The sequence below is a fragment of the Lactuca virosa genome, chromosome 5, assembly GCF_052849685.1.
Source record: "Lactuca virosa cultivar CGN04683 chromosome 5, Lactuca_virosa_CGN04683_v6, whole genome shotgun sequence".
NCBI classification, from domain to species: domain Eukaryota; kingdom Viridiplantae; phylum Streptophyta; class Magnoliopsida; order Asterales; family Asteraceae; genus Lactuca; species Lactuca virosa.
In genome coordinates, this window is record NC_136430.1 from 126,035,404 (window position 1) to 126,107,492 (window position 72,089).

General features: G+C 35.8%; 5 protein-coding genes across 13 annotated transcripts; 1 reads left to right on the forward strand and 4 right to left on the reverse strand.

Annotated features, from left to right (window-relative positions):
- The first annotated feature begins 10,848 nt into the window (after positions 1-10,848).
- LOC145111719 (uncharacterized) lies at positions 10,849-13,679 on the forward strand. The gene is made up of 4 exons (XM_079047972.1): positions 10,849-11,225; positions 11,391-11,868; positions 12,142-12,499; positions 12,586-13,679. The coding sequence occupies exons 1-4, from the start codon at positions 10,849-10,851 to the stop codon at positions 13,677-13,679; spliced, it is 2,307 nt and encodes a 768-aa protein (XP_078904098.1).
- A 7,157-nt stretch (positions 13,680-20,836) lies between these two features.
- CPISCA (chloroplast-localized ISCA-like protein) lies at positions 20,837-22,566 on the reverse strand. Of its 2 annotated transcripts, none has more exons than XM_079047535.1 (3): positions 22,322-22,566; positions 21,334-21,549; positions 20,837-21,118 (listed from the first exon to the last, which is right to left on the reverse strand). In XM_079047535.1, exons 1-3 carry the CDS (start codon positions 22,491-22,493, stop codon positions 20,976-20,978), a joined length of 531 nt encoding a protein of 176 aa, XP_078903661.1. In that variant the 5' UTR covers positions 22,494-22,566; the 3' UTR covers positions 20,837-20,975. The 2 variants fall into 2 exon arrangements, with proteins under 2 accessions (XP_078903661.1, XP_078903660.1); XM_079047534.1 differs by having other exon boundaries at positions 21,334-21,552.
- Positions 22,567-26,964: 4,398 nt separating this feature from the next.
- On the reverse strand, positions 26,965-28,489 carry LOC145117387 (phosphoglycerate mutase-like protein AT74H). The gene is made up of 2 exons (XM_079053681.1): positions 27,723-28,489; positions 26,965-27,489 (listed from the first exon to the last, which is right to left on the reverse strand). Exons 1-2 carry the CDS (start codon positions 28,183-28,185, stop codon positions 27,068-27,070), a joined length of 885 nt encoding a protein of 294 aa, XP_078909807.1. The 5' UTR covers positions 28,186-28,489; the 3' UTR covers positions 26,965-27,067.
- A 1,087-nt stretch (positions 28,490-29,576) lies between these two features.
- Positions 29,577-34,132, reverse strand: LOC145114839 (sugar transporter ERD6-like 5). 8 transcript variants are annotated; one of them, XM_079050929.1, is made up of 18 exons: positions 33,792-34,130; positions 33,249-33,311; positions 32,992-33,081; positions 32,765-32,824; positions 32,592-32,657; positions 32,414-32,479; positions 32,245-32,320; positions 32,103-32,167; positions 31,699-31,791; positions 31,500-31,580; positions 31,339-31,423; positions 31,195-31,238; positions 31,057-31,119; positions 30,774-30,833; positions 30,436-30,489; positions 30,283-30,342; positions 29,997-30,111; positions 29,577-29,901 (listed from the first exon to the last, which is right to left on the reverse strand). In XM_079050929.1, exons 1-18 carry the CDS (start codon positions 33,960-33,962, stop codon positions 29,774-29,776), a joined length of 1,440 nt encoding a protein of 479 aa, XP_078907055.1. In that variant the 5' UTR covers positions 33,963-34,130; the 3' UTR covers positions 29,577-29,773. The 8 variants fall into 8 exon arrangements, 6 of the variants coding, with proteins under 6 accessions (XP_078907055.1, XP_078907054.1, XP_078907056.1 ...); XM_079050928.1 differs by having other exon boundaries at positions 30,283-30,357; XM_079050930.1 differs by lacking the exon at positions 30,774-30,833 and having other exon boundaries at positions 30,283-30,357; positions 33,792-34,131.
- A 2,880-nt stretch (positions 34,133-37,012) lies between these two features.
- LOC145114840 (sugar transporter ERD6-like 5) lies at positions 37,013-41,415 on the reverse strand. The gene is made up of 18 exons (XM_079050934.1): positions 41,149-41,415; positions 40,593-40,655; positions 40,281-40,370; positions 40,108-40,167; positions 39,892-39,957; positions 39,740-39,805; positions 39,580-39,655; positions 39,428-39,492; positions 39,171-39,263; positions 39,019-39,099; positions 38,858-38,942; positions 38,701-38,744; positions 38,162-38,224; positions 37,999-38,058; positions 37,840-37,896; positions 37,674-37,733; positions 37,444-37,558; positions 37,013-37,329 (listed from the first exon to the last, which is right to left on the reverse strand). Exons 1-18 carry the CDS (start codon positions 41,320-41,322, stop codon positions 37,202-37,204), a joined length of 1,446 nt encoding a protein of 481 aa, XP_078907060.1. The 5' UTR covers positions 41,323-41,415; the 3' UTR covers positions 37,013-37,201.
- Positions 41,416-72,089: the final 30,674 nt, after the last annotated feature.

Here is a 72,089-nt window from a genome sequence, read left to right on the forward strand (position 1 = left end):
CAAAAATCATAAAATTGGGTTAAACAGTTTAGAAATCCATTTGTATATTTTTCCTAGTTTAATAATGTTTAATAACAGTAATATAAAAAGTTTGGGTAATTTTGGAAACTGTTTTCTATTTATTTCATTTTTTATTAGAATAAATGCACAAAAATCATAAAATTGGGTTAAACAGTTTATAAATCCATTTTTATGTTTTTCCTAGCTTAATAATGTTTAATAACAGTAATATAAAAAGTTTGGGTAATTGTGGAAAATGTTTTCTATTTATTTCAATTTTTATTAGAATAAAAGAACAAAAATCATAAAATTGGGTTAAACAGTTTAGAAATCCATTTTTATATTTTTCCCAGCTCAAGTATGTCTGATGGCAGTATTATAAAAAGTTTGGGAATTTTTATGCTTTTAATGCTATTTTTCATGAATTTATGTTGTTATGAAGGCTTAAAAATTTAGAAAAATAGTTAATCACATCAAAAATTCAAGGAAAATTTTCTGAGGAACCTCTATTGTATTTAGAATGAAAATACAGGGTTTGACAATTTTTGGAAACTGTTTGATAATATTTTTAAATTTTTAGGAGTTTAAAACACCTTTAAATGTGTTGAAATACACTCAATTAATATTACAAAATCTGGAAAATTAATATCCAAAATTGTCTTAATCACATGAGTTTTAGAATTTCACCATTTCAGAAAAATTGTAACCAAATAATATAAAATCAATATTACAACAAAAAAATTTGGCATTTCTCTATATGTAGAGTTTAGTATATTAGCATTAGATTTCGACATAGAAACTCACTAGTGTGTGTTTGATGTCGTAGGATCCCGGTAGTAAGGCGTTGGTGTATTCTGAGGCACCACTTGTACCTACTTGAAACATTGTGAGTATTCACGCACTCTCCTATTTTCGGTTTTTATGTTTTGGGGTGGAAAAACATGTCCTAAACTATTTATGTTCGTTGTATTTATTTGACTCGTATAAACTTGGTTGCTATATTTTTCATATTGTGAGTATTCACGCACTCCCCTATTTTCAGTTTTTATGTTTTGGGGTGGAAAAGCATGTCCCGAAAAACTATTATTTGTTCGTTGTATTTAAATTGATTTGTATCAAACATGATTGTTATTTTATTGCTATATCTCTCTATGTATGTCTATGCAACACGGAACATGAGAACTTATCGTCTTAAGGCCCTTCCCTTACACTTTTCTCTAACCATTAACTCTTTGAGCCAATGGTCATTATGGATAGCGCTATTAGAAATTGACAACTCCTCACTCGCCCGATTGCTGGAGTGCATGATACCATATAATCTATGGAACGATAAGCATAGATCTTGATAGGGCTTCAGTCGTAGGCTTGGTTGAGAACTGATTGTTTGCTCATACACATACAAACTTGTTACTTATTATGGCAATAAACTCATTTATCAATTATAGCAATCAACTTTGTTTCTCATTATAGCAATGAACTTGGTTTCTCATTAAAGCAATGTACTTGTATTTATGGAAAGTCTTATACCAAATCTTGATTTTATAAACTTGTGAACTCACCAACTATTTTCATAGTTGACACTCGTTTTACATGCTTTTTCAGAAAATAATTAGTAAGTGGACATAAAGATCCATCGTCATAGAGCATGCTGCATCGTGTGGAAGTTATTTTATGAAGTTATATTTTGAACAATGTCATTTTGGAAAACTTGTACTTTGTTTTGCTTAAACTATGGGTTGTAAACTTTTAAATATTGCTATGGTGATGTATCTTTATCTTTTGCAATGAAACCTTTATCGCTGTCATATCTTGTGTTTCCGCTTTAGCGGGGTGTGACACGTATCTTGGTGAGGCGCGAATCGGGGGAAGCCCCTGCGTACGCTGGGCGTAAGCTGGCCAGATGCAAACCCTAATTTTTAGGGTTTGCACCTTATTTAAACGCCTTTCATCCTAACCCTCATTCTCTCGGCCTCCACTGTCCCTAAAGTGTTAAACTCGAACCCTAAGCCTCTTGCATGCATTTTGAGCCTACCTTGAGCATTTATGGTGTTATTTAGTGATTTTGAAGAAAAAGAAGTTTGGATAAGGAGTAAGGACGTGGAGAGGGCTTGTAGATCCAGAAGTTTGGCATCATTTCTGACCTATTTGAGGTATAAAGCTTAAACCTTGACCATTTCATGCTTAGATATAACTTTGGGGTGTTTATGTTACATTTTGGTCCCATAGTTGAGGTTTCTTGAGTTTTAGAAGTTCCAGTCCATATGAGCTGTCCTTTTTGGCTTTTGGAGGTGTTTGGAGCCATAAAAACCGGGTTTTGATGGTTTAGCCTCAACCATGCAAGTATTAGATGGCCACAAAGTGTGTTTATGGACTTAATGTTGGGTTTTATGTACTCTAACATTCCTATGGTGCACATACAACCCTAATGTTTTGGATCTAAGTTTTCTCACTATATACATGCAATATTCATTTTCCAAAGCATGAAGCCTAAATAGCATGCAAAGGTGATATATGAATCATAAAAACTAGTTAGAAGATTACCTTGTGTAGTAGCTAGTAGAATCTTGGCCTTAAGAGAGCTTAGCACCTCAAGTGTGATGCCTCAAACAAGTCACAAACACCAATAAACAACAAGATGAATATGAGAGAGGTTTATGAGACTCTAAAACCGGCTATCTCTTCTTGGAATACAAGGGTTGGTCAATTTTAGGGCTTAGGGTATACATTTATAGTGTATAATTCCAAGAGTCATATGTTTAACCCTAATTCTTACACTTAAGCTTATGATCCAACAATTGATTTTGACTAACACTTCATGGGCTATCTCATAAGCTTAGTCCATCACAAATCAATCATGGATCATTAGCCCAAACCATATGTATCACTTATTTACATAATCAGTCCCTGTTAATTTAATTAGTCTCTTTTGATCACCAAATTAATTCTTGATCAATACTAATTAAATAATATGATTTCTCAATTAATATATTATTCTTATAATATATTAATAAATCACAAATAACTTCTTTCTCAAAAATCCAACTATCAAATTATTCTAGTGAAGGCAACCCGAAATGGATCATGCTACTATCGGGTCAAGTACATACCAATTATAGTTATGGGCTTAGACACCTAATCCAACACTTAAATCATGTCTTAATCCCCATACATGCATGCAAAAGAATAAAGTTTATAACTTTATGGTTTAGGACGTCTTTAAGGGTCTGGATCTAGGTTTTGGACGTTAGGACTTAACTAATTAAGTCATAAAGAAGCTCTTAAGATGCCTGGCCAGTACGATGCGCGTACTGGGTCAACCTACCGTATTTGGTCAAGGCCAACATATGTTGGGCGTACGTGCCAAGTACACCGCGCGTACGCATGTAGTGGGCCAAAAAGTGGTTTTTGGGCCTGGAATTGTTGGGCCTCAGGCCCACCTGTGGACTAAGACCTCTGGGTCTAGGCCTAGGATTTATGGTATTGGGCCTTAAAGCTTAGTTGGTCGGACTTAGACTTTTTATTTTGAAAGTTGGGCCTTAGGATGAGGACGCCCAATAGGGCAAAGATTAGGGAACCTTTGACTTGTGTTATGAATCAGGGTTTGGGCCTTGGGGTCAGGTTTAGATCCAATGTCTAATTAGGAAGTTTGGTGTGATATAGGGAGAGGAGCCTCGAGTCATCCGAAGAGTACGATTTGACATTCACAGTTGAGGTGAGTCTCCCTTCGTGGAAGTTACGGGTCGAAGGCACCAAGGTCGGCTCCTTATTTATTGCATGATATGATAGTTGTATGTGTGATAATTATTACCGTTCATGAATTGCTTGATGATTATGTGATTTACATGTGATATTATGTGGTAGTGGTAGTGGTGAAATAGACCCCGTGACCAGTTGAAATAAACCGGAGGGTAGGTCGGGCACCCAGATATGCCTGACAGGGTAGGTCGGGCACCCAGATTTGCCTGACAGGATAGGTCGAGCACCCAGATATGCTCGGCAGGGTAGGTTGGGCACCCAGATACGCCTGACAGTATGTTCGTGTTATATGTGGTATGGTGGGGGAAACTCACTAAGCTTTGTTCTTACCGTTTCAGTTTGTGTTTCAGGTACTTCCAGCTCGAAGGGTAAGGGGCTGGCTTGATCGCGTCGCATCACACTATAATTTTCCGCAGTAGAGATTTTGGGACTTATGATCTGATAATGTTTTCCACGGATTGTTTTGATTATACACTATAACTATATTGTGTTTTCTTGGTTTTGGGAATCAATGATGTTTTGTGTTTGTGAATTTGGTAAACTTAAAAATGAAAATTTTAAGTCGTATTTTTGGGATGTTACACATAGCACTGGATGGACACGGATTTTTGAATATCCGTCTTGAGCATGCCTAAATACCGAGTCATATGAGCTTGCTCAGAAGTAGAAAACTCAGGGCAAAAAATAGCTCTCTCTGTGAACATCATGGTGATCTCTGTCACCGACTCGGTCGTCTGCCTCAGATCTAGGTACTCTTGGGCCAGCCTCTCCCGCTCCACCAATGGGACATATCTCGAACAGAACATCCCAGAGAACTGCTCCCTTTATACTACAACTAGCTGCTCTGGAGTGTATAAACTATTAACCAGCCTCCACCAATCCTTCGCTCTAGACCGAAGAAGGTTCAAAGCGCACTTGACCTTCTGGTCAGCTGGGCAAGAGCAAGTAAAGAAGCATCCCTCCACATATGACAGCCACCTCATGGCGATGATCGAATCCTGAACCCCGTTAAACACCGGGGGCTTCGTATCATCGAAGTCCCGGTACTAGAAAGCTCTCTCTCCTCGAACCCCAACAGAAGCAACAACCGCGATAGCTGTAGCAACAACAACCTCAGAAAGTGCAACATATCGGTTATCGAAGAACTCCATCATAGCGGTCTTGACATACCCAAACATATCTAGTATCTGCTCCCGGACAATAGAAACAACCTCCTCACGAATGATCTCCCTAATATAGTCCTCAGTCAATCCTAACCCATCCTGGCCACCTGCTCCGGCTCCTGATCCCGAACCTCCAAAAGCCGCCATACTAAAATATACCAAGAAAAGAACAGACATCACAACACAGTGCTCAACACATCAGGGCCTACTCCTATTAGTTACTTAGTAGCCTTGTAATTCCTCTTGAATCTCATACGAATCCTGTGCTTTCAGTAGTACAGGCCCATACTACCTTTCACACCTATCCGTAGTCGATCCATAATTCATCCCAAGGTCCTAAGTCACTGCACTAGACCACTCCAAGGTGTGCTAACATCACTTCTGCTACGAGCTACAACTAGCTTCCCTGGCACTCTTCCTAGGATTATCCTCGCTCTTGCACCACCAGTTGCTTTTGTGCATGCTTGTTGTACACAATACGAGATCATATAGACTGTCGAATAAGCGACTCTGCCCTAAGTCCACAACCAAACAAGGAACAGGAAGAAAGGCCAAGTCGATCATTCTAAGGCTATTCAATCCGACCATATACAACTAATCAATATACATGCAACAATCTCACAATCAAGGCAAGCAACTTCCTATATCATAAGGCAAGCAACTTCCTATATCATAAGGCATCACAGAATCATGCATTTCTATCCAACAGTTTCTAAAGAACCTTATCCACTAGCATGCTTTCTCTAACAATTCATATATCTATAAAATCAAAACTCAACAATCATAACAAGTATGGGTGTTTTGGGAACCACTCTCCTGTTTGGGCTCTGGCTGACTGTACACACCGCATCTTCCTGAAAAAGTTAAAGTTAAGTCAAGGCCCACGTTCTCGATCCCAAGCCAACAATAAAACAAGAACATGAAAAGAGACCGAGCCCATGTCCCTAACCCAACCCTTTTATGATAAATTCTTTTTCAAAAAACATTTTCCAAAAACTCTTGGATCCTAGTTTAAGACTAGATTCACATAAGTGTTCCTCCAATTCACTCAAACCAGAGCTTTGATACCAACTTGTAACATCCCATTTTCACGGCCAAAATTTTTCATTTTTATTTAAAGTGCAACTTCCCAAGTTATAAAAACCATTTTAAGAAAAACCATTTATTCTCAATTAGAATTAATGAAATCAGAGTATTATGATGAACGCGAAATTCTCAATGTTGTTGATAAGTGTGTACTATCCCGCTTTTACCTTCCCGCAATCACCGATGATACCTGAAACCATAAACAACTGGGTAAGCATAAAGCTTAGTGAGTTTCCCCCAAAATACCCCATATGATAAACATACAAGCATGCATCGGGTCCACTCAACCATCGGGTTGGAATACCCAAGGTTTGTTGGGGGAAACAACAAGCATGCATGCTTGTTGTATACGATACGAGATCAGATAGACTGTCGAATAACCGACTCTACCCTAAGTCCACAACCAAACAAGGAACATGAAGAAAGGCCAAGTCGATCATTCTAAGGCTATTCAATCTGACCATATACAACTAATCAACATACATGCAACAATCTCACAATCAAGGCAAGCAACTTCCTATATCATAAGGCAAGCAACTTCCTATAGCATAAGGCATCACAGAATCATGCATTTATATCCAATAGTTTTTAAAGAACCTTATCCACTAGTATATTTTTTCTAACAATTCATATATCTATAAAATCAAAACTCAACATACATAACAAGTATGGGTGTTTTGGGAACCACTTTCTTGTTTGGGCTCTGGCTGACTGTACACACCGCATCTTCCTGAAAAAGTCAAAGTTAAGTCAAGGCTTACGTTCCCGATCCCAAGCCAACAATCAAATAAGATCATGACAAGAGACCGAGCCCATGTACCTAACCCAACCCTTTTATTATAAATTCTTTTTCAAAAAACATTTTGCAATAACTCTTGGATCCTAGTTTAAGACTGGATTCACACAAGTGTTCCTCCAATTCACTCAAACCAAAGCTCTGATACCAACTTGTAACATCCCATTTTCACAGCCACAAATTTTCATTTTTATTTAAAGTGTAACTTATCAAGTTATAAAAACCATTTTAAGAAAAACCATTTATTCTCAATTAGAATTAATGAAATCAGAGTATTATGATGAATGTGAAATTCCCAATGCTGCTGATGAGTGTGTACTATCCTGCTTTTGCCTTCCCGCAATCACCGATGATACCTGAAACCATAAACAACTGGGTAAGCATAAAGCTTAGTGAGTATCCCCCAAAATACCCCATATGATAAACATACAAGCATGCATCGGGTCCACTCAACCATCGGGTTGGAATACCCAAGGTTTGTTGGGGGAAACAACAAGCATGCATGCTTGTTATACACAATACGAGATCAGATAGACTGTCGAATAACCGACTCTACCCTAAGTCCACAACCAAACAAGGAACAAGAAGAAATGCCAAGTCGATCATTCTAAGGCTATTCAATCCGACCATATACAACTAATCAACATACATGCAACAATCTCACAATCAAGGCAAGCAGCTTCCTATATCATAAGGCAAGCAACTTCCTATATCATAAGGCATCACAGAATCATGCATTTATATCCAACGGTTTCTAAAGAACCTTATCCACTAGCATGTTTTTTTCTAATAATTCATATATCTATAAATCAAAAATCAACATACATAACAAGTATGGGTGTTTTGGAAACCACTCTCCTGTTTGGGCTCTGGCTGACTGTACACACCGCATCTTCCTAAAAAAGTCAAAGTTAAGTCAAGGCCCAGGTTTCCGATCCCAAGCCAACAATCAAACAAGAACATGACAAGAGACCGAGCCCATGTCCCTAACCCAACCCTTTTATTATAAATTGTTTTTCAAAAAACATTTTGCTATAACTCTTGGATCCTAGTTTAAGACTGGATTCACATAAGTGTTTCTCCAATTCACTCAAACCAGAGCTCTGATACCAACTTGTAACATCCAATTTTCACGGCCAAAAATTTTCATTTTTATTTAAAGTGTAACTTCTCAAGTTATAAAAACCATTTATTCTCAATTAGAATTAATGAAATCAGAGTATTATGATGAATGCGAAATTCCCAATGCTGCTGATGAGTGTGTACTATCCTGCTTTTGCCTTCCCATAATCACCGATGATACTTGAAACCATAAACAACTGGGTAAGCATAAAGCTTAGTGAGTTTCCCCAAAAATACCCCATATGATAAACATACAAGCATGCATCGGGTTAACTCAACCATCAGGTTGGAATACCCAAGGTTTGTTGGCCTACCGCCTCAACTCAACCGCTCTTCCAGAGCCTCTGTGCCTACGGCCTACAGCCGGCCCGCACCGGGTATCTTGGCCTACAACACAAAATAGGATCGCCTCAACCCACCACTACCATATCTCGACATATAAACAAACAAGGGTCAAGTAGGCACATAATACAGACAAACAACAATCATACAACTCACTACCGCCTACTAGTCCTCTCATCGCATACAGTCCTGCTACCAGCTATCCTCCATGAAATGCGTAATCATAAGTAACCAGATGTGAGATAGCCACCCGAGTAGATGATCCTACTCTAGAGCCACAAACAAATAAGGAACATAGAAGAAAGCCTAGATCAAGAGTTCTCAGGCTATCCTACGTGACTAAAGATAGTCCTTAGGGCACTCCACCAGATGATAACCGGTAAGCGCAAATAACATACAGATCCAACAAATCACTACAACAACGCAACATACTCGATATTAGGATACATATCTAACAGATCACTACACCAGAGTATCGTACTCGATACCAGAATACAGATCTAATAGATCCCTACAACATAACTACATACTAAGTATCAACAATCCAAGGAATGCATGACCGTATATATATTCAGAGATGAGATAGCGACCCGGACAGGTGGTTTTACTCTAGAACCACAACCAAACAAGGAACAGGTAGGAAAGCCTAGACCAAAAGTCCTCAGTCTATCATATATGACTATATAGTCCCTAAGGTATCCTTCTACTAACAGATAACCAAAACTAGTGGGCCGACATTGGCGCCTTCGACCCACGATACAGTGAGGCGAAACTCACCTGAAATGAAGAAACCCGAGAACACCGTCATACGCTCCCTGCTACATTGCTTTCTCCCGCGGATCAACTAACATCAGAACCAATAAAATATTAATCACAATCAAAACCCTCAAGTTTGACCAAAAGTCAAACTTGGTTAAAAAGTCAACGGTCAACGGAGTCAACAAAAGTCAAAATCCAAGGCTGGTTGAGTACGCCCCTCTACAGGTCACCTATTCAACAGATAGAGACCAAGGCTTAACTATGGCTCAAAATACCCAAAACACCCTTAAGTCAAACTTGATCAACCTTGGTCAAAGGCAAAGTCAAGAAAAGTCAACCCAGATCGAGTACGCCCCGCGTACTCGCGATCCAGATCGGGCTCCCTTAGGCGTACGCCCGATGTACGACAAGTTGCGCCCAACGTATGCAATGGCTTAATAACTTCATTTTGAGGGCTTAATTCCTTAAGTCACCACGTCAAACTTTCAGTCTTATCCCCAAATGGCATCCCAAACCATAAAGTTTCAAACTTTATGGTTCTACATGTCTAGATCAAGCCCAACAACAAAACCCTAGCTTGTCTTAACCACTAAAGTTCTTAATGGATTGCATGAAGGAATCTCAGGGGCCAAGATTATATTTTTATGACTCATGACATGGAAATACGTCCAAAAGGATAGCTTAAACGCTCTATAACATGTCATGCACAAGGACATATTTGGGGACAAAAAGCTCATATATCACCATGCAAGCTAGATCTAGTAACTTAATCACCATGGTGGGAACTTTTTACCTTCTGGAGATGGAGAATGATGCAAAACTTCCAGATCCAAGCTTGCTTATAGCTTCAAAGGTTCACCACCACCTTCTTCCTCCTTTGGAACACACAAAATACACTAAAGGTCTCAAAATACACTAAAGGGGGATAGGGTTTGCTAAGGAACGTCTCAAATGATGAAGGTTGGGAATGGGGTGGAGAAATGGGACTTAAGGATCAATAAATATGGTCCAAATCCTCAATATTAGGGTTTTCGTTCAGACAGAGTACGCCCAACTTACTTTGGGAGTACGCCCAACGTACTCAAAACGACGTCGTTCCATTAAAAGGCCTTACGCCCAACGTACGTGTGATTCGCCCAAAAATTACAACAATGCTACTATGGGCCATTTTGCAAACAAAACTCATTCCAAGTGTCAAAATGTAATATTTGAAAATAGAGTTACTACAGCAAAAAAAAAAAAAAAAAACGGTTTCACTTCAAACTACTAGTAATTATATATAAACTTAAAAGTGGGGAGCCTTGTCTACAGTACTTTTTTGGGTTTTTTTACTTTCGCCACTTTATTTCCATCATGTTGCCTTCCTTTGACTCAAAGTTACGTTTCTTTATTAGCCGACCTTCTTTCTTTTCCCTTTTACTCATCTTTTGCTCCAGGGTATTTTTTTGGGTTTTTTTACTTTGACCACTTTATTTCCATCATATTCCCTTGCTTTGACTCAAACTTACGTTTCTTTTTCTTTTTCTTCCTTGAATATATTAGCCGACCTTCTTTCTTTTCCCTTTTCCTCATCTTTTGCTCCAGGTAATTTACTTCTGCTTCTCCATTTCCCGGTTTTTGGTATTTCATCTGTTAGGGTTTTTGTTTGCTTCCCTTCACTGCGGTTCATTATCTTTTGTTGTTTCTTTCGTTTCTTGGTTCATATGCGTAAGGGTCAGAAGCGTAGCATTATTGAGTCTGGGGAGTGCTCTGTGTCTGCTACTCCTGTTATGCGTACAAGTAAACGGTCCCGACTTATTTCTTATGGTGGTCTTCCTACATACTATGACTGTGGTGATTGTGTTTGTGTTTGTGAATTTTGTGGAGCTCTTTTCTGGTATGTGGAAAGACTTAGAAATCGTTATGAAACCAATCATCCTAAGATTTACTTCTGCTTCTCCTTTTCCCGGTTTTTCTGTTAGGGTTTTTGTTTGCTTCCCTTCACTGCGGTTCATTATCTTTTGCTGTTTCTTTCGTTTCTTGGTTCATATGCGTAAGGGTCAGAAGCGTAGCATTATTGAGTCTGGGGAGTGCTCTGTGTCTGCTACTCCTGTTATGCGTACAAGTAAACGGTCCCGACTTATTTCTTATGGTGGTCTTCCTACATACTATGACTGTGGTGATTGTGTTTGTGTTTGTGAATTTTGTGGAGCTCTTTTCTGGTATGTGGAAAGACTTAGAAATCGTTATGAAACCAATCATCCTAAGTATAATCACTGTTGTAAGGGGGTTCTGTTGTTTTGCCTCTTCCGTTAACGCCTCCTTTTGAAATTTCTAAACTTTATGAAGATATTCAGTTTTTTTACTGATATAAGAGGTTATAATAGTATGTTTTCCATGACATCTTTTGGAGCTGTTGTTGATAAGGATATTAATAATGGTCGCGACCCTTATGTTTTTAAGGTTTCAGGTCAGGTTTATCACTGGATAGGGTCTTTATGTCCTGATGATTCTAAAGGTCCAAGATTTTTGCAGTTGTATGTTGTTGATACTGCTAATGAGGTTTCCAATCGATTAAAGGCCTTTCATGATCCTGCTAGGAAAGATTTGGATGCTGGTATTGTGCGTGTTCTGATGGAATCCCTTTCTAATCACAATCAATATGTTAAGACATTTAAAACAGCTAAGGAGATGGCTGAGGTTATGAATCTGGAGTCTTATGCAGTTCGTTTATATAATAACGTTCCTGATCGTAGATACAGTTCACCAGCTCCTGGCACTTTAGGTTGTATTGTTACTGGTGATGATAGTAATTCAGCCAACTATGATATTATTGTTCACTCTAAATCTGGTCGTCCTCAACGAGTGAGTAAACTACATCCCAGTTATATGCCATTACAATATCCCTTGCTGTTTCCGTTTGGTGAGGACGGCTGGTGTCCACGTTTGAAATTACGGGGTGATGCAGTTGCGCGTATTAGAAACCTAACAATAAACATGTATTATAGTTATCAGATTCATGCGCGTCGGGATATATACTCTCTTATCCTTAACTCGGGTTGACTTTTCCAGCAGTACTTGGTTGATGCTTATACCTGTATTGAAGTAGATCGTTTATACTTTATTTTGAATAACCAGGAACATTTAAGGTCTGACTATCTATCTGGTCTTTATGATGCTCTGTCTAAAGGGGATAGAGAGAATAAATTTGTTGGTAAACGGGTTTTCTTACCTGCATCGTTTATTGGTGGCCCCCGTTATATGTATAGTCATTATCAGGATGCATTGTCGATATGTAGAGTATATGGAAATCCACAATACTTTATTACATTTACATGTAATGTAAAGTGGCCGGAAATAACACGGTATATGGAAACTTATAGTCAACGTGATGTTCATAATAGAGCTGATGTGATAGCTAGAGTTTTTGAAATAAAAGTCAAGGCCTTCATTTCATTTCTTAAAGAGGACAAAACTTTTGGCAAAGTTGAAGCACGTAAGTGTGTTCTTTTTTTTTTTTTTTTTTTACTTCTATTTTGTGTTTATGATTTTTAATTATTTATATTTTTTTATATATTTCAGATTTGTATACTATAGAATTTCAAAAAAGAGGTTTACCGCATTGCCACAAGCTTTTATGGGTATCCAAATCAGATAGTATTCGGCAGCCTGCTGACATTGATAACTTTATAGGTGCAGAACTTCCAGATCCTGTCTTGGAAGCGTCCCTCTATCACACGGTAACGACGTGTATGATTCATGGCCCATGTGGTCCACTGAATTATAAGGCTCCTTGTATGAAGGATGGGAAATGTAGTAAGCACTTTCCTAAACCTTTTCATGATGCTACAAGTTTTGATAAAGAAGGGTACGCACACTACAAAAGGAACTCAATTGCACATCACATAATGCAAAGTGGCACTATGATTGATAATGGATATTTAGTACCATACAACAAGAGATTGTGTAGTCGGTTTAATGCACACATAAATGTTGAGTATTGTGGATGGAATATGATGATCAAATATCTGTTTAAATATATTTCAAAAGGAGTTGAACGTGTTAGGTTCGTTGTTCAGAAAAGTGAGGCAGCTGTTACTGGTACTTCTGATTCACAAGTCGCACTTGTAGATGAGGTTCATAATTTCTTGGATGCACGTTACATTTGCCCACATGAAGCTGCATGGAGAATATTAAACTTTTTCATTCATCGATGGCATCCCCCTGTCATGACATTGCCTGTTCACTTACTAAATATGCAGCATGTGGTATTCAAGGAAAGTGGTAGAGTAGAGGATGTTCTTCGTATTCCTAATTTTGCTAAGACACCACTACTTGGATGGTTTGATAATAATATAACAGATCCAAAGGGTCGTGATCTTACTTATATTGACTACCCCAACAGATATACATGGGATCCTCAATTTAAAAAATGGGAACAAAGAGTTTTGGAATCTTCAAAAACTATAGGTAGACTTGTATTTGTACATCCATCTTCAGGAGAGTTATTCTATTTTCGTATGTTGCTCTGTCATCAGATGGGATGTCAGTCTTATGAAGATGTTCGTACAGTCTCTGGTCATCTTCATCCAACTTTTCGAAGTGCATGTAATGCATTAGGTTTGATAGGTGAAGACATGGAATGGTTAACGACTTTTGGAGAGGCTTCATTATGAGCTACTTCTTCATAATTACGTTCTCTTTTCTGCCATTTGCTGCTGTTTTGTGAAGTAAGTAATCCACAACTACTTTGGGAAAATGCATGGCGCAAAATGATGGACGACTACATGTTGAAATTAAAAGTTGACTTCCCAGATAAAGTGTATCACATAGCTGATGATGTAGTACAACAACAGCTGCTTTTTGAGTTGGAGAACATGCTTAGGTCTTCTACACCTTCAAAATCATTAGGTGATTTCCATTTACCCATGCCAAATCCAGCTGCTGTTGCTATCCTACAGAACCGACTTTTGTTAGAAGAATCAAGTTATGACAAGGAATCTTTGCAGCAACAACATTCACAAATGGTTTTACAACTGAATGAAGATCAAATGTATGTTTATAACACTGTTGTGGTATCTGAACAAAATAAAAAGCAGGTGTTACTTTTTGTGTATGGTCATGGTGGGACAGGGAAAACATTTTTGTGGACTACTTTGCTTGCATATTTCCGGTCTATTGGGAAAATTGTACTTGTGGTTGCTGCTTCTGGGATTGCGTCCCTTCTTTTACCTTCCGGAAGAACTACGCATTCAAGGTTTAATATCCCCATTGACCTGGCTGAAAAAACCTCCTGTAACATAAAAAAAAGAACAATACTTGCAGATCTACTAAAACAGACATCACTCATTATATGGGATGAAGCACCTATGAATGATCGACGTTGTTTTGAATATCTTGATCGCTCTCTTAGAGATGTTCTGGATTGTGAAAACCGGCCTTTTGGTGGTATTTCTGTCCTCCTTGGCGGAGACTTCCGTCAGACACTTCCAGTTTCCCCAAAAAGTACTCGGACTCACATCATTGCATTAACTCTTCCAAATTCGTATTTGTGGTCGTGTTTTAAGATTTGTAAATTGCATCAGAACATGAGTTTAGCAGCTCGTGAAACTGATGTAACTAACGGCTTATCTATATCCGCTTTTGCAGAATGGTTACTTAATATTGGAAATGGGACTTTAGGAATTCCCGCTACAGATGATCCACATAGTACAAGCTGGGTAGAAATACCAGATTCACTTTTGATACCTCAAGATAGTGACTCTTTAAAAACATTAATACTCTTTGTATATGGAAATGATCTGCTGCACAATCCATCCCCATCTGATTTGTCTGTAAGAGCTATTTTCTGTCCCACAAATGAGACTGCCGATGCCTTAAATACAACAGTTCTAGAAATGATGACGACCCAAGAAAGGGTTTATAAAAGCACAGACACTATGCAACCAAATGGCAAGTATACATCAGAGTTGGAAGGTTTATATCCAACTGAATATCTAAACCAGTTAACTTTTGCAGGGATCCCACCTCACGCCCTCAGGCTGAAAGTAAAAGCTCTTGTAATGTTATTAAGAAACATTAACCAGAGGGAAGGTTTGTGTAATGGTACACGGTTAATTGTTTCACAACTACTTCCAACTGTAGTAGAAGCAATAATAATAACAGGAACATGCATTGGCAAGCGTGTATACATACCCCGCATAAAATTCATTCACAAACCTCCTGACTTACCATTTGCCTTTGAATGCAAACAGTTCCCCATTAAAATTTGTTATGTCATGACGATAATAAAAGTCAGGGTCAGTCATTAAAGAAAATTGGTATTTATTTGCCACAGCCTGTATTCACACATGGTCAACTGTACGTTGCATTATCAAGAGCAACATCTCCCTCTTCACTAAAAATTATGATAAACAATGATGAAAATACATGCCAGAATCAGACAAAAAACGTTGTATTTAAAGAATTTTTATCCAGAGTTAACAGTAATGAGGTTCATAACATCATTACTAATTATTATTTGTGTATTATAATTATTTTATATAATAAACAACTAATGGTTTGTTGTTTTATTTGACAGCATTATGACTAACATATCTGACTTAAAGTATGCATGCGAAGGAGGTCCATTACAGGTGCGGATCTTGCGAAAATGGAAATCAGACTACCGTCGGTATGAAACATGGTATCTTGCTGTAGACAGATATATGAGTACACACAAATTCACATAAAAACAATACACTAAAATTATTTACTGTTACTAAGATGTACCCACATTTTAATGCGTTAGGGAGATGCAATACCGATTTTGGGACAAAGAAGCAACCAAGGATACATTGAATCAGTTCTTCATATTCACAACTGCTATACAATATCAAAATATACATGTCCCTATCTAGCAGAGTATCAGAAAATTCTAGAAAATGAAATCTATATTGATGTTGGCCTTGCGTCTGTAATTGTTCCCTTTCCTGACACTATTACAATCCCCACAACCTGGTTTCGATTTGTTTCTAAAAATGATCTGATTGACCTAGGTGAAAACCCTCCATATTATCCAGGTATTTATAGAAAAGATGTTATATTAATATAGACGTTATTTGTAACCAAAATTTATTTTAAACAACAGATTTCATTGGTGTGCTAAAAAAAATCAGAAATTGCATAAAGGCTGATAGAGAGGAATTCATTCTTGTAATTCTTGCAGATGAAAGGTACATAATATATACTTATACATCATTAATCGTTTCTTAAATTATTTTTACTGGTTCTAATGGTTCCCTTATACATAAAACTCAGTGGTGATGAAACAACAATCAGTTTATGGAAAGAATGTATTAATGTTCCTGAAAAATTAAAACGTGAACAGTTGGCACCTCCTCCTGCAACAACAATTGTTGCAATTACAAATATAAAGAGTTCAATAATTGCTGGTAACAATAACCAAACAGTATTTGCAGTTTAATAACAATTATATAAATAATTACATTATCCTCTTTAAAACTATTGACATACATTGTTCACACATTTTACAGGAACTCTAAGATTTGGATCATCACCTGCCACACACGTCTATGTTAATCCACCAATACAGGAGACAACACTTTTAATCGACAGGTCCATTATGGTTATTAAAAAATATTTAGTAAATGTTAATAAAAAATTTACTTCCAAAATCTGACTGCAGGTTTACTGGTCCTACACCACCAACTCCGACACTCTCCGGACCACTGATAACAGTGCATGAATTGATTAATAAAAATCATAACGACCTACTGGTAGGTTATATACTTCAATAACAACTTCCTAACACATGATTAACACAGTTATAACACTATGATGATCTAAAACCGTAGGATAAAACATTCTGTGTAAAAGGCGTGTTGTCAAAAATCACATTCAAAGATTACTGGTTCCAAGTATTGTGCCCAACATGCAAGGATCCAATTTTCAGGAAAGGCAACTACTGGTTTTGTAGTGCTCATGGAAAAACAGAGTTGCCTACTTTCCTGTAAGTATGATTATAATAAAAGAATTATAATGACTAAACAACCAATCTGCATTCACTCTTACTAATATAGCTTACCTCTATACAGGTACAAAATAGTTATAGATCTAACGGATCCAACAGGCTCCATATCTGCCCTAATGACTGATGCCTCAGCCCGAAAACTAATTGGCAGTCCACCGGAAAAAATAATAACCGATGACCATGTAAGTGATAGAAAGTTCTTGCCACCAATGATCATGAATCACAAAGACACATCAAAAATTATGTCAATTCAAATGTTAAGAGGATCTACCACCAAAAACATCCGTTTTATAATTGTTGATGTGCATGAAATCACCGCACCAAATAAGACACTTACACCAGTTACACCAACACAAATTTTGGCACCTACAAACACAGCAACACCACTCAGTCCAATACAGCTTCCACAATCTTCAAATGTTCAGATCAATCCTAACCTCGAAACAACTTCCACAACCTCTGAAACACCACATGCAGCAAGGAAACTATCATATGACACTACCGGTACTTACATATACATTCTATTCACATAAGAAAATAAAATAAAAAAAGGCAACTAACTCTCCTTTTATTCATATACAGCTGAATCTGCACCAAAAAAACAACAAAAGCGAGGACGTAGAGTGCAGTAAACAGTAACGTAATCCAATGATCATTCCGACTTTTTTTTTGTTATTTGCACTGTAGTACAATAGAATAAGTAATACATATTTTGCATGAAAACAGTAACAGAAAAACACAGGTAAAATCTTTTGTGCTATATTATTAGTATATGATGAGAATAGCAGTTATATAAAATGAATTACTATAAAAAAATTGCTGTCTCTGTAAATTTCAGTATTATAATAAAACGGTCATACATATATTATATTAAAATAGGTTAATCCTTATTAATAAAAGTATTTGTCATTAGTAAAATGCAATAATATGAAACCAACAACAAAAAACCATGACTAAAATGTTTTGTACTATATTAGTATATCGTGATGATAATTAATAAGACTTATATAAGATACAATAATATTATACAATATTAAAATGAGTTAACAGTTGTTGAACCTATAAATTATATACAATGAAAAAAATTACTTTACTTATAACTCATATTTTTCTTTAAAAAGTTATTTTTAAGCAGTCGTATTAATAAAAGTATTTGTCATCAGCTCATAATTCTTTTATAAAATAAAAATCATGACAAGGACATTTAGATCATTATATGTTCCAATAAAATAATATATGCATCCTTTACGAAAAATATTACAATACTGTATAATTAAATAACCACTGTTATAATTAAGTGTTAATATGTATACTATTCAAATACATAACATTACATATCAATATAAAAAGTTCCCTATATAGTATTTTTTTTAATAGATATTTAATCATGAATTCCGATAAGATTAAATTTCCTTTTACATACACCAGAAGGTAATTGATCTTTGTAACCTATACATCCTAGATAGCCATAGTATCGCCACCAAACTGTCACTTTAATCACACACGTCATTACCACAGTCTTAATAATGTGTCAACGCTTCAATAACCAAAACTGACACCATTAAATTCAAATTTCAAATACAAAAAGTACTTATAACGAAATTAGATAACAAATAAATAAAAAAACAAACAACATGTTTTTATACGTCTTTATCACTTAATATCAAAATCTAATTAAATAATAAACTGTTTCTTCAATCCTTTTAATAGACTTACAATGAAAGTAATGAAAGTTGGATGGTTATTAAAAATAACATAAAAAAAACAAGAAAAAAACCTTTTCTAATATGCGTTCATCGTTTCATATCCTATATACTCACCTAAAATAGATATAGTATTGCCACGAAATTGTTAATTGAAGCATACATGTCATAACACTGATGTGACTATGAGACTACATATCATGCCACGAATTACAAAAGCACAGTAAAACTCCATATGAATCACTTATATAAGAACCAAAGCATGACTTGACATACACACAGTAAAACATATACTACACTACACAAATATGAAAGACGTCCAAGTTCGAGAAATTTTACAACAACTGATTACCCATCTACGAGAGGTCAGTGACATGATGGAGGCGGTTCAAATAACAATTGAAGAAGGAGCCAAAATCCATGACGATTTTAACAACAATCTCTCTATAGAAGAAAATAGTAGCAATTACAAAATCATAAAAGACCTTCTTGAAGATGCAAATACCGAAAACCTATCCATGCAAGACAATACATCATTTATGCTGGGGTCAATTCACAAACGAATTGGCAAATACAAGCAGTTGATGAAGAAGTTCACAGATGTCTAAGTCTTTCGTTTTTACCTATAAGCGCATGTAATATATAGTAAATAATAAAAAGTTGCTTAAAGAAACGCCACCCTAAAAGCATAGACCTGCCTCATTAACTTTTGTGAACCACCATATCAAACCCGAAGATCATTCAAACGTCAGAAATTGAAATAAACATAAACAAGATTTAAATGTTATCATTACCTCTCTAACCTACCACGTAAAATTAAACGACCATAAATTAGAATAAGCCTTCATTCCAAATCGTCAGACTAACACACAAATAACTACACTCATACACAAAAAAAAAAATTCAGATGCTAGAAGCAGCTTTAAATAGCATCAACACCAAAGACAGCTGAATGTTTCTATGTAATTATTCCTGATCATAAATAAGTTGGTAGTATATATGTTTTGTTTCTTCTTTACGTTCTATTATTAACATAACAATACAACAAAATTAGAAAAAAAATTTATGATACCAATTGACCCCCGCAGAGTGGGGGCAACCCTTCCCTAGTTAAGACTAAAAGTAAGGAAGTCTTTTTCTTGACTTGGCATGCCTTCATTATACCTACCCCTTTTTAACGCAGACATGTTTGACACCGAGTGTTTGGAAGCTTCTAGGTTCTAATGTTTGCCAAAACGCTATGTTTTGAACAAAAAGCCTCGGTTGACATTACAGACTTTTAGCGTTTAGTTTAAACAAAACGCTCCAAATCTAAAAGCTATCTCGCGTAGTGTTTAACAAAATGCTACCAGCTATTGGCTATCAGCTAGTTTTGCGGAAAACACCCTCAAATGTTGAGGTCTCTCGCATGTCTATCTGAGCAGTCTTGTGAGGAGGTTCAAGGGTCAAGTCCCTCTTTCCGCTCCCGGTTTTGTCGTTTGGTGGTAACAAATGTGTGCTCCTTTAGAGACTGGGGTGAGCAACAAGCACCTTGTATAATAAGGTTCCTAATAAGAAGAAAGGGGCAAACCAAAACCTAGTCCCAACAATCTTTCTTAATTTTTTTAACTAATTAATTTAAAACATTGAATATACAAACTACAAATCAATTTTATCACTAAATATTTGACAAAATTAAAATAAATATCAAACAGAAAACGAAATATCATATAAAGTTGCTTCATAAAACATTTTAAATGTTTAAATATTATAAGAAACTTAAATGCTCATGCATTGGAAAAGATTTGTAAACATAACTTTTTTTGTTGATGTAAATAAACTTTTCTATAAGAAAGGGCTTAACCATTATGGATGGTGTAAGTGAAAATACAATACAATTTGCAAGGCCATATAGATGCTCTTGAAATCATCCACACCTCAATTATTAATGTTTTATAATCTATAAAAAGGTTAATTTGCAATATACCATGAATTAGTTTTCCTAATCATCATTATTGAAAATAGCCAACAAAACTCGTCGAGTCCGGTCTAAATGCATCCTAATAAATTCATCGATTGGATTCAAATATCATGACATCACAATATTGATCGAATAAACTCATCGAAACGTGAAAGTGATTTTCATATGCAAAATACACATAAGAAATAGACAATGGAGCGATTCCACTACAATCTATGTATCAATTTATATATATTTCGAGTATAAACATCATATGGTCTATAAATACATGTTTCCTTCACATCTCAGCAGCAAATGATTTTCCACAACCACATGTTTGTGTAGCATTCGGGTTTTTAAATGAAAAGCCTCCTCCAATAAGTGCATCACTAAAGTCAAGTTGCATCCCGAATATGAAGAGAAGACTCTTCGGATCACAAACTGCACACAAGTTCACAAAAACAAAATCAACATCTAGAAATCAACCAATTAGTTAAATGTGAATTTATGCAAATAATATTTCACTCTTTATATCATTCAAAAGTGCTTTGTATTAAGAAGAAATGAAAGTAGGATGCTATAAGCCTATAATACGAAAATAAATGCTTGTATTTTTTTTTTTTTTTGCTTTTAATCTTAGAATAAAAAAAGTATACCAATGACAAAACCGTTGTATTCCATAACAGTGTCATCTGGTCTTGCGTTTTCCCTGCTCTCAAATTCCATGGTGTAAGACATGCCTGAGCATCCACCTTGTTTAACACCAATTCTCAAACATAAATCATCATTCTTTTCAGACCTCATTTTGTTTAAATGCTTCAATGCATTATCTGTCAAATCAATTGCAGGTGCTATTCCTCCAGATGTAGGTGCTGCTACAAATATACAATATGCATCCACAATTTTAGACATAAATATGTTATCATAAATGCAAAATGCATTAAACATATGATATCACCGCCTTTATGAATTACATTTATGCTAAGAGAATCAGGAATTTGTAAAGATCACAATTTGCTTAAAAAGTCTAAAAGAATCAGGATTAGTTTCTAAAGATGTAATATTAGCCCATTTGACCCCAAAACTTTAAATCATATCTCTGTTTTCTTCCTTTTTATTTTTATTGGATTTGAGCAAGTATCTACTAATTAATAAATAGTTACTCAAATCCTAACACGATAGCTAACTGTTCCATATACCCTTCTGTACTCAAGTCTTCTACCCAATACTCTAAATCACCATATCTACTCAAGACTAAGTTTGATGCTATCCTTTCTGTGTCCAATTTACTCAAGCTTCCATGAAACCTACTCCCACACTTGCCACAATTTGTCTTTACAGAACAAACTATGAGTTGAGGCATATTCTCTCAGAAATATCGTAAGTTTGAGGGTAAGATTGGTGGAAGAGTTACTGCTATTAGAGACTAAACCGACTGAATTCCTTCAAACCCTAAAACCCAGAGAAATAAAGAAAACAAACCCCCAATAATTCCAAATTTCTACAAATGTAACCTAAGAAGATACATTAAAGTGAAATCAGGTACTATAATCACAATCAAGGCAGTAAAATCGTGAATAAACGAGGTGAAGATACATAATCATTAACCAGAGAAGATGTAACGAAGCAACAGAGAACCAATACCTTGTGTTGAAATCGCGCGAATTGAGAAATTCTTTCTCACAATATTTAGATTAATATGAGAAGGAGAAGATCGAATGGAAATCGAAGCGGACGGAATTAATGGTGAAGAAGAGGTAGATGCTTTCGACAGACGGCAGAGGGAGGGGAAATGCACCGTTGAAGAGAACGCCATTGAAACCCGACGAAATGGGACTCTTTGTGAAATTTACACACCACAATTAAAATTCTTGTAATTGATAAAAGGGGAGTCCGAGACTCCGAGGTGTTAACGCTCAATATTGATTAATGCATTTTACACACCATAACTAGGAACTTTGATAATATGATCCTCTATTTTTTTTTGTTATGTCTTTAGTTTTCTAGACCCTAGAAATTGTCAATTTTCTTCAAAAAATCTCATGTAAAACATTAAAGAAAAAGTTATTCAATATAAAATCGAATCTCAAAAATTTATTCGAAGCCACATAGAGCATCACAGCTTCGTACATTCGCCTCCGGTTATGCAACGTAGTGTGACATTTGTATGTTAGTTGATATTGTCATATCTATACATATATTTTGGCATTATTTTAATACATTTTAAGTTATATTTTGGTTAATTGTAAAGATATTCGATACTTATTGAGTTCAAATTACATTTTGCAGCCAAATAGGACATTCTTGAGGAAAACTTGCCAGAAGTGAAGAATATTGAAACCTAGAAGGACTGGAGCTGAATTGGGAGCTTAATAGAGTTTAAAAGGAAGAAGAATTTAGCAAGGACATTCCCCACGATGTGACAATGAAGTAACACGGCGTGGTTATTAGGAAATCCTCGATAGTTTACGTATGAAGGGAACTCACGACGTGAGAAGTCAAATGTTCTAGTAGATATATACACGGAATCCAAATTCCTTGCCGAACACAAATTCAATATTCCTCACAACATGAGATCCTAATTCTCACGACGTGAGGGACGTTTTTAAGGAATCTATATATAACCTTTGCCATATTCGATTTTGGGAGAGTTGGAGTAATTATTCTGAAGAGTTAGTCGAAATCAGAAGCCAAAAATCTGTGAGATTCAACTGTTGGAGAAAGAATTCAATTGAAGTTAAGAAGATTTGAAGATCCAATCAAGATAACACATTACACATTCGGTTTGATCATGTTTAGCTTTATTCCTATTGTGTTCTTGTGTTTGATTACTGACATGACTAACTAATTTAGTAGACTTTCGTTTAGTTAGATGAAACCTAAAACTATGAGTTAGTTCCTTACTTTTATGGATTGTATGAAGTTTGATTAAGCTTGTGTTTGATTTTTGATACCTAGCATGATAAAGTTTTAATCTTTGTTGCTTATATTCAGGTTAAGTGTAATTGAATGATCAATTTATATTGCATGAACTTGATTACCCAGTAGTTTAGGAACATTAAGTTGCTAGAGCTAGGATTCACCAAATCTTAGATTAGGTAATAAAGACATCAACTTTATCTGTGTTAGAGAACATAATTTGATCATAATTGTGTTTAGATAAATTTACATAGCTCACTAATTCTTAATAGTCAATTATGTGTTTGCTTGTTTATGATCATTACATAGTAGTTCATGAATTGATAAAAATATTAGGAGATCTAATCAAGATTGCTAATAATATCTATTGTAGTAACTAACTTTAGTAATCCATAAATAAGAATTAACCATATGAAAAATGTGGATTCAAAACTAAACGAAAGTGCTTTTAATATCTTGATAACATCCGTTCCTAGTTAAGTGTTTGTTTAGTTATAAGTTTATCTGAACTTGCAAAATCAGATAAAACCCCTTCTTTATTTTTAGATTAATTTTTGGTAATTATTTAGTATATTGAATTTGTTCACTGTGTTCGATACCCAACTTACTTTACTATACTATAAACTGACTAGGTACACTACATATAGCTGCATTAGTAGATAAGTAGTTAGGTCTATAAATTTAAAGTCAAATAGGTATAATATGTGCACATCATTAGTCACTTTTTGATTTTGTACATTTAGTTTTTTTGGAAATGGAATTCCATAATGAGGTTTTTCGGACCAGTTTTCGCGCACCGACCCCGCTGCGAATATGAGGCTTGCAGACGAACCTTCATGGCCACATGAGCTGAGTAGTGTCAAGATTTGAACATGAGTCAGTATGTTATTCACCATATATTCCACATACATGTTAATGATGATCAAGGTTCTTTTTCTGCTTAAAATGTTTTCTCCTTAATTATTGTGGTTTACATCTGCAAGAATTTTTGTTACTGCTTAAATAATTAAAGTTGATTTTGTCGTTAAGACTGATGTCTTAATTGATATCATTTATAAACAATATTGCAATAACAAAAACTTGCAAGCAAATTTAAAGACTTATCTTACTGTCACGATGTTGCAAAATATAAAACAATTATATGTAAGATTTCGATATTGACAACTTTGCTATAAATTGTTTCTTCCAACAATCATTGAGCCATTCTAGATATCATACCACCTCGTTTGAGTGCCAATGTCATTTATAAGGTTAATTAGGTACAAAACAACCTAATAATGATTTACGAATGAGTGTTAATAAGAAGTTCAATCCATAATTAGTTTGAAATTTAAGCTAAAGTTGCTAAAACTTGGGTTCATAACCATTTATGTAAATATACCAACCCGAAATCAATTATGTTACTCTTAGGGGCTCATTTGATATTGTTTCCACGTGTTCAAATGACATATTTAAGTTGGGTAAAAATACAATATATTTTGATATTTTGATTTAGGAATATTTTGATTTATCTTTTCTAAATCGATTGACGATGACATTTGCAAATTGCAAGCTAACAAATATAAATATACATGTTTAAGTTGGGTAAAAATACAATATATTTCAAAAACAATTTGTAAGTGATACAACAAGGGTAAACCCACACGGACCAATTTTAAAATAAGAGATATTAAAATAAGAGATATTACATACCATCTTATCTTTCTTTCTACTTATTTTCATATCCATATAAAATTGTGATAAGTGTCATATTTTGATAATATTAATAATATTTTAAAACAATTGTCATTATTTCATACAGGTAGGAATATAAGTAAGAATTAAGATATTTAATTTCTCTAAAAATAAACATCAAGCCCACACAATCCGTTTTAAGAGGCAAAACAAGTTGAAAAATATTGGTTTGCACAAACTCTTTTTTTATGGAAATCGAATCGGTTTTAGAACCGGTTCGGTTTGGTTCAACAAAAGTAAAAAACGAATCGGTTTCAAACCGGTTTCCGAGCAAAAATTTCCAAACTTATAGGAACCGGTGAGGATCGGTATAAAACAGCTTTGAAAAAAACCTATTCTTTCGCTAGTTTTTCATATTTTACCGAACTTATTTTCGTTGTCAATTTTAACGAAACTTTAATGCTTGATCATAAACACGCAAATAAATAAAACTAGCCATGAGCTAAGGTATTTTTCGGGCATTCGAGACCATTTAGGGGTCGATATTTTTCAACTTTTAATTGTTAAAAAAAATATTTTCCAGGCATCTAGGTGAAAATCGGTCTTGAGAACATCTAAAACCTTTATATAAACAACAAATTGAATAAATAATGGTTGAAAACAATTTTTTTACTATATGAAAATCGGTTTTTTATAAGTTTGAAAACCAGTTCCATTAGCAAGATATTCAAACCGGTACAAACAGATGGTTCGGTTTGAAACCAGATTCGTTTCAACCAAACCAAATTATAAATCGGATCGGTTTCGGTTTTCAAACCGGCTTCGGATCACGAACCGATTTTTTTGTGCCCCTCTAGCCAAGAGGTGATTAAAAATGAAACATCGATGGCTTACAAGATTAAATTTTGTCCAAGTGAATGAAGTTCATTTGGTAAAAACAACCACCACTTATTAATGAACTAATAATATAATCTACTCACAATGATAACATTATTTATTATTCATTTTTGTGGGTCTTCCACTTATTAATGAACAATGATAACATTATTTATTATTCATTTTTGTGGGTCTTCCACTTATTAATGAACAATGATAACATTATTTATTATTCATTTTTGTGGGTCTTGTCTAGTCATGGGATTCCTAAAACACATTGTACATGATCAAACCGGTAAAAGTAATAGGGTTCGATTCGAGCAAAGGGTTACCTATAGCTAAAAATCTAAAATATACAACCATTCATTCATGTGTTGCTTACACCTATATCATCATTTGTTCTCGAACGACATAAAAGGAACCTAAAACACAAGATTGATCAAAGCAAACTAAATCTTTGCATATTTTCCCTTTATGAAGAGCCTTCTAATACATTGTAGTCACTTTTGTTTAGAATAAATACAATGGCAAATATCAACTAAGTCCTATATAAATCAATTCCAACAGTAAATTCCACTATCTAATATAACAAAAAAAAGGCAAATTGCAGGAATATACGTTACTCCTTTTACCAATATAGGCAACACACTTGTTATTCTTTACCCATAATAGCAATGGACTTTCAATTTTCATATATAATAGCAATTTATAATCTGATAATTGTAAAATGTAATTTACTTTCTACCATAGTAGCAACCTATTTACATTTTTTTTACAAGTAATAGCAATTTTCCCAAAAAAGAATCCCCCACACAATGTTATTCAAAGAATCAAAGTAATTCAAATATCTAACTATTATGAGTAAAGAAATGTAAATACATTGCTATAATGTTTACAGTTTTACATTATTATCTTTTCACTTCAAGAAACAGTTTTGTCATCAGTGTTATCTTCATTTTCACCATATTCAGAATCATCAGGGTCAATATGGTCAAAGAAACCATCTAAATACCATTGACATTTTTCAATAAATCCACCTCTTGGAGAATTTGCACGACATTTTTGATCAGCTATCATTTCAGGAGATAATCCCCATTGTTGCATTTCTTCTTCTGAATGATGAACAGCTAAACTGTATTCACCTCCATCTCCTAATTGCATTACTCTGAACTCACAGTTGTTGAAATTATTTAAGTATTCGAATTGTTCAACAGTCCATTTGAACCATTTCATTAGAAAGACACGTGCAGCAAGTCCATGTGAAACAATTATGATGTTTAAATCATCTGCAGGGTCATGCTGAAACCTGCTGTCGATGTCTCTCCATAAAGATTCAAGAAAACCTGAAAATTTTCCACAATTTTTTTGAAATAATCTATCAAAGGAATCGGAGTGAAGCTTCTACCATTTTCATGACTTAAAACTCTTGACATATGGATCACAAGTAAGTAATCTTCTTAGTTGAAATTGGATTACAGAGTACAATAATGGAGGTGTTATTCGTAATGCACATCAAATGCCATTAAATTACAGAAGCAAAAAGGTAAGCAGTGTTGAAAGAGAAGAGGAGACTCACTTGAAACACGATCGAAGACATCAGCAGCAGACTCGCCCTCAGGAAATCGATAGAAGAATCTACCAAATCGTTCTCTAGTCTCCTTTATAATCTTCATCCTCTCAGTAATCTGAAAATTCCCAAAATCCTGTTCCCTAATTCTACATTCTTCTCTAACCCCAATTACTCTCTTTCTAGGGAACGATTTCCCAATCTCTCGAAGAGTTGACCTAGTTCGCTCATAAGGTGATACATAAAAGCAAACCTTCCAGTTACGGAGCTTCCCGGAGTCGGAGATCACATCCCGGATCTGGGTTCCGGCGAGATTGGCTTGTGCTATACCATCTTGTGTTAGAGGGATCTTGTAATCGGGGGTGGTGGTGTAGGCTGCACCGTCGAGATTTCCTGCGCTCTCGCCATGTCGAACCAAGATTATTCTCTTGGGGAGAAATTTTTGCTGCTCAGTTTCGCCAGAATTGATCATTTTCTGAGATGTAAATTATGGTTGGATTGATCTGAATCTATGAATCGAGGTATTTACATGTAGACAAATGGAGATAACTATGAACTTTTTTGAGTGATTCGCGTGAATTTGTCAAATGGTGGGCTGGGGATGGGAAGTGGGAACAGCTGCCATTAATGGAATATGTTGAAGGAGGTAAGAAACGTTGTGCTTTGACCTGGGAAATTTGTGAAGGGGAATGCCAGCAGTTAACGAATCTGTAAAAGGGATGAAAATATGAAATGATTTCTCACACGCAAAAGAGTGTTTTATAATTTCTTTCACTGAAAAGATTGTTTGCTTTAGCCTTTATGCTATAGGATGGAAAGTTTCTTTCATGTTGATTAATGTTTATTAAATGGAAGGAGAAATTATGATATAACTCAACTTTTAATTTTTTATATTAGGGAAATTGATTAATCTACTTTTGTATTGTTCTTTTAAGAAATAACAACTCATAAATAAATTTGAAAAAATATCCTCTAGTCTGGAATACAACATTCCCGACCTATATTTTTCACCACAACCGGTGTCCATATTATCCTTCAATTACATTGATCATTCAAAACCCTTTTATCAATGAAATTATGGACATTGTTTCATTTTTTTATTTTATTTTTATGTTTGATTAGTTCATGATATTTTCAGCTTGATGTCATTTATTTCCTATTTTCATTATTGTTTGTGATTTTGTCAAAACATTAAATTGGATTGCATTGGTCACATCTTCTCAACAACAATTATACATGTAAAAGAATTCTACGCATCTCAACATATTGACGTTATATCATTTTGTTTAAAATCTTCAATCTACCACAACCAACTAAAATTCTCCAAACCCTTATATATCTCAATATTAATCAATTAATGTAATAAATACCATCAAACATTATAAGTTAAAAAGTTTTTGGATGGTTTTTATTTAGGTGAAAATGAATAGTAACATGGGTTTCAAATGGATATAATACAAGTAAATATCTCATTTATAATAAATAATAATAAATAATAGATAATAAATTTGTTCATAGTCGATTTGATTTTAAGAAAGAAAGAAACAAAAATGGTTTTATGTGTCAAAATCTTGTTTAAATCTTATAAAGGTTTGACACCATTTTCTTAATTAGGAACCAATTACGTTAGCTGGTAACAAATACTTAACTTGAACCCCGACCTGTCATGCCCTATTTTTGTGCTCCAGTTTCTTGTTTGGAGGAAAAATAGTCATGAGAAATTAAATATCCTCCTACATTTTATTCCTACTTATCCTCCTACCATATCAAATGTTGACATGTGTCACATTTAATTACACATTTAATGAAATTAATAATCATTTAATCCACTTGTCACCATTTGATATGGTAGGAAGATAAATAGGAATAAAATGTAGGAGTATATTTAATTTCTCATTCCATCTCAACGAAAGGTGGAACAATGTGAGATTGGACATGTCCCACCCAAGAATCGCTTAGTTTTGTAATCTTTACACTCAAAACAACTCATTCTAAGATGAAGGACATATGCATGCATGCATGCCTTCATGTATGGATGTATGTGGTATGCATATTATGCATCAATTCACAATAAAAGGGTTCATGGATGCTTGTATTTCTTCTAATGTCCGACCCTTGGTCTCTGGTACTAATTTTGCAACAAACAAAACAGTCACACAGCATATGCTTGAAAACATGAAAAATGTTCCTGAGTGAAAAAAAAAATGAAAATCCATCAACTCCATAAGCAAGTTTTCTTGTGTGTGTGTGTCTGTGTGTGTGAGAGAGAGAGAGAGAGAGGACCTTCGGTGCTAAACTTCATCAGGAAGTTAAAAGCATATGAAACAACCCAGGAACCAAACCAGTTAACTACTGTCACAAGGCTTCCAGCTGAACCCTTGATATTTATCGGAAATATCTGAAAAAAAAAATAAATAAATAAAGAAATAAGAAATTAAAGGGTAATTAATGCAGAGTTTCATCATTTTATCGATTTAGCCACTTATCTATTGTCCTGAAAAATGGTTTCTTTTTACTGTTTGTTCATATTAATCTGGATAAAATGTATTAAGCTGAATGAAAGGCATACCTCAGACATAATTACCCATGGAATCCCTCCCATGCCTAATGAAAAAGATCCTGTAAATACCTGTTTAAATTTTAACTGGATCTTATAATTAATACTTTCAGTTGTTTTCATGATTAATTAAAAAAGAAAGTTAGTGAGTTCAAAACTCAATACCAATACACCAACAAGTGCCAAGATAGGGCTTACTCCCTTACTCTCTTGAAGGTCCTGAAACCACAAATTAGAAAATTCTAATTTTTTTTATCCTAAATATAAAAGAGTTAACACGTAAAAAATAGCAATGTACTTTGATTTCATTGATTTGTTTATTAATTATTATAACATTGTACATTGTTTCTTCCTATTATACATTTAAAAATCTACCAAATTATAGCAATGTTATTCAAATACAAATAAATTTTCACGGTTATAAGTGGGTAGATTTTCCGATTTTTAATGTCCTAAAAAGTAAAAAATGAAGTGGAAATTAAAGTTAATATAAATAAATGAACCTGTAGCAAAAATGATATCCCAGTTAGGAAACAACCTAAACATGTTCCAGCTGCAGAAACCTTGAAGAAAAGAAATTATATGTTTGAGTTATCAACATATTTTAATCTATTCTATTTAGTAAAAAAAAAAATCACTTAAGCAAACCCTAGATTTAACTTATAAGGGGCTTTTTTCATAATAGGGATGCTTAATGCTTTCTCAAAAATGAGGATGAAGAGGGTATTTACGTCATTTGTAAAAATGGCTAACAAATGATTTGTGAAAAGAGGATAAAGTTTGTACCATTAGTAAAGGCCTTCTACCTGAAACATCCATCAAAAGTACGCCTAATAAAGTAAATGGAACCTGAAGAAAACAATTATATATTCATAAACAAATGCAAATAATTAAAGAGAGGAACTAATTGGGAGTATGAAAAACCTGAACAATAACCATTGCAATTGAACCAATGCTACTTGAAAAACCTGTAAGAAACAGTTAATTATTCATAACCTGTTATTCAATGGTCAAATTATCCATATACTTGTTATATTTAAAAAAAAAAAAAAAAAATCTTTCTTTTACCAGCAGAAATAAAGATAGAATTTGCATAAAATGCAATAGCATTCACTCCACCAAATTGTTGTAATACCATAAGTCCAACTCCAATCTAAAATACAATTATCACAATATGAATTAAAACCTATGAAAAATAAATGATATTATTTATAAATGGAAAGACTTACAATCAGAGATTTGGCATATTCCGGTTGAAACAAATCAAAGACTCTACTTTCTGATAGCTGATCAAGTGTTTCTGTGTAATCCTATTACAAAATTGAAAACAGAATGATGTAATAGAAAGAAATGAAAGTAGGTTTGCTATTTCTTGTATTTATGTTTTAACCCTTATAGAAAAGTCAACTTTTTATAAAAGTTGTTTACTCTGATTTCAGCAGCTTCTTCAGAGATATCTGCATTCTCTCCCCTAAGTTGTTGTAAAGCAGACTCACATTCTTTCCATAAACCAATTTTTGCCTGTAAAAAGCAATGGATAAAACATTTTTCCTTAAATATCTTTTATTATGCCAAAAGCTTTTAAACATTAAAGAAGCATGCTTCAGTTTATTAGCAACTCTTGAGAAATTATATAGTTTTATCAGTCAGCTTGATATCAGATAACAAGTTTATATGCATAACTCTGAAAAACAAAGAATAGGTTAAATGCAAGAAATAGCAACTACTTTCTTTCATTTATTTGTTTATTGTAGGATTCTACTTTCATTTCTTCCTTTTACAACATTATACTTTGAAAATCTACAAACATTAACAATATGTAACAAACTCACCAGCCATCTAGGAGATTCAGGAATGAATAAAAGGCCTAGAATCTGTAGTATACATGGAATGATTCCTGTAAGAACATAACAACTATTGGATATAATCAAAAGATTTATTAAAGATTTGGAGAAATCATTGAAATTTATTTACCAATTAGAGCTAGTGTTCGCCAAGGAATGAAAGTTCCAATAAGCCACATTACAGATACTCCAATGCATATCATCAGCTGTAAATGGTGATATCAATGAAGTTAGGCATTAACAGCTTTTTATTAAAGGATGAATCTGGAGTAGTGAAAATATTTACAGCTTTTTATTACCTGATTAACAGTGGTAAATGCTCCACGAAGGTTTTGAGGTGTTATTTCTGCTATGTAAACTGGTACCTGTTTGTTATTATTCAAATTTGAGACTTTTTTTAATGTTACACAGAACAATATAGAAGAACAAAACATTTCAGAAATTGGTGTAACAGAATGAAGATGATGTTGCAATTACCACATAAGAGAGAACCCCAATTCCATATCCTATCAACAGTCTTCCAACATCCAGCAACCAAGAAACCTGTTTAAGAGTAATTACAAAAGTGATAAGATGAATGAGTACACAACAATGCAACATAAAAGACAAAAAAAAAAAAAAAAAAAAAAAAAGAGAAGGAAAGGAATTGCCTTGGAATATAAAATTGCTAACCACCCCAACAAACAAAACATTTCAGAAAGCCCCATGGTCTGCATATCAGATCAAATCAAAGGGAAAAGGAAACTTTTTAAGATATAATGATAAACAAATGAATGATTTAAAAAAAAAAACAAACATGTTCCATTGAACTTTTGTAGAGTTTGCTGCATTGTAGAACAAGAAAATGGTAAAGTTGTATGAAAGCACAATAATTTACCCTTCTCCTTCCAAGTTGATCAGCTATTTTCCCACTCATAACTGCACCTACCATTGCTCCAATTGTCAATATTGAACCAAAAACTGAATACTGCAATTAACCATGAAAACAAGATTGAGAAACTTGAGCACAATCAAAAATATATGAAAAACCTTACAATAATTAATTTCTGAAATGAATTTTTTAACAATTAAGACTCGTATATTAATATATTGATAATTGATTAGAGAAGTTTCACTTAAACATGCTGAGATTACCTCTTCTAAGGACATGCTAAGGTCATCCATAATTCCAGTCTGAGCTGGAGATGAAAAGCCAACCTGAGTATATATACACCAAACACATATAGAATTCTAGATTAGGGTTTATAAGAGAAGTCAACATGTTTTATGCATTATATTGACCATGGAAGACTCTGTTAGTTCAGGAAAAACAGTAACAAAGCAAATTTTTTAGTCTCCCATTTCTGCAAGTTTTTAATCCAAAGTTACCTTTTACCCAAATTTGATTGGAGACTCAAAATTTCTTTCAGCATATTCGTATGTTAAACAAGAAAATTAATATATAGTGCTCAATAGTAAATGCTGAAATTAAAGGAAGATTATCCTCAACATTCGTTCATCATATTTGACAACGATAGCTGTAGAACAGTTGACTTTTCATCTTATCTAATAACATGAATCATCCTACCCAAATTAATCAATTACAGTATTGAATTGAACTTAAGCTGCGTATCTTATTTCCATTGAAGTACAAATATCTATATTTTATGATATCATATCGATCATAGAGGAACTTACAGCAGAACCGAAAACGTAAGATCCAGAAACAGCTACCACAGTGCTGAACACAACCACGGGTGTCGCCGGAGAAGATGAATTGTTACTCCTCCGTTGCCGCCTATCTTCAGTGGTGATGAGCAATAAACTCTCCGAAGTACTCGGACCATCTCCGTTGCTTCTGCTTCCCATATCACTGTGTGTGTGTGAGAGAGAGATAGGCTACTGTCCTTGCATGTGAATGGCGGGGCTGTCTTCATCACCGGGAAAATACAAAAACTATAGTATTTAACTATTTAAGTACTTGCGCCCCAAACTATGGAATATTTTCATGTTTGGTCTCTTTATTTGAAAGGTTTTTGATTTTTGACAACTATAACCACGCATCATGAATTGTGACAGGGAAGTTTTAAAGCAATGTGAGGCTATGCCCCACACACACACACACACACACACACACACACACACACACACACACACACACACACACACACACACACACACATATATATATATATATATATATATATATATATATATATATATATATATATATATATATATATATATATGAAAAGTGAATATACCCTTAAGGGTATAAAAACTTAGGTACTCAAACCCACCATAAATACGACGTTTTGTTTGATATATTCATTATAATATTCTTAAACTTCAACACCTGACTTGATTTACTTTTAAGATTTTCGAAAATTTACTATTATCTTCCTCTTACATCAGATCTTTTTGCCGAACACCTACTAGGCTATATATATTGTAGTTGAAAATGAAAATTATGTAAGAGGAAGATAAATGAAAAATTTATAAAAATCTTTGAAGTAAATTAAGTTAGAAGTTGAAATATAAGAATATTGGACAATTACAATGTATATATATGATACAAAACGACGTAGTATGGTGAGTTTGGGTATCTAAGTTTATATATACCTTAAGGGTATATTCATTTTTTTTTCTCTCTCTCTCTCTCTCTCTCTCTCTATATATATATATATATATATATATATATATATATATATATAAGTAAAACATCTTATGATTAACCCTTAGTCATTGATCTCACATGGCTTCTACAATATATGAATTTCTAAAGGGTAAATGTCACTGTAGCCCAACCAACTTACGTGTTTTGGTTTAAATGGTCACTTTTTTTTTGTGCATTCTAAGGGTACGAATTCATGTTTTTAGTATTTAAAAGGTCCCTTTAAGAGAAATGAAGGGGTCACCCGGTGAACCCCTTTTCTAATCACCTCCTAATGAGCAGGTTAATTATGCCAGTCGTTGCCACCCCATCCATTAATCTCTCTCTCTCTCTCTCTCTCTCTCTCTCTCTCTCTCTCTCTCTCTCTCTCTCTCTCTCTCCGCCGACGGAAAGCTCTAATCCCCCATTTCCTTCCCCCGCTAACGACCTCTACCATTCCCAATAGCACCTCAAAAACGCAAAAAATGTCAGGCACGCTACGTCAAAAAGAAGGAATAGGTTTATCACATCTCAAATTCCATGGAACTAGACATGCTCTTCTGTTCTTACTGCCCCTGCTACACACCCAAAGTCTTTATTTGATCGGATATTATTTGGTTTCAAATGGTCCTAAACTGCACCCAGTTTCAATAGTCATGGTTGTGCCTGTTATTCAAGCCATGTTACTTCAAAAGGGCTAACAGGGGAAGAAGATGAGCTACGCACCTCAACTGTTCGATGAAATGCATAACAAAGAAAAAAAATGCTTTGCTCAATGCTTATATGACATATTCAACTCCACACCGGTCCTTACTAAGTCTTGTGGGATGATATGTTGTTCTACATTACACATCACACCCCCTACATCAAAATGCCAACAAGAACATGGGTTTGAAATCTGGCAGTACAACATGATATTTCCGTTTTAGCAATTGAATATGGCTTTTCAAGTCCGATCAACAAAGTTATAGTAACTCCTTGACCACCATGATAAGTCTCTACCCACCACCAGTTGTAGTGGTCTGAATCCATGTAAATTGACATGTGCAAATTGCTCAGATGAGAAGCAAGTAATCTATCAAATCAGAGTGGTGGAAAGGCCTACCGGGATAATGATGTTGTCATGAGATCTAATCAATCGGAGAGAATCAGAACCAACCACCATGTTTGAATCTTAGATAATCCTCTGTTTATGTTTCACCTTGTTCATGGATTTTAAGAGTATAATACTCATTAAATAAACTTGGTATATATGCAAATAAAGAAATCTAAGAAAGATTGGCGGTGGACGACGGCTCCGGTGAACTAATCGGCTGCTGCAATCAAGCCAAGAGAACGTTTCCTGCACCACCATCCAATTTGGGGGCGACCACAATGGCAACGGTGTTCCGATTACAGACGACGAAGAAGAGAACGTTTCCTTCTTTTTTCCAGATTTAACATTCAATCGGAATATCATAGAAGGATGTCCGACAAGCCGTTCTTTGAAGTGAAGGGTCACGTTCTCTTCCTTTCTTTGTACCGACATACCCAAAAAAGTTAAGAATTTGTTTTAATTAACTTTTAAAAAATATATAGAAAAGTCAATATACTAATGGCAACCGGTAAACCGGAAAGAAATATGGTGGTTCCTCTTTTAAACAGGTAAAATCAAAGTTTAAGCACTTAGACTACTAAAAAAAACAAAAGGGACCTTTTAAACCAAAACACATAAGTTGGTTGGGCTACAGTGACATTTACCCATTTCTAAATATAGCCTACTATTCAAGAACAATTAATTCATGCAAATCTTTCTATACTAATAAAAGAATGTCACTTACCCATTTCTAAATATAGCCTACTATTCAAGAACAATTAATTCATGCAAATCTTTCTATACTAATAAAAGAATAGTTATTAGTGTCACTTATAATTTTCTCATAATTTATATTTTTTTTTTCAAATGCTCTATAAAAATGACACTTGTCATTTTCTCATCATTTTTTATTTTTTAAAAAGTATTAATGTCGATAACAAGTTAGACAATTATTTATTTCATCCATGATTTTTAGAAGAAATTTAAATTCGTCTTGAATAAGTTTCAGTTATGATTGCTGATAATTAATTGTATTTTCTACAATATCATGTTTAATTAATAATATATTGAAAATAACTGATTAATAATTATGAGTTTTTGCTATAAAAATTTAATTATTTCTATCGTTCCCACTTCCCACGATAGTATTTTATTATTCATATCACATTGTATCTTTAATCTTTTTACAACTAGTTCCCAATATTTTGCATTTTACTACACGTTATATAACAATGTCTGAAACTTTCAAAATAAGCTCCAAAAAAATACACTTTACACGACAATTAATAGTTTCTAGGTCCAAAAAATGGATTCTATAACTTTTGAATCAAATATTGTATAAAATCATTATATTCTAATCTTTCATATCATGTCATGTAATCAAGTTTCTATAGAGGTGTTCATGGATGCTTGAATTTCTTCTAGTGTACGACCCTTGGTCTCTGGAACTAATTTTGCAACAAACAAAACAGTCACACAGCATATGCTTGAAAACATGAAAAATGTTCCTGTGGTAGAAATAAATACATCCATCAACTCCATAAATATACAACCATTGTAACCAATATTTTCTTGTATGTGTGTGTGTGAGAGAGAGAGAGAGAGAGAGAGAGAGAGAGGACCTTGAGTGCTGTATTCCATCAAGAAGTTAAAAGAATACGAAACAACCCAAGAACCAAACCAGTTAACTAGTGTCACAAGGCTTCCAGCTGAACTCTTAATATTCATAGGAAAGATCTGAAAGCAAAAATATTTAGTTATTAAAAACAACACCAATTACCATTTTAAATTATTTTTTTGTCATGTGAATCTCAAATATTATATATGTAAATAAGCTGAATAAAAGCCATACTTCAGACATAATGACCCATGGAATCCCCCCCATGCCCAATGAATAGGATCCTTTAAAAACCTGCTTACAATTCATCTCATAATTTAAATTCATAAATATAAAAGCTGGAAACTGAATTATAAAGCCACATAAAATTAAACTTTTGATTAGTGTAGAATTCCATTACCAATACTCCAACAAGTGCTAAAATAGGGCTTAACCCTTTATTCTCTTGAAGGTGGTCCTACAGGGGCAAATTAGACTTTACTTCATGAGTTTTGGGCCAGAAAATAAAATGAAAGTGGAGATTAAATTTTAATATTTTATATAATATAAATAAACAAACCTGTAGGAAAAATGATATCCCTAGAAGCAAACAACCCAAGCAAGTTCCACTAGCAGAAACCTTAAGAAAAAAAAAACAATTTATTTCTTGCATTTATCCCTAGAATTAATCTATGAAAAAATATATAAATAAATGATTTGTGAAAAGAGGATAAAGTTTGTACCATTAGTAGAGGCCTTCTACCTGAAACATCCATCAAAAGTACACCTAAAATGGTGAATGGAATCTGCAAAGACACATTTCAGTAATTATAAAAACAGTAAATTACACAAATCGTCCCTAAGGTTTGGGGTAATCTGTGTGTTTAGTCCCTAACTATTTTTTTTTTTTAAGTCGGACCGTCCCTGGAGTGTTCTTTTACTACGGTTTTTTTTTACCTGAAATGACTATATTGCCCTTACCAATTTTTTTTTTTTTATTTTCTTAAGAGGGTGTTTAGGGGAAAGGGGGTGGGTCCATGTTATTTTTTTAATATAAAAACAATAAAGAAATCAATAAGGGTAAATTAGTCTTTTTTTTTTCATTGATTAGGGACCAAAACCAAAACAAAATCAAACAATATGGACTGTCCGAGTTATACAAAAAAAAGTTAGGGACCAAACACACAGATTACCCCAAACCACAAGGACCATTTATGTAATTTACTCTTGTAAAAGAGATTGCCAAAATTAAAGATGTCAACTACTTGAAAGTATGAATAACCTGAACAAGAACCAATGCTATTGATCCAATAGTACTTGAAAAACCTGTAAAATAACAATACAGTTTCATCAACATATTTTTTTTTTATCCAAAATCATATATCCCCATTAAAAAAAATTAAAAATTAAAAAGCTTAACCCAAGAGCATGATCCTTACCAGCAGAAATAAAGATGGAATTTGCATAAAATGCAATAGCATTCACTCCACCAAATTGTTGTAATACCATAAGTCCAACTCCAATCTAAAATACAATTATCACAATATGAATTAAATCCTACGAATAATAAATGATATTATTTATAAATGGAAAGACTTACAATCAGAGATTTGGCATATTCTTGTTGAAACAAATCAAAGACTCTACTTTCTGATAGCTCATCAAGTGTTTCTGTGTAATCCTGTATTATAAACAGAAAGAAAAATATATTCCCATTGATTTAAAAAAAAAAAAAAAAAAAAAGTTGTTAACTCTGATTTCAGCAGCTTCTTCAGAGATTTCTGCATTCTCTCCCCTAAGTTTTTGTAGAGCATTCTCACATTCTTTCCATAAACCGATTTTTGCCTGCAAAAAGCTAGTTATAATCTTCTCTCATATGGAAAATAAAAAATTGGTGGAAAAAAGGTTTTAGACTTTTAGTAATTTGCTATTAAGTTAAATGCAAGAAATAGAAAAATAATTTGATTGGTTTGTTAATTATAACATTTTAATTTTTAAATAAAACTCACCAGCCATCTAGGAGATTCAGGGATGAAGAACAGGCCTACAACCTGTAGTACACATGGAATGCCTCCTAAATGGATATAACATAACAACTATTTGTCTGATTAAAATGTCTTCAAGATTTATAAAACATCATTGAAGTTTAAAAGAAATTTACCAATAAGAGCTAGCGTACGCCAATGAATAAGAATTCCAAGAAGCCACATTACAGATATTCCAATAGATATCATCAGCTGTAATAAATCATAAATGGTGCTCAATGCATTCAGTCATTAGTCAACATTTGTTGATATTGTATTTAACCAATTTGCAATTACCTGATTAACATCGGTAAATGATCCACGAAGGTTTTTGGGTGTTATTTCTGCTATGTAAACTGGTACCTATTTGGTTATTTGAAGATGAAATCTTACAAATGTCAAAGAATAAGGAAATCAGTGTAACATACTGAAGAATATCCTGCAATTACCACATAGGAGATAACCCCAACTCCATATCCTATTGATAATCTTCCAGCATCAAGCAACCAAGAAGCCTGTTACCAATAATTAAAAAGCAATGAGATGCATGAACTTTAGAGGACTACATACAATAAACAGCAACATACTTTCATTTATTTGTCTATTATGAATGATCACATCAAGATCTATGAAAAAAAAAAAGATGAAAAAGGGGTAAGACTTGCCTCAGAATATAAAATTGCTAACCACCCGAACAAACAAAACACTTGAGATAGTCCCATGCTCTGCATATCATATCATATCATATCATATCATATCAAATCAAATAGTAAGAGAACAAAAGAACAAGAATACAAAATAATAACAACAGCAAGTTACAGGTAAAACAAAAACAAACCATTTTCCTTCCAAATTGATCGGCTATTTTCCCACTCATAACTGCACCAACCATGGCTCCAATTGTCAATATTGAACCAAAAACTGAGTACTGCAAGTAATCATGAAAACAAGATGGAGAAGACGAAAGAAGTATAATCATAAGATTTCTGTAACCCTAAATTAGCATTGAGAAATGTGAATTTGAATCATAACATTTCCTATGAGAAGCCACACTTACATGCACAAGAGGAAAGCATAAGCATAAGAAACTTCACTTAAACATGTTATATGAACATATTACACTTTTTTTTGTGACCAAAAATGACATTACCTCTTCCAAGGACATGCCAAGATCATCCATGATTCCCATCTGAGCTGGAGATGAAAAGCCAACCTGTGTATCAACCATAGATTAGTTTTCATAAAAAAAATTAACCTAATTTGTGCATTAGTAAGCTTAAAATAAGTTCCCTTTTTGAGAGTCCTATATGAGCTCACAGTTTTCCTTTTCCTTTTTTGCAGATGTTCAATCCAAATTACCTTTACGTAATTATTCACAAATTCGGATGCCATTGGTTTTGATCTAAAAAAATCTTCTATCGTTAGAAGATATTTTTAGATGTAATCATCAACAAATTTTACTTATGTGTCAGCCAAACACTGTGTATTTTTATATTGTTATGAATTCTGAAATTAACAAAAAAAGTAGCCCTCAAAATTAAATATATGGACTTACTGTTGCGTATCCTATTCCATCTTATCTCACAAAATCGATAATCCTAATGAAATCGATTACTGTACTGATGAACTCATGCTGTGTACCCTATTTCATAGGCTGTATCTACAGAAATTCAAATAAATATAATATTGATTGCAGAAAAACTTACAGCAGAACCGTAAACGAAAGATCCACAGACAGCCACCAAAGTGCTAAACACAACCACCGCTGTCGCTGGAGAAGACGACTGATTGCTCCGACGTTTCCCACTGACGTCAGTGGTGGTGAGCAAAGAGCTATCCAGAGTACTCGGACCATCTTCTTCTTCGCTTCTACTATTCATGTCTGTTGATGGCGCGCTGACTGCCTCTCTTTCAGCCACCGGCGAAGAAAAACAAAAACTAAATCAGTAAATTTAAATAATAACCCTCAAACTATTGAAAGATTTCAATTCTAGACCGTTATAGTGGAACGGTAAGCATTTGTACTGAAACTATATATTGACATATCGAGTATGGTTTGGATAAAACCGAATTATCGAATTGTCCAAACTATATATTGAAAACCAAAATCAATTTGGATCTGATCGGATTTGAATTGTAATTGGATCGGATCAGATCGGATTTGAATTTAGTTTGGACAATTCGGATCTATGTTTGGAAAACCGAAATCAATTTGGATTTACTTGATTGGATTGGATCAAACCGATCCATCCAAACGAACACTCCTAGTTTTCAATACTATATGAGCTTCTCCATCCGCCGTGCATTTTTGTGTTAAAACAACACCACAACACCATTTTATTGGGTTTTTGGTTTATGGTTGGAATTGCTCTAATACATGTTCGTAACCTAAACCAATAGTAATACCTAAGAACCAATTATTAACGAACCTAAAAAAATATTTTAAATTTAATAAAGATAAACTTAGATTAATTGATTTATAATTTTAGTGAACGCCCTTTGATGCGACATCGACCTCCGGCGAGTCTTCTAGTCTTCTGCTGCGGTGGAGATCTGGATATCACAGTGCAAAGTCGTTGGAGCCGTCCCAGGGACTGTGCCCCGGGAGCGGACTCCGATGGTCAAGTTAGATCAGCTAGAAGATATGAGATGGTTCTCCATAGCTGGGGGGAACCATCTTGGTGCTAGTGGTGGTATATAGTGGCTGACGGCGGAGGGTATAGTGGCTGACGGCGGAGGGTGGCGGCTGAGCCACCCGGCCGGAGTATAGTGGCGGCTGAGCCAAAGGGAAGGATCCTCCTCCATGGAGGAGGTACTGTTCATTATATAGGGGACAATTAGGTCAAGGGGAATTAGGGCAGGCCTTGGGCCAGCCCAATTCAGGCCCAACTAGCAAGGAGTTGGGCAAGGCCGGCCGAAGGCGCCGGGCGAGGCTGGCGGGCACGCCCCAGGCAAGGCTGGCTGGTGCGCACCAGGAAAGGATGGCAAGGGAGTGTCAGGCGAGGGAGTGCCAGGCGAGGGAGGGCCAGGCGAGGGAGCGCCTGGCCGGGCCGGCAGGAGAGTCCCCAGCAGGGCTGGCAAGGGAGTCCCCAGCAAGGCTCGTAGGGGAACGTCAGGCAGGGCTGGCAGGAGCGCGCCAGGCCAGGCTGGCGTGCTGGAGCAGTTTGGGCCATGCTAGTGGACCATATATCATCAAGTCCCCCCAGTCTGGTGTTATTGGTACGCGGCCAATGACATCGGACTGGAACTAGTCATATAAACCAACAGGAGAGTCCCCATCGAGGTTGGCAAGGGAGTCCCCAGCAAGGTTGGCAGGAGAACGCCAGACAAGGCTGGCAGGAGCGCGCCAGGCCAGGCTGGCGTGCTAGAGCAGTCTAGGCCAAGCCAATGGACCATATATCATCACCCTTCAATCTTAAGCTATCCAAGTCAATTAGCTAGTAACGAGTAGCAGGTAGCTAGTATCTTTTTGTTAAATATTACGTGAAATAACTTTTAGATTTGAAACGTTTTGTTTAAATTAAATGTTAAAATCTTGTAATGTCAAACGAGGTTTTTAAGCTTCCAAATATTCTGTGTCAAACACACTCTAGCCAGTTATATTTTAAACTTTGACTATAGCAACTTTAAAAATCAAAATATTTGTAACATCCCAATCTTCAAATAATTTTAAATTCATCCATTGGGTTGTAATTATGTCATTTTTAGTCATTGGATTGGAAAGGAGTAGCCATGGGAAGCCGTAGTGGCAAATGGTAATTTTTGGAGCAAGAGTTGTACGCTGGACGTACATGTGAGTACGCTAAGCGTACTAGGGCGCGCCTAGTACGCTGGGCGTACGTATATGTACGCAGGACGTACTAGTGTTTGGGTGAAACCCTAACTTTTAGGGTTTGTGGAGTATTTAAGCATCATTATGGCCTCCCCCCCCACCAATCTTTTCAGCCTCCAATTCTAGGATAGTTGTTGGCAAACCCTAACTCCTCTAGTGTGTGTGTATGAGTTAAGAGTGTGTTTCTTGTATGGTTGAAGGAGAAGTTAGTGCATCAAAGGAGTCAAGGAAGGAAGAAAGCTTATAGATCTAGGATTATCATCTTCTTTGGGAGCTTCAGGAAGTATAAAGCTTCTACCTTTATGTTTGGATTGCTTAGATATTGTTTTGGTAGCTTTTTAGTGTTCTTCTTGTCCCAAAAGTCCCATTGTTATGCATGCTTTGTTTTAGACGTTTTGAGTTGTCCTTTTAGAACCTAGTGTGACAACCGTCAAATTCAAGTCAAAGTCAAAGTCAACAAGTCAAACCGGTCAAACTTAACTAGTATTTGTATGTTAAACGTTATTCTATGTATAAAAATGTGCATTTGTATGTCAAAAATTCAAGTGTCTCGAAGAATCTATGTGTTAACAATGTAAAAACCCTAAAAAGGGAGTTGAACGCATCAAAACACGACTAAGGACCCTTTCGGGGACTTAAAACGATCATTAACGAAGCATAACGGGGTTCACGAACCTTGCATTACGAAATTATACGATAATAATGGCCAAGGTTAAATCTCTCCCAAATCTCTCTAAGAATGTGAAATCTCTCCCAAATCTCTCCAAGTATGTAAAATCTCTCCCAAATCTCTCCAAGCGTGTGAAATCCCTCCCAAATCTCTCTAAGAATGTGAAATCTCTCCAAGTATGTGAAATCTCTCCCAAATCTCTCCAAGTATGTGAAATCTCTCCCAAATCTCTCCAAGTATGTGAAACCTCTCCAAGTATGTGAAATCTCTCCCAAATCTCTCCAAGTATGTGAAATCTCTCCCAAATCTCTCCAAGTATGTGAAATCTCTCCCAAATCTCTCCAAGTATATGAAATCTCTCCAAGTATGTGAAATCTCTCCCAAAATCTCTCTCAAACTTTTTATGGTCATCCGGGTCATCCCGACCCTTAACTTGGTCAAAAATCACGCAAAACGAAAAGATTTCTCGAAAAACAGCTATATAGAACCGAAACCCCTCTTAAGGAGCCGAACCTCTTAGAAGCCGAACCTCTTAGGAGCCGAACCTCTTAGAAGTCGAACCTCTTAGGAGCCGAAACCCTTCTTAGGAGCCGAAATTGTCAGAAGCGAAAGTGTCAGAAGCCATCTCGGACCGAAGCCAGCAGCGAGGACCGAACTTCGGCCCCCCATCCGAGATCCTCGCATCCCCCACTTCGGACCTTCGGTCTTCCCCTCCTTCTCTCGGTTCCCTCTCGGTTCTCACACTCCTAAGAGCCGAACCTCGCAGGTTCGGTCCCTAATGCCGGTTTTCGACTACTTTTGCCTCCTAAGCCCGTTTTTGACGGGATTTTTTCACCAAATTCATATTTTTATCATTTTTAACCCCCAGAACTCTTATTTTAATTATTTTTCAAGGATTTACTAATTAAAAATCATTATTTTATAATAAGAAGAGTATTCTACCCCACAAGTGGGTCAAGTGTGTCCACTTGCCTCCTATGTGTCACTTTCTCGTTGGTCCAACCTTATCCACATCACACAAACCAAGACAAACATCCCTTCACCCTAGCCACTTGCTCCAGCAACCCTCCATATAAGGAAATGCCTGGGATTTCCTTGATCATTTGCTTCACCATCAAACATTATACACTTCTTAAACCATCAAGAGGGCCTTTTTTCTCTCAAACTTTCAGCCACACTTTTGATGTGTTCTGTGACAACCCGTAAAATTTTTACTTTTAAAGCCCAGTCAATCAACTCAACTGAGTGTCAGACTCATTGGTAATGAGTTCTAGCCTAGTTTAAGGTCATTCTAAGGAGTTTTAAGCCTAGTACACTTAAGGAATGAGTGTAGAATGTACCTGCTAGAGACACTGTCCAAGAAATCAAGCCTTAACCTTCTTATTGAGAGTTCACGGCCACAACACTTGAGTTTACGGCCGTAAACTCAAGGTGGGCCGTAAACTCCTCTTTTTAGACTCATATCCTTCATATTCTTCATTATTCTCATTTCCAAGTCAAGAAAGTCCCATTCTCTCTCAAGTATCATCCAACTTTTCATCTTAGATCTTCAAAAGTGTAAGTGTTCTTGCTCTAGTTTGTTGTTAATCCTTCTTAACTAGCTTCATCCTCATGATTCATCCATGGAAATCATGTTTTCTTAGATCTTCAAGAAACACCAAGAACACACACTAGTGTTCTTGGCCAAAACCGATCATTTCAAGCTTCTAGATCGTAAGTACTCTTCCCTATACTTCATATCTAGTAGGAGGCCTTGAATTACAACATTGAAACATGCCTTTTCCCATGAAGATCATGAGTTTACGGCCCAAGATCTTCCTTGACCGTAAACTCCATGTTATGGCATGTTTGGGCCTTAAACTCTTCCAACAATCAAACCTTTGACCTAGAACCCTTCCTTGATGGAAATAAGACCTTAAACTACCCTCAAATGCATAATGACCATGAGTTTACGGCTGTAAACTCCTTTGGGCCGTAAACTCATCAAAAGCCTTCTTTGTGTTGGTCTTTCTCATACTTGTGTAGAGCAAAAGTCCCTCAAGCTTCCCTAGCCTTCAAACCCACACTTATGCATGTTTGACCATGAGTTTACGGCCGTAAACTCCCTTGGCCGTAAACCCATGGTAGTAAACTCAAGTTAGTGCCATTCCACTTCCCTTTTATGAATCACATGTGATTCCAACACTTGGTCAAAGTGTTTCCTAGTCCAGGAAGGTGTTTCCTTTCATATAGTTGTTTATAAACACTATATTCATGCCAATATATGTCATTTAGGACTTGTTGTGTCTCGGGACTTCATTCGTGGAACTTCTCATCCTTACACGCATACCCGTTTGAATCACCCACATCAGGTGAGTTCATACCCCGTAATGAATCTTTTAACTGTTTTAAATGCTTTTAAGGGGGGGGGGGGAATACAAGTTGAACACAATGATAATTGTGTAACTCTTTGTTATAAACATCTTTCAAAAATGTTACTTATGTCATTTATAAGTTGTCAAAACATTTCAAAAACTCTTTTAAAGTTATGTTACTTTATAGTTATACAAAACTCCATTTTTAAAGTACAAGCATAACTTAGTAGATAAACGAGTCTTTTCAATAACAGTTCAAGTAAAACTTTAGTAAACTATAATATGTATAGTTTAGGAGGATGCTATTCATTACTTCTAGTTCAATGAAGCATACAAAGAAACAATAACATACAGAGAGAGATACTATATTGAGAAATAAACAATACCATACAGAACAAACAAACTAGGTTGCTATAGCCTGAGAACATACAAGATCTAATTATACCAATGAATCACTAACTCATTGTTTTAAACAAAAGGTGATAGTTATATTGGGTATACATGATCATATAACTTGAATGTGAATTACACGGCTTGCAAGAATTTGCAGAGGTCGCGTTTGGTTCCCTTATTCTCTAGACATGGAGAGCGTTTAGTAGGGGTACTAGCCTTCACATTATGACCATAATAAAACAAACATGTTTTAGGTCATCAGTACATCCGCATGTCATTATAAACGACAACTGTGTACTTACATTTCCCATTACTTTCATAAAGTGACAGTACCACTTGAAAGTCAAATGCAAACTATTTTCGAGTTAAGATAGTTATAAACTGGGGAAAACTTACATTTTTACAAACGACAAACATAACAGTCGAGTCTAGCACATAACAGTAGATGCCTTGGTAGAAGGCTACGTTTAATAGAAAGGACCATAATGCTAACCTTATGATTCCTTAATGTACACATCAAAGGATATATATATACCAATAGGATCCGACAGGTAATAGGATGTGTGCTCTCCGCTTCATTTCCTGTTCCTTGATTGGTTGTGGGCTTGGAACGAATTCACCCAATCTATTTTCTATTCGATTCTAGATATATATATATATGCTCTGTATACATTAAGTCATCATAAGGGTACCAGGTATGGGTCAAGTCATAGAACACAGAGTCAATGCACAGTTTTCTAGTACAAAACATACTTTCCAAATCAGAAACTTTGGTATACAAAACTTGAAACTTCCCAGTAAAGGGTTTAATCCATTTTATTAAACCAGTATAAACTTAAAGGACCTTAGGTGATTAACTCTATAATACTTTAGTTTATACATCATGGTTATATATAACTAATACCCAATAGGTAGTTGGATGTGTGTTTTCCGCCTTACTTCCTGTTCCTTGTTTGGTTGTGGGCTTAGGGCAGATTCACCCAATTAACTTTCTATCCGATATTAGATCATATATATCCAGTATAAACTAAGTTATTATAAAAGTGATTACTGTGGTTACCATATTATTATAAGAAATAAGGGTTTTCTTAAAGAATCTTTTCATTAAATATAAAGGGACCATTACAATTAACTCCATGAGTAACAAGTGAATACACCAGGGTTATATACAACAAAGATCTAACAACCAATGGGATGTGTGCTATCCGCCTTAATTTCTGTTCCTTGTTTGGTTGTGAGCTTAGGGCAGATGCGCACAATCGATTGTTTGTTTACTCTGAGTCTTATATAACTTGTATCCATTTAGTACTCATAGAAAGGATTGTAGAGTCATTTTTACTTATCTTTCATCAAAGTAGGAAATATAGGATTTTCTAGAGGAACAGGCGAACTTTTCTAAACAGAACTTACAACTTACAACATTTTACAACTTACTACAACTTACTACATTTTCAACTACATTTTCAACTACATTATACAACTTACTTACATCATTAAAATCTTATGAACTCACCAGCTTAATTGCTGATCAACTCTTTCAAATAACTTGTATTCTCAGGAGACTAATAGACATGTACTCGTGTTGGGAATTCAGAAGATGGAGCATAATAGCTTCAAGTCTTGTTTTGTTATTTGCTTACGAATTCTATGTTTTGTGAACACACACTTTGTAAACACTTTCTTTCAAATGAAATGGTTGTTCATTACTTGCTTACTATAATGCATATCTTGTGATACTAAACATGACGTCCTCCACCCCCGAACGTTTCCGCCGTTTCGGTTTTGGGGTGTGACATGTTCTTGAGTCATTTATTCACTTATTGGTAAGTATTTCCTCCTAACTCGAGTGCTATTACTTGTTTTCATAACACTCTTGGATCATCGACTCATATCTTAACACCAAAAATCGTTCTTAGGATCATCCAAAACTTCGTGTGTTCATCAAGTGATCTAGACTTGAAACTCATCATCTTCAACCTTCCACTCTTCAAGAAATCACTCAAGGTGAGTTCATACCCCTACATTTTCTAGTTTTCTTCAGTTTTTAGGGGGGGGGGGGAATACAAGTTAAAACACCAAAACATATTCAAAACTTAACTTGACAGCTTACAACAGAAAAGTTGTGACCTGTTCACGAACTGTTTTACCCAACTTAAACTTAATATCTTTCAAAACTGTTTAATATTCAAGTAGTTCAGGTTTATACCTTTAAAATGACTACTTGCACATCTCCATATGATTTTTCTATGATTTATGGTGATTTTTACAAAACTGCCTACCATTTCAAAAACGAATTCGGACCAGTCTGTGATTATGAACACTTTCACATAAGTTAGAGACTTCTAAAAATCATAATAAAAATTATGAATAAACTAGACACATTTTCTAAGCTCTCAGAGTTTATGGAGTTAGTTTTCGACCTCGTATGATTTTTCTATGATGATTTCAAAACAGTACAGAAAGGATAAAAACTAGTTACATAGTTTACCATATTAACAACACTTTGTAGTATGTTGAGCAAAGTGCATAACGATAAGTTTCTCAATGTTTGGATGCATTCTTGTTAGTTTATCATCATAAACAGAAATTAGTCATTCATGTTAAGGTTTTTCCTCCATTCATTTCGAACACATATAATAAACTACATTAAGTATAGTTTATGAATTTTCGATAAAAGCATACTACATGGAAAAGGTTTTACTCTCAAAACAAATGGTTTTTTCATATACTACTTGATAAACTATAATAGTAATAGTTTATGGATTTATATCAAAAATGTATTTTCATAAAAGGTGATTTCACTTCCTCCACGGAAGAGGTTTTATACTCAAAACTATATGTAAACTAGTTAACGTAAGTTGTGAGACATTCTCCTTCGGGGTACCACAGAAAATCCTGAATTAGTTATAATCAGAGTCTCTTGTAGGGAGAGCGTGATAATTGTGTATAGATATATATTGGGATTGACAATCCCGCACCTAAACTGTTAGCTACAGTTAGACCGGCAGGTCTGGGGTGACAAATGTCATTTCGATTCCGACGTCTGAAGAACGTCGCAACAGGCATCTATGTTATAGTATGGTTATAGCGACTCACATAGGGAGTTAACAATCTTTCAAGTTTACAGGAAAAATTCTAAAATGAAAAGGGGTTTTACTTCTAAATTAAACGAGTTTATGCCGATTTAAACTTGCATGAATTACTTTAAGTATGGAAAAATACTTGTATATTCTCGGTCTTGACGTTTAAGACTACATGACTTTTTATAAGGAAAATATTGGATTTTCTTTGGAAACACATTACCATTATGAACATTATAAGTACAAAACACACACATATATTCTCTGTCTTGACATTTAAGACTACATGACTTTTTATAAGGAAAATATTGGATTATCTTTGGAAACACATTACCATTATGAACATTATAAGTACAAAACACACACATATTCTCTGTCTTGACATTTAAGACTACATGACTTTTATAAGGAAAATATTGGATTTTCTTTGGAAACATATTTCTATCAAAACTACATTTCATCCAGAATTGTTAGACTTCAGCTATAATTGCTAAGTGTATATGCTAGAGTTATATAAGAATCTAGTCACAATCAACTTAGAATTGGTGGGCCCGCCTTACTTCCTGTTCCTTGTTTGGTTGTGGACCTAGGGCAGACCTATTATATTCGACAGTTTATTTAACTTAAATTTTATATAACTTATATATACACTGGGTGATTATAGAAGGAATTTACAGGTCTTTCTAGGGTACATTATTGCATAACATAGGAGAGTTCATTTCACGTTTAATAAAGAAAATATTGAATTTTCTGAAATCATAATCTATCGCTTTTTTACAAGGAAAACGGCTTCTTTCTCAAATAAAACTCTTATGAACTCACCAACTTAACTGTTGACGCTTTTTCAAACTACTTGTATTCTCAGGAATTCAGTGAAACAGGAAATCAACCGCTTTTGAGGATGAGACGTTAAATCGTCAAACATTTCATTTTTGTCATCATAAGTGTAATTGATTGGAAACATGTAAACACATTCTATTGTATAACTTTTTCAATTATATTTATGATGGTTGTATTTACTTTGAGCACTATTATACTCGTTGTTGTGATACTATACATGAAGTCCTCCACCCCCGGACGTTTCTTCCATCCTTGGTTTGGGGGTGTGACACCTAGGAAGGGTTCTAAGTTATAAAAATGGAGTCCTTTTGGCTGGTTTGGCTTCATGTTGCTAATAGGAGGTCTTAATGGGTTAAGACCATGTATTAAGCCTTTTTTGGACGTCTAAAGTGTTAAAGTTTGAGACTTTTATGATTTGGGAGTACTTTGAGTCATGGATCTGAAGTTTGAGCTTAAGTGCTTAATCCATTAAGCACTTATAAGGATTTTAAGGCATGCGAGGGTACGCCCCGCGTACTAAGTCAACCACCTCGATGGTGGTCAATGCGAGGCGAGGTACGCTGTGACATCCCCATTTTCACGGCCAGAAAAGACCAATTTTGTTTATGCTTTATAAAAATCAGAGTACCTCTTTTAATAAAAATGTTGCGGAATTTGTTCCCAGTAAAACATGATAAATACGTTATCAAAGCATTTCCGAAGAAAAGTATTTTTATTCATTTTAAAACATTTGGGATGTCATCGTCAATATAGAAACATAAGCATAAACAGAAATTACATTCATTATCACTAGTGATTTACATCTCCTTAATCTCTAAGTGTAGTGTATCCTTATATCGACATCTGTGATACAATTAAACTGAGTGGGTCAGGTTGGGAAACCTGGTGAGTACATAGGGTTTTCAACCCACAATAATATAGTTAATTTGTTTCTTCACATAATACATGTCAAACAATTAACCCGATTACCCATCCCCATTTTCTTCATTTAATATTCCCTAAAGAACTATCTTAAGGGTCATCTCCTATATCGTATTTACCACTCATCTCTTTACATCACATTTCCTTATATGTTTGTTCCTAAGAGCTTTTCCTAAGGATCATCTCCTACATCCCATAGACAACAATGATTCGGGGATTACTCCCTCCATACGTGCCTAGTAAGGGTTGGGGTATCATCGCATGAATACGTAGTTACAACATCGCCTGAACTCGTAATTCATAGTAAGGGTTAGAGTATCATCACATGAATACGTAGTTACAACATCGCGTGAACTCGTAATTTATAGTAAGGGTTAGAGTATCATCATATGAATACGTAGTTACAACATCGCCTGAACTCGTAAATCATCACCTACAGGTTATGAGCCTGCTGGTGTTTCCACGGGGTTGTTTATAATAGTCTGTGGTCGCCATCTATACTCTGGTAGATGACTACATCTCCAAATTGCCGGAAAAGGTTATAGTATCCTTCATCCCGCATCACCGATTCATCATCACCTATCTATCCTCACCTAATTATCATCACCTATCTCTCATCATTTTATTTCATCACACACCAACTATTTCATCTACCCATGTTTTATCCCAAAATATTTGTAGATATAAAATAAATATACAGTTTAAATCATTTAAAACATGTATAAAATCATTCATCCAGCATAGACAGCAAGTATTCAAATAATACGCACACATAGCACGTAATTTATATAAAATACTTCATATATATGTGTAAGATGAAAGTAACTATGCACTCACCTGATAAGGTGGTGACTCGGTACTCGGACAGCACTTCGTTATCTCAAAACAATTTTCCCTTGACAAAACCTAGTATCAATACCACTAGGGTTTAGTCTAACGTTAACCGCGACTAATTAATAGTCTATCTATTATTACTATTCTATAAGCATTAAGCAACACTCTTATATAACTCATAATAATAGCCCAAATAATTATTATAAGATCCTAATAACATTACTATACTGAAACATAAGCTTTACTAAAGATAGGGTAGGCGTAGCTCACTTACAGCGGGTTTTTCTCAAAACCGGGCTCCGCCGAAGCAGAGTTTCTAAGCCGAAGGCTCTTCTTTTCGGAGCCCTCGGGCACTCCGGGGCTTCTGCCTCGTGCTAGGGGGTTCCCTAGGCTTTTTGGGGGGTTTGGTGGGTTAGAGAGAGGTTCTAGAGAGAGAAAGATGGGATTGAAGGTGTGAGGAATGAGCTTCACCCGAGAACTCTATTTATAGGCTGCCTGGGGCGTCAACACGTCGTGGTGCCTCTCACCACGTCGTGGTGTTGCGTAGGCTCCAAGGTTTCGCCTGGTGCTGACACGTGGCATCGCACACAGGGTGGAAATCAGCCGATTTTCAAAAATTCATAACTTTCGCATACGAGCTCCGTTTTGGACGTTATTTATATCCACGCGTAGGTAAAAATAAGATCTACAACTTTAATTTTGACTCCGTCGGCTAATTCTCGAGCGATCTTAAATTTAACAGTACGAGGAGATTATACTGTTAAATGACCGCGAAAAATTCGTAACTCCTTTATACGGACTCAGTTTTCGTCTGTCTTTTTACCGTTGAGCTCCTATTAATGAGATCTTCAACTTTCATTTAGGTCACATAGGCAAAAAACCGCTCGAACTAAATAATTCGAGTTTCGGGCTGTGCACTGCTATGCCAAATCTTAGAAAATTCATAACTTCCTCATACGAAGTCAGATTTGGGCGTTCTTTTTTTGTATGTTCTCGGTTTAATGTATACTACAACTTTTGTTTAGATCACTAAGGCTAAAAAGTCCTCTATCGTAAAATCACTATTTACGTCTCTCGGTGCCGTGCCGGTTTTGCCGTAAAACTTCGACGGGCCATAACTTCTTCGTTATAACTCGGATTTTGGCGTTCTTTATATGTACGGAACCCTTGTAACATATACTACCACTTGGTTAAGATTATTCCTTCTAAATAATCTTCCATCAAAAACTCATTTTTGATGCTCATTGTCTCTATATTGACTAGCCCAGATCTGCGGGCGTTACAATTATCTCCCCCTTAGGATGATTACGTCCCGGAATCATCAACGAAACATGGCAGTATAATGACTCCATATGTTATCTCTTCATCCTAGGTAATAATCGTAACTTTTTTTTTGTTCCTTCGAATGAGTATCTAACTTTTAGACTCCTTGACTGTAGGCGGTGCTCGATCTTGCACTTGCTCCCTATCTCACGTTAGACTCCAAATTATGACCTTCAAGTCACAATCTCGATCCTCACGGGATACGAACTTAAGATAAGTTATTTTATTACTACAATGGAATGATGTGTCATATTCTAATGACCTATCATCGCATGTTGCAACGCTTAGACTCAGGTCTCTTAGAGTCTTCCAGAACAGACTATACTTTCGTTCATGTTCTAATCTCATCTTCAAATGTAGCATTTATAACTACAAGCAACTTTTCGTGATACCTCTACTGATCGATATTTATTTCAATCTTCCGTCTTAAGTCAGATGCTACATCGAACTTGATTCTCTGAACCACATAACATACTCAGCGTAGTCGGACTCAATTTGATATGACCACTAGGGTCGGAATAACAATCATCTTCTTAGTCATTACCGAAACGATGGTAACGACATACTTGAATAAAACGAAATCAATTACTAGTTACTTGTTAACCTTGTGACTTTCCCTGATCCAAGTGCGAGTCCTGTGCTTCCGGTAGTATAGGCCTCTACTACCATTCACACCAACTCATACTTGTCCCAAGTATTGTCTCGCAGTTCCCCAAGTTCTTATCTCTTAAAGCACAAAACAATTTAACACATACGAATGTGTCCAAATAATCATTAATATTTCCCTAGACTCTACTAGGACTTCTTCCATGCATATCTTCAACAACAATTTTGCTTCAACTCGGTTGGTGATGGAAACGTCAGACGATGGAATAACTTCATGGATTATACCAAAAAAATCTTTCTTTCTGCTAATCAAAAGTGTACTTCTCCCGTACTAGACGTATTATTTATTAGACGCATTCTAAATGCAAGATATCACTCTTACGATATCTTCCGATAGGTATCATTCACTATCGTAAGCCTTCTCATTTCCTCCATTTGCTCAGTCTGCTATGAGTCCTTATCATGACATTCTATACACCAACGCAGGCGTTCGGTGTATCGAGACGAGAATATAGATAGAGGAAGATTTAGACGCGTATTCCTCCTTATTACTCCAAAAAGTTACATGTCAGTTCTAATATCGTAATTAAACGTTTAGAAACCTGAGCACATAAAATTTCCAGATCTGGTCGGCAAGAGACCATAGATCCGATTAGACATTTAGCATCATAAATCATTTAGCACATAAAAGCATGTTAGGCATTTTCCCTAAGTTAGCTAGTGCTTGTGTCTATTTAGGTGTATTACCTAAATTTTATTAGACACACTCCTCACAATCATTGCTTAGCATTCTAAGTTTAAGTCTAGAATTAAATCCATATTCCTAGTTCGCTTAAACTAATGCTCTGATACCAACTGTGACATCCCTATTTTTACGGCCAGAAAAGACCGATTTTGTTTATGCTTTATAAAAATCAGAGTACCTCTTTTAATAAAAATGTTGCGGAATTTGTTCCCAATAAAACATGATAAATACGTTATCAAAGCATTTCCAAAGAAAAGTATTTTTATTCATTTTAAAACATTTGGGATGTCATCATCAATACAGAAACATAAACATAAACAGAACTTACATTCATTATCACTAGTGATTTACATCTCCTTAATCTCTCAGTGTAGTGTAGCCTTATATCGACACCTATGATACAATTAAACTGAGTGGGTCAGGTTGGGAAACCTGGTGAGTACATAGGGTTTTCAACCCACAATAATATAGTTAATTTGTTTCTTCACATAATACATGTCAAACAATTAACCCGATTACCCATCCCCATTTTCTTCATTTAATATTCCATAAAGAACTATCTTAAGGGTCATCTCCTATATCATATTTACCACTCATCTCTTTACATCGCATTTCCTTATATGTTCGTTCCTAAGAACTTTTCCTAAGGATCATCTCCTACATCCCATAGACAGTAATGATTCGGGGATTACTCCCTCCATACGTGCCTAGTAAGGGTTGGGGTATCATCTCATGAATATGTAGTTACTGTTGGATTAATGTCTAAGTCCATAACTATATTTGGTATGTACTTGACCCGACCCAGCATGGTCCATTTGGGTTGCACTTCACCGGCACAATTTATATGGATAGTCTTTTGAGAATAGTATATTTATGATTTATATAAATATATTATAAGTTCTAATATATTAATATATAATCATATTATTTAATTAGTATTGATCAAGAATTAATTTATAATTAATTAAGTGATCAAAAGGAACTAATTAAATATGGACTTTTAGATATATATGTGTAGTGGGCCAAGTTCATTTAGGTTGGGCTAAGTCTTCATGGATAGTCCATGGAGCTTTAACCCATGGATCCTAGGAAATGAAAGGTCATGGGTATTAGGGTTTAACCCTAATCCTCCACACTATATAAAGGGTCTTATGGTTCATGAAATTAGGATAGTGGCTAGTGTGGATATACTAAAGAGGGCAATAACCGATTTCATAAGTGTGAGCCAAGTATCCATATTCTCTAAAGGTTTTCCAAGGTGTTTTGGTGATTTGTGATTCCATTTGAGGCTTCCAAACTATTGGGGCTAAGCTCTTAATGCTTGAAGACATCAAGCTACATCAAAAGGTATGTCATCTAACTAGAAATTTGTAGTATAGGTGCTTCATAATATGCTAGTTAGGATGAAACCTTGGAATAGTTAATATTTGCATGTATAATAGAGAAAACATAGATCCAAGGTTTATAGGTTTGCATGTACACCATAGGAGTGTTAGAATGCTCAAAACCCAACAGTGGTATCAGAGCCATGGGTTGTTTTCTTTTATATTCATGCAAATGTTTGATTTTCAAAGTTGAAAAAAAAAGAAAAAAAAAACATGAAGTTTGTCAAATTTTAAGATAATTACTTGTTTTGTGAAAAACTAATTATTTGTAAAATTTGAATCATTTGCTATATGAGTTGAATTAGGTCAAATTTAGTAAAAGATAAAATGATATGATTATTTTATTAGTTTTAAAAGTTTGATCTAAATGTTTTAAGGAGTTACAAATTTTGTCATAAAATTTTGGAGCTCAAAAGTTTTTTTTTTAAAGTTGTGATCTTAAGTGTTTTGAAACCTCCATAAGTTATGGATATGAAAAGGTTTTAAAAAAAAATTGATTCAAAGTTTTTATGGAGTTACAAAATTTGGTGTTAATGTTTTAAAGAATTCATTAACTTATTCTTAAGTTATGGAACATGAAAAGTTTCATCATAAAACAAGCATTTAACTCCATAAGTTATGGATTACCAAAAGTTTTATGTTTCCTTGATTTATGAGTTAGTTTAGATTAATGGAAAAAAAATTGTGTTTTAGTTGTTTTCAATCCTAATTAATCTTGAGGTAGTTCATAAAATGTGTTTTTGTAACTTGTCCTCAAGTTACATAAAAGGTCACATTTATGAATCTTAAAACTCATAAAAGTGCCATAGGTTACATAAAAAAAATGAAGAGTCTTTTTCATTAAATAGTATTATGACTCCATAACTTGTCCTTAAGTTATGGATGTTTAAGAGTCACTTCTTGAAAAGTGTTATTAAAGAATAAGAGGTTACATAAAAATGAAGAGTCTTCATTTTAATGAACCATTAAACTCATAAGTTATGAAATGAAAAGTTTTGAATAGTTTCAAAAACTTGCCCTCAAGTTTTGGAATTTGTAAAGTTTTCACTTATGAATACTTTAATTCCAAGTTAATCCCTTAGAATTTTAAAAGTTAAAATTCAACCCTTATACTTTATAATATTATAAGTTAATAATATTTATATATATGTATAAGAGTAAAGTCGTCTTACCATTAGTAGGCCTCATTCACGAAGCCGGTCTATAAGGGGGGTATAAGGTTACTGCCTATAAAATGGTAGTTTAATCGGTGTCCACTCTCACCCACCGCTTCCTTGACCGGTGGAGGGTCGTTAGCCGAACGGGTAGGACAAGGACTATAATTCTCCCTTCATTAAAAGTATTAATGATAAATACTAAGTAACTAAACTCTTAATAATACCCAATCTTAGTTACTTAGGAAAATGTGAATTTGGTGTTAATCCATGAAATTACACTTTGCACTTTCTTTAAACCGTTAGTGGAGCGTGTGTGGTTAACCGGCACACTAACCTGGATTTAACAAAGTAGACAAAGGGTAACTTAATATTTATCATAGTATCGGTGGAGCTCGTGTGGTTAACCGGCACATCGATTGAGGGGTAAATATTAAGGGTACCAAGTATATTTGCATGGTTACTTCACACCTTGTTTTGTGATCCTCGGCATCCCAGTCACAAAACCTGAAGGGCACACTCGAGATTGAAACATGCCATTGAAAAGTTCAATGAATCTCAAAAGATCTAGGAGTTTCAAATCCAAGTAAAAACCTAATTAAATTATTTCATTTTTCATGGTGGAAATTGGTGAATCGTCATTCACCTACCTTCAAATATTTTATAGCTTGGATTACGACATCCCTCTTCCAAGTTATAAAATAGTTTGTTGGGTCCTAGCCTTAATATTTCATATTGGGTGTTATATTAAGGACTTTAGATCAACTATCTTGAATATCTCCCAAAAAGATGTCTGGTTCAGACATCTATGATCCTCCAAAATCTCTTGGAACTTCACTTCCTCCACCTCCTCCAATTATTCTCCCTAACCCACAAGTTCAAGGTCACTCAAGCCCTATTGGCAAGCAAGGTCTATGTGTGATCGCATCTTGGAGATGAAGTCACATATTGACAAGCCGGGAGAGTTGGGTGTCAAACTCTTGAGAAAGTTGGTGGTTCAATCACTTTCTAAGTCACATAGTGAATTCCTTTGGGACTACTATGAAACAGACTATGACATGACCCTTAATGATCTTATCTATTTGCTTGGTGTTGCTGAATCAACAATAATTTGGAGCACTGGGAGAGCAAATTTGATTAGTATATCAACTTCCCAAGCTACCATGGACATTAACAATGGTAACATTGGATATCTAGAAAAGCCTTCTCTTCCCAAGGAAAGGGATTGACCATAGTCAACTAGGTTGACCAAATGGTAAAGAGAAAGGCTAAGTCTGCGATAGTCCCATGTACCATTCCCAAAGAGTCCCTATGTTTCTCTTGACAAAGGAAGGGGCATTGATTGCGAAGCAGCCTATTTACCTGAAAGATCATAAGGTTGATCAAGTCAAGAAGATTAAATCTACTTCAGGTAAAGTCCACTATCTAACTCTGTTAAATTTCTATTCTGAGATTCTTGTTACATGATGTGACTGGGTCACATGTTGATGTTTTAAGAATCAAAGAAAAGTGGAGAAATCTTAAAGGAAGTATATGCTGATTCTGATCGCGACGGTGGATTTCGATCGCATCAGAATTTTGAGCAGTTGCTTAAGAAGTTATGATATATTGCTAAGGAATAGATAACAACAATTTTCCATGTGGATTGCAAGGATAAGTTTTTCCGCAAAGTTTTAAAATAAAAGAAAATTGTTTAATTTTGTTTATTTGAAGTATCCTTACAATGGCATTTGTGGAAAATTGTTGCTTATATGATTCTACTGACAGCAATATTGGAAAATGGATTTGATTCTTTCATTTGTGGTAGTGTCTAAATTTACCAAATTAGGAAAGTTCCTCATCGCCCAAGTTTCAATTGGACCGAAACTTGGAATCATGCAAGTTGAATAGTATGATGAATGAGAACTTTCAAGCATTGGAAAATCAAGACTAATTACTTGTTCACATGGATGTGTGAGTCAAGTGAAGGACTAAAGGGATCGAGTACACATTCTTGTGCACTGGTCATGTCCACCACAAAGCTCGTTAAGACTATTTGATTTACTAAAGTTTAGTAAATATGGTTATACTTACAAGTTTAAGTATAATTCTGAAACATTGGAAAAGTCTCAATGTATGGCAGAACGAATGGGAAGAATCAAATTAGGCAGAAAGATAAAAGTTTCTCAAATCTGAAAAGATGGGAGAGTACTTTAGTATCATGTTTGTGATCATCTTAATGATTTAGAAATCATATCACTATTAGTCCTCTAAAGGTCATCTTAGTGCATTCTTATGACTAAGAAGAGGAGTCATGAATTGTTGAAATGGTTAGATCAGGAAGATGAGTCATACTTCGTTCCAAAACAATTCTTAGAGTCATACTCCAAGATTGTAACTTGAGTGACATATCTTAAAGAAAGGTTTAAAACACTTGTCAAATGTAAGAGTAAAAGTGTCCTACTCTTGTACATTTGAAATTGGTAAGTTGTGATGTTTTGGATAAAACAAAGACCAACTAAGGCCAATTGTGTGAAGTGTTTGTCTTGATAAAGAATCCGCACTATCTCTTGAATATTTGGCAAGATAGTCTTATATGTCAAGAGGACAGTGGGAGTCTTAAAGATCCTAAAAAGAATTTCAAGAACTAATCAAGAATAAAACCTGAGGTTCTTCACTAGCACACGACTTGAGGTTTATAACCTATCGTGTTGACATATTCTGTGCCCATTCCAGTTAAAGTTGGCTTTGCATAGGAGTTCTGAAAGTTCTCAATTGGTTGCATAACAACTTGGAAGCAATGGCAGGCCCTGTACTGCCAGGTGGCAAGAAGTTAAGATTGCATAAGTTCAGTCCATATGAGTTTGGATTTGTCATTATCCTTGTCTTGTGACTATGGTTTTGACGATTCACATGGATTAGAACATATACACCATAAAATCTAAGGGTCATAAGGTTTCTCTCCGATTCATGAAAATGATGGTGAGGAAACACTTCCACCAAGTAGATTTGAAGCAGATGGCAAAAGGTCTAAACAATTGAGACTATGATTACGGCATCCCTTTTCATAGTTCTGAAATTGTTTAGACACACATGCATGCTATCTAAGGAAAGGTGTATGATTTTGATAAAGTTTTATCAAAGCATCTCGTATGAGGAAACCTTTTCTCCTGTTGGTGGTGGTGAAGGGATATTGCCAAGAAGAAGGGATAGACTATGAGGAAACCTTTTCTCCTGTAGCAAGGTTGGAATCAGTTAGAATCTTTTCTGGCATATGCTGCTCATAAAAACTTCGAAGTTTTCCAAATGGACGTGAAATGTGCTTTCTTAAATGGAGAACTAGAAGAAACGGTGTATGTTGAGCAACCACCTGGGTTCGTGAACGAGAAATACCCTGATCACTACTATGTGTTGGATAAAGTTGTATATGGTCTGAAGCAAGCACCAAGGGCCTGGTATGAAACTTTGACTCGCTTTCTTAAAATGTCGAAATTCAAGCAAGGTTCGGTTGACCCAACCTTCTTCCGAAAGAAAGAAGGCGAACATCTAATGATAGTTCAGATTTCTGTCGATGACATCATCTTCGGCTCCACGAATCCTAGCTTAACGGCTGAATTCAGGAAGTTGATGGAGACTAAATTTTAAATGAGCGCAATGGGTTCGATTAATTTTTTCCTTGGTTTGAATATAAGACAGGGACCAGAAGGTATTTTTATCAACCAGGAGGCCTACACGAAGAACTTGCTGGGAAAGTTCGGTATGACGGGAGATTCAAAAGTGAAGGTTCCTATGGCGTTTGGCACAAAGTTAACACTGTCTTTGGAAAAACCTGCTGTTGACGTAACACTCTATCGTCAAATGATAGGGTCTCTTATGTATCTAACGGCTAGTAGACCAGACATTATGTTTTCTGTTTGTTATTGTGCCAGGTTTTAAGATAATCCAAGAGAACCTCACATGGTGGTAGTGAAAAATATTTTCCGTTATCTGAAGCGAACCTCCTCTCTCGGTCTTTGGTACCCTGCTAGATCTGGATTTTTTGTTCAAGCCTTTTCTGATGCCGATCTTGGAGGATGTGGTCTGGACCGAAAGAGCACAACTGGTGGATGCCAATTCCTTGACGGTAAACTTGTTAGCTGGCAGTCCAAGAAGCAAACCTGTGTGTCTCTTTCAACAGCCGAAGCTGAGTACATAGTTGCAGCATCCTGTACCTCACAAGTGATATGAATACAAAGCCAACTAAGGGACTATGGGCTAAGCATGAAGAAAATACCTCTCTATTGTGACTCAGAAAGTGCGATAAGAATATGCCACAATGCAGTGCAACACTCAAAGACTAAGCATATTGCACTTAGATACCATTTCATCAAGGACCATGTAGAAGATGGGAATGTGGAAGTACATTTCGTTCGGTCCTCTGATCAACTGGCTGACATATTTACTAAATCCTTACCAGAAGCAAGCTTCAATAAAATTTTACACGGTTTGGGAATGATGGAAGCAGAGTCGGTACCGAATCCTCAAACCTCTCTCTAAAAATTAGACAAGCGAAATAGAGCGAACGCTCGGTCTATTTCGGTTCCGGATTTTTCGGGAACCGAAATGAACCGAACGCTCGGTCTATTTCGGCTCCATAATTTTCGGGAACCGAAATGAACCGAACGCTCGATCTATTTCAGCTCCGGAATTTTAAGGAACCGAAATGAACCGAACGCTTGACTTATTTCGCTTCACTCTTTTAAGGTTTGGTTTCGGCTGTAAATTTTGTTTATTTTTTAAAGTCTATTTCTTACTCTATTTTCTCTTTCATTTATTATTATTATTATTATTTTTAAGAGTATTTTGTGTTAATTTCTTTTGGTTTATTTTTCTGTTTTTATTATTTTCAGAAAACTTCGAAAATCCAAAAATATTTTTTCTTTTATTTTTCTGTTTTTATTATTTTTCATAAAATTTCAAAACTCCAAAAATATTTTTCTAAAAGTTTTTTTGTTTTGTTTAGTTTGTTTAGTTTGTGTGGTTTGTTTGTTTGCTTGTTATTTTTAATTAGATCTCAAGTATTTCAGTGCAACATAATTTGGAGCTAAGGCAGGTATGATTCTTTTCATATGAACTAGTTAAGTGTCCCTAGAAGCATGCTGCTGCATGTCGACCGAAGCCTCTAAGACTAAGAGCTAGGCCTTAATGATTCGATCTATACCTATCGTTTCTTCCCAATCAGACTGTTAAAATCCACTCAAGTCAAGAGCTACCTTACTCTTCTCAAATGAGTTAAGAGTTTTCTGCTTTGTCACGTTTATATAGCAGAGGTACTTTCGGTTCCTTAACCATCTTCCTTATATTCTCCATTAACTTTCGGTTCACCACTGTAACCCTTGAGACTCTCAGCTTTTACCACTGAGGTTTATGGTTGCATAAAATCTGTGTTTATGATCTTAGATACGTAAACCACGTGCTGAGTGAAACCCACAATCCAACACCAACAATGAATTGACGGTGAATCTTTATATTCAAGATCTTACTTGTTACCTAACACAATCTCATTTTATTTTTGAGTGGTCTTTTATGAAATTGTCTAACACCAAGGCATTTCTTCCCAAAAAGATCTAGTTTAGTTTTGTTTTTGAGATTTATATAACATCTTTAGTCACAGCAAATTATATCCAACCTACTTGTTCAACAGACTACATTGGTCTCACAAGTACTTCATCTAATGTTCGGTCTTATGTTAAGAATCGACGTTCGGTTGAAGATAAGCCACCCTTAGCCTATTATTTAAAAGAAGCCTTTCAATGTTTCTTTACAAGCACTCGATCGTATTGTTTCGGGAAACCACGCAAGCACTTCAAGTCTCTCTTGACTTTGAAGGAAGAGATTCTTGCCCGAAATCATCTGCTTTATGTCTTCTAACAAACATCACTCACATCCTATACACATTTCGCTTTATTTCTTAATTTTTGGCACACTCTTGCACGAAAATAGTTTGTGATTTTCCAAAATTCTGGTCGATGTTTCTTATAGCTCGTTTGGAGTTTCTTTTAGGCGCGAAAGTGGTTATTATCACATCTGGAGCGAAGGTGAATTTGAAAAGACGATATGTGGATAAGATTTTGGGGGCGTGAATTTGAACGATTCCTAAACCCACGCTTGATGACGTCTATCTGGGGAAACCAAGCTGTCACATCGCGCTTTTTCAGGCGACGTTTCAGTGATCGTATCATCATCACGAAGATTCTTTCTCTCTCCTGGCAACGATATATAAAGGGTTTCTCACACATATTGTACCTTCTTACCTTCTTCAAATTCTCTCAATTCACCAGGCGATCTGCAACTATTCATCTTTTTCCTTATCTCAACAATGGCAGATTCCTCATCTGTTCAATATCAAACTGCTTCGTCCTCATTGCTCGTGATCAAACCCAATTAGAACATGATCATTCAACTGAACCCGTTTCTGTATGATTCGTACATGCTCCAAGTTGTTGAATGCCGTAAATACTCTCCACTGGTTATCGCACTCACACAAGTGGAATCTGTCCCAATGTCTCTTCTATCTGAAGTTTATTCTACTGCAACCTATGACAAGAACAAGGAGATGATCTACTTTCAAATCTTCTCGCGCAAGGCATCAATTTCGAAAGGACGATTATGTTCCCTGTTACAGCTTGCCGTCGATGCCTCTGTTATCTCTCAGGATTTCATAACCACAACCCCACTATTTATAATGCTCTACGAGATGGGCTACACTGATGTTCTTACCACAGTGACGAAGGTTAAGAAATCATGTTTGCCGCCGCAATGGAATGGCTTGCTTACTCTTCTCAACAAAAGTTTGGCGGAGAGGGTTGATGGGTCAGATGGTACCAGTAAGGGTTTTCTGACCATTCTCTATGGTCTCTACAATGGGATTAATCTCGACTATGGGTCGATTATTTGGTCACAAGTGGTGCAAATTCTCAACACTTCAACGAGACACTCTGAAATTTCTTGTGGTCGCTTCTGGACCATCATCACGCGAAGGGCTATTGATTCTTTGCAGATTCCAGTAATGAAGGATGCCCTGGTCTCGTCTGTGGCTACCTTTCATACGAAAAAGATCATCTTCTCTGATGCCACAAAGTTCTCCCACAATGGTTCCATACCTGAGACGATGTACAGGTGTGTGTCAGCCTAAAGTAAAGTGATGGCTGAATACCGAAAGCTTCCTCCCAAAGAACCGAGGCCTACACGAAGAACTTGCTGGCGAGATTCGGTATGACGGGAGATTCGAAGGTGAAGGTTCCCATGGCGTTTGGCACAAAGTTAACATCATCTCTGGAAAAACCTGCCGTTGACGTAACACTCTATCGTCAAATGATAGGGTCTCTTATGTATCTAACCGCTAGTAGACCAGACATTATGTTTTATGTTTGTTATTATGCAAGGTTTCAAGCAAATCCAAGAGAACCACACATGGTGGCAGTGAAAAATATTTTCCGTTATCTGAAGCGAACCTCTACTCTCGGTCTCTGGTACCCTGCTAGATCCAAATTCTTTGTTCAAGCCTTTTCCGACGCCGATCTTGGAGGATGCGGTCTGGACCGAAAGAGCACAACTGGAGGATGCCAATTTCTTGACGGTAAACTTGTAAGCTGGCAGTCTAAGAAGCAAACCTGTGTGTCTATTTCAACAGCCGAAGCTGAGTACATAGCTGCAACATCCTGTACCTCACAAGTGATATGGATACAAAGCCAACTAAGAGACTACAGACTGAGTATGAAGAAAATACCTCTCTATTGTGACTCAGAAAGCGCGATAAGAATATGTCACAATCCAGTGCAACACTCAAAGACAAAGCATATTGCACTAAGATACCATTTCATCAAGGACCATGTAGAAGATGGGAACGTGGAAGTACATTTCGTTCGGTCCTCTAATCAACTGGCTGACATCTTCACTAAAGCCTTACCAGAAGCTAGCTTCAATAAAAATTTACAAGGTTTGGGAATGATGGAAGCAGAGTCGGTACCGAACCCTCAAACCTCAATCTAAAAATTAGACAAGCGAAATAGAGCGAACGCTCGGTCTATTTCGGTTCCGGATTTTTCGGGAACTGAAATGAACCGAACGCTCGGTCTATTTCGGCTCCATAATTTTCGGGAACCGAAATGAACCGAACGCTCGGTCTATTTCGGCTCCGGAATTTTAGGGAACCGAAATGAACCGAACGCTCGACTTATTTCGCTTCATTCTTTTAAGGTTTGGGTTCGGCTGTATAGTTTGTAAACTTTTTTTTAAATCCTTTTCTTACTCTATTTTCTCTTCCATTTTTATTTCAAGAATGTTTAGTATTAATTTCATTTTATTTATTTTTTTGTTTTTATTATTTTTCAGAAACTCCAAAAATCCAAAAATAATTTTTCTGTTTTTATTATTTTTCAGAAAACTTCAAAAATCCAAAAATATTTTTCCAAAAGATTTTTTTTCCTTTATTTTTCTCTTAATTATTATGTTTTGTTTGTTTTGTTTGCGTGGTTTGTTTGTTTGCTTATTCTCTTTACTAGGTACCAAGTACATCATTGCTACATAAATTGGAGCTAGGGCAGGTATGATAATTTTAATATGAACTAGTGAAGTGTCCATAGAAGCATGCTGCTGCATGTAGACCGAAGCCTCTAAGACTAGGAGCAAGGCCTTAATGATTCGATCTATACCTATCGTTTCTTCCCAATCAGGCTCATAAATCCACTCAAGTCATGAGCTACCTTACTCTTCTCAAATGAGTTAAGAGTTTACTGCTTTGTCACGTTTATATAGCAGAGGTACTTTCGGTTCTTAAACCACCTCCTTTACATTCTCCATCAACTTTCGTTTCAACAAGGTAACCCTTGAGACTCTCAGATATTACCACTGAGGTTTATGGTTACACAAAATCTGTGTTTATGATCTTAGATGCGTATACCACGTGCTAACTGAGACCCAAAATCCAATACCAATAATGAATTGACGGTGAATATTAATATTCAAGATCTCACTTGTTACCGAACGAAATCTCATTTTATTTTTTGCGTGGTCTTTTATGAAATTGTCTAACACCAAGGCATTTCTTCCCAAAAAGATCCAGTTTGTTTTTGTTTTTGAGATTTTTATAACATCTTTAGTCACAACAAATTATATCCAACCTACTTGTTCAACAGACTATATCGGTCTCACAAGTACTTCATCCAACGTTCGGTCTTATGTTAAGAATCGATGTTCGGTTGAAGATAAGCCACCCTTTAAACTATTATTTAAAAGAAGCCTGTTTCTTTACAAACACTCGATCGTATTTTCTCGGGGAACCACGCAAGCACTTCAAGTCTCTCTTGACTTTGAAGGAAGAGATTCTTGCCCGGAATCATCTGCTTTATGTCTTATTAAAGACATCACTCACATCCTATACACATTTTGCTTTATTTCTTTATTTTTGGCACACTCTTACACGAAAATACTTTGTGATTTTCCAAAATTCTGGTTGATGTTCCTTATGGCTCGTTTAAAGTTTCTTTTAGGCGCGAAAATGGTTCTTATAACATCTAGAGCGAAAGTGAATTTGAAAAGACGATATGTGGATAAGATTTTGGACGCGTGAATTTGAACAGTTCCTAAACCCACGCTTGATGACGTCTATCTGGGGTAACCAACATGTCACATCGCGCTTTTTCAGGCGACGTTTCAGTGATCGTATCATCATCACGCAGATACTTTCTCTCTCCTGGCAACGGTAAATAAAGGGTTTCTCACACCAATTGTACCTTCTTACCTTCTTCAAACTCTCTCAAATACACAAGGCGATCTGCAACTGTTCATCTTCTTTCTTACATTAACAATGGCGGAATCATCATCTGTTCAAGATCAAACTGCTTCATCATCACTGCTTATGATCAAACCTAATCAGAACTTGATCATTCAACTGAACCCCTTTTTGTATGATTCGTACATGCTCCATGTTGTTGAATGTCTCAAGTACTCTCCTCTGGTTATCGCACTCACGCAGATGGAATCTGTTCCAATGTCTCTACTATCCCAAGTCTATTCTACTGCATCCTATGATAAGAACAAGGAGAGGATCTATTTTCAAATCTTCTCTCACAAGGCATCGATTTCGAAAGGGCGATTCTGTTCCTTGTTAAAGCTTGCCGTCGATGCTTCTGTTATCTCTCCTGATTTCGTCACCACTACCTAGGTGTTTACAATGCTTTATGAGATGGGGTACACTGATGTTCTTACCACAGTGACGAAGTTTAAGAAATCGTGTTTGCCGCCGCAATGGAATGGGTTACTTACTATTATCAACAAGGGTTTAGCGGAGAGGGTTGCTGGGTCAGATGGTACCAGTAAGGCTTTTCTGACCATTCTCTATGGTCTCTACAATGGCATTAACCTCGATTATGGGTCGATTATTTGGTTGCAACTGGTGTAAAGTCTCAACACATCGATGAGACATTTAGAGATTTCTTGTGGTCGTTTCTGGACCATCGACACTCGAAGGGCAATTGACACTTTACAGATTCCAGTCATGAAGGATGCATTGGTCTCCTCTGTGGCTACTTTTCATACGAAAAAGATCATCTTCTCCGATGCCACCAAGTTCTCTCACAATGGTTCAATACCTGAAACGATGTACAGGTGTGTGTCAAGCGAAAGTAAAGTGATGGCTGACTACCGAAAGCTTCCTCCCAAAGGACCAAGAGAACTGACACCTGAACAGCAAGCTGCTTTAGATGTTGTGGAGAAGCCAGCCAACCGAGGAAAAAGGGCAAATACCAAGAAAGTGGAAACCGAAGGTCCTTCGTCTAAGCCTGTCAAGTCTAAAAAGCGAAAGGCTGAAAAAGCTGCTTCTTCGGCTCCAAAGAAAGTTAAGAAGATGGCAAGGAAATCCAAAAGTCCCTCTCCTTCAAGATCAGAACATAATGAGGAACGATCGGCAGATGAGGAAGAAGAAGTTCAGCATCATGGTTTCACCAAGAGGTAATACACCTCCTCGTTCTCCAACTCCTACTGAACAACTTCATGATAAAATTCCAACTCCTCCTCCATCTCCACCGAAATCTACTGTTCCAGTTTCGGTTGCTCCCATTCCACCACCTCCTACATCTCAAACCACCACTTCTGTGCCACCACCACCAGTTAGTACCATACCAATCTCTACCACTCCTTTACCACCTCCTATCTTTTCACAAGCAACTACCACCACTACAACCGAACCTCCACTTAATGTCAACGTATCTAATACGGGGGCTACTACTGAAACCGAACCTCCTGTTACATCCAAACCTCTTTCACCCTCACCTTCAACAGATTTTGGTGATACTCTTGGTGGTGCGAATCTTGAATTTGACTCAAACTATTACAGTCCTTATCGGCTTCCCACTGATGAAGATGAAGATGCTCCCGTCACAAGACAACAAGTGCAGAGTCTTGATGAAAAGCTTGATCAATTGCTTGCCTCTACTAAGACGTATAACGATGTGGTGCTCAAGGCTTTTTTGGACACCGCTTTTGAGCAGTATACAGGGGCCATTGACAAATCCACGCAGGCAGTTGAAGCATCAACCTCTTCTTGCCAAAAGGCTACAACTGAAGTTGCAGAACTTATTTACAGTTCCAAGATTTTTCTTGAATCCCTCAAGAGTCATGCTGATGAGAATGCAGCTAAAGTGAACGCTTCAGTTGACTCTTTATCAAAGTCACTTCAAGAGGAGCAAGCCAAATTCGAGAATGTTCGTTCTTCAATTCAAGCTGAGAACACTTCTCTTCTAAGCTCAGTGAATTCTCACCTTGAAACACTCCATGCTGATTTAGCAAAGGAGAGCGCATTAAGGGAGGATCTTGCACGTCAAACCTCTACCATTGAAGTTCAGAAGGTTCAATTGGCTCAAGTTGAAAGGGAGATTTCATTGTTGAAGACTGAGCGTGCTGTTTTCCGGAGTTGCGTTGGTGATGTTTAGAATATGCTAAACAATGTTCTAAGTACTCATGATCCGATTCTTACGCTGACCATTCAGACTCACCTGAATTCCAAGCTTCTTCCTGCTCTTGCACTTTTACATGAAATGAAGGGTGTTTCGGAGCGATTCGTACCTCCAAATCAATGGGGAGAAGGTGTTCAGACAACTCAACCAAAAGTCACTGTCAAAACAGAACCGAAGGGTAATAAAGCTTCGGGTTCTGGAAATCAAGATAAGAAGAAGGGACTTGCTGATGATAGTGATGAAGAAGAAACAGTTGCCGAAGCTCTGAAACGAAATAAAAGGGATAAGGAATTGGATGAAACCCTTAGGGTTGCAAAGGAAGCAGAAGAGAGGGAGCGAAAGAACAAGGAAGAGCAAGATGCCTTAGTATGCAAAAAGGCCTTGTTTCCTCCTTGGACTAGGGAAACGCTCATCAAAGAAGCGATAGAGTTCGCAAGCGTGTACTGGCTGGAACCTGTAGCTTCGTTTGATTGTGAGAATTCGAGGGACTCACAATTTGATATGCCTATAACACGAAAGACATTTACTTTTCACTGCTTTGATTCAACTATTCAAGTTCCCTCACCTCACCCTCAGGTTGATCGTGAACTTATCGATTTTTATCTCAAGTTCGGTCAGCCTCAGTACCTGACTTGGAGTGCTCAAAAGATTACAACTGTCAAGGTGCTGAAACCTTCGCCTGCAGGGAAGTTTATTAATGTCAATTTCAAAATAACCCGAGGTTCAGACAACTCAGTTTCTGTTATTTCCCTAGCAGATCTTCCTAACTTGAATCCTCATGATTGGATCTTGTTGTTCAACATATTACTCACAAATGCGAAAGAGTATGAGCCGATCCTTGATCATCTGAAGAGGATGTTGGCCTCCTATATCCATGAAGTTGCTGCAATGGATCAGGAGATTGCTAAAGTTTTGAAGAAGAAACCTACTGTAAAGCCAACTGCAAAACCTGGAGATGTGAACAAAATGAAGATGGGTCAAATTGATTCTAAACATCTCACAGTGATGTTCACAAGAGGCGAAGACAACAGATTTCTTTTCGCTCTTGTTGATAAGCATCTGTTCTCAACGGACTGCTTAGAGCATATAATTAACATCATCCATCGATGCAAGCAGAACACTGAGGCAGACAAGAAGAACTTCACAGACATGCTTCGGTGGTATATCACTTTTCGTCATACTCTACTGGCCATTATACCGAAGGTGTTCAAGACTGTCAAGAAGTCTTCTATAGCTCAACCGAACTGAGCTTTCGGCTCCATTGACGCAAAGGGGGAGATTGTTGGGTATTTTATGTTGCGTCATGGGCTTAGTTTTGTATATCCAGATTGGGCCTGTCCATCCGCGATTGTTATGTAGGGTTAAGCTATAAATAGTGCATGCATGTATGCATTAGATACGGTCGTGATTATTATTATTATTGCTTTGTAACCGTAAACACCTCTACAGTCGAAGTTCTTAATCGATCTCTTCTGAGGTGTTGAAGCTTAATCATTCGACATCATTTAAACCATTCCTGTGTTCTTCATTACGTCATTTATTGTTTTTCTGCTTAGAATCTATCGATCCTACTAGAACTTTGTTCTAACAGTTACAACATCGCCTGAACTCGTAATTCATAGTAAGGGTTAGAGTATCATCACATGAATACGTAGTTACAACATCGCCTGAACTCGTTAATCATCACCTACAGGTTATGAGCCTGCTGGTGTTTCCACGGGGTTGTCTATAATAGTCCGTGGTCGCCATCTATACTCTGGTAGATGAATACATCTCCAAATTGCCGGACAAGGTTATAGTATCCTTCATCCTGCGTCACCGATTCATCATCACCTATCTATCCTCACCTAATTATCATCACCTTCCTATCATCACCTATCTCTCATCATTTTATTTCATCATACACCAACTATTTCATCTACCCATGTTTTATCCCAAAATATTTGTAGATATAAAATAAATATACAGTTTAAATCATTTAAAACATGTATAAAATCATTCATCCAGCATAGACAACAAGTATTCAGATAATATGCACACATAGCACGTAATTTATATAAAATACTTCATATCTATGTGTAAGATGAAAGTAACTATGCACTCACCTGATAAGGTGGTGACTCGGTACTCGGACAGCACTTCGTTATCTCAAAACAATTTTTCCTTGACAAAACCTAATATCAATACCACTAGGGTTTAGTCTAACGTTAACCGCGACTAATTAATAGTCTATCTATTATTACTATTATATAAGCATTAAGCAACACTCTTATATAACTCATAATAATAGCCCAAATAATTATTATAAGATCCTAATAACATTACTATATTGAAACATAAGCTTTACTAAAGATAGGGTAGGCGTAGCTCACTTACAGCGGGTTTTTCTCAAAACCGGGCTCCGCCGAAGCAAAGTTTCTGAGCCGAAGGCTCTTCTTTTCAGAGCCGTCGGGAGCTCCGGGGCTTCCGCCTCGTGCTAGGGGGTTCCCTAGGCTTTTTAGGGGTTTGGGGGGTTAGAGAGAGGTTCTAGAGAGAGAA

Bases quoted from the DNA above. Each gene is read 5' to 3' on its own strand.
- LOC145111719 (XM_079047972.1), top strand. From the start codon at position 10,849: ATGACTGTGGTGATTGTGTTTGTGTTTGTGAATTTTGTGGAGCTCTTT. The intron at 11,226-11,390 runs GTATGTGGAAAG...AGGTTATAATAG, and splicing joins TTTTGTGGAGCTCTTTTCTG to TATGTTTTCCATGACATCTT. The intron at 12,500-12,585 runs GTAAGTGTGTTC...TATATATTTCAG, and splicing joins TTTTGGCAAAGTTGAAGCAC to ATTTGTATACTATAGAATTT.
- CPISCA (XM_079047534.1), bottom strand. From the start codon at position 22,493: ATGGCGTTCTCTTCAACGGTGCATTTCCCCTCCCTCTGCCGTCTGTCG. The intron at 21,553-22,321 runs GTATTGGTTCTC...GTATATTTGTAG, and splicing joins TCGCGCGATTTCAACACAAG to CAGCACCTACATCTGGAGGA. The intron at 21,119-21,333 runs GTATACTTTTTT...ACTTGTGTGCAG, and splicing joins ATACAACGGTTTTGTCATTG to TTTGTGATCCGAAGAGTCTT.
- LOC145117387 (XM_079053681.1), bottom strand. From the start codon at position 28,185: ATGATCAATTCTGGCGAAACTGAGCAGCAAAAATTTCTCCCCAAGAGA. The intron at 27,490-27,722 runs GTGAGTCTCCTC...GAAAATTTTCAG, and splicing joins TGTCTTCGATCGTGTTTCAA to GTTTTCTTGAATCTTTATGG.
- LOC145114839 (XM_079050928.1), bottom strand. From the start codon at position 33,962: ATGGGAAGCAGAAGCAACGGAGATGGTCCGAGTACTTCGGAGAGTTTA. The intron at 32,825-32,991 runs GTAAATTATTGT...TCTGATATGCAG, and splicing joins ATCAACTTGGAAGGAGAAGG to ACCATGGGGCTTTCTGAAAT. The intron at 31,424-31,499 runs GTAAGTCTTTCC...ATTGTATTTTAG, and splicing joins AATATGCCAAATCTCTGATT to ATTGGAGTTGGACTTATGGT.
- LOC145114840 (XM_079050934.1), bottom strand. From the start codon at position 41,322: ATGAATAGTAGAAGCGAAGAAGAAGATGGTCCGAGTACTCTGGATAGC. The intron at 39,264-39,427 runs GTGAGTTTTATT...AGCTTTTTGCAG, and splicing joins CTGAATCTCCTAGATGGCTG to GCAAAAATCGGTTTATGGAA. The intron at 39,100-39,170 runs GTTAACAACTTT...TTTATAATACAG, and splicing joins AAGAAGCTGCTGAAATCAGA to GATTACACAGAAACACTTGA.